A 72089-nucleotide genomic window follows, 5' to 3' on the forward strand; every position below is an offset into this window, starting at 1 on the left:
CGCAGCAGGTCAGGCAGCATCCAAGGAACAGGAAATTCGACGTTTCTGGCATAAGCCCTTCATCAGGATGAAGCTTATGCCCGAAATGTCGAATTTCCTGTTCCTTGGATGCTGCCTGACCTGCTGCGCTTTTCCAGCAACATATTTTCAGCTCTGATACTCCAGCATCTGCAGACCTCACTTTCTCCTCGAAGGGTGGCATCATGCCAAGCACATAGGGGATGTTGGGGTATCAGGTGAGTTGGGTGTCAGGTGGTATTGGGTTCCAGGACACAGGGTTCCAGGGATTGGCCTGTCTCCAATCTCTTTATGAGGCTTTTTTTGGAGGGTTCGTGATGCAGGGGAAATTCCCCATTTGAGTCTTCAATTTCTGGGGTAATTCACATGGAGTCTGCGATGTCTGGAACTCCACATGGTCCCAACACCTGCTTTATGCTGCTCCAATGCTTATTGAGCCATCAGAACATCTGAGCTGTTGTGCTATGAAGATTGCAGCACTCTACACCTCACCAGTTAGAGAACGAACAAAGAGAAGACCCAAAATAAACTTGTCTTTCACTGCTGAAATACTTCATCTAATTGCAGAAACGTTCATTTGTATAGCATCTTTCATGACCTCAGGACTCCACAAAATGCTTTAAAGCCAAGGTATGAATCAGAACATCCGAATTTCCAAAACAAAACAGCAATTGTAGACTCCTTACCTATGGGAGCAGGCCATTTGGCCCATCAACCCTCCGAAGAACATCCTATTTCTACCCCAACTCCCACAACTCTGCCATGGCCGTTCCATGTAACGTGCACATCCCTAGACACTTTAGCATGGCCAATACACCTAACTTGCACATCCCTGAACAATTTAGCAAGACCAATACCCCTAACTTGCACATCCCTGAACACTTTAGCATGGCCAATACACACAACTTGCACATCCCTGAACAAATTAGCATGACCAATATACCTAACTTGCACATCCCTGAACAATTTAGCTTGACCAATACACATAACTTGCATATCCCTGAACAAATTAGCATGACCAATATACCTAACTTGCATATCCCTGAACAATTTATCATGACCAATACACATAACTTGCATATCCCTGAACAAATTAGCATGACCAATATACCTAACTTGCATATCCCTGAACAATTTATCATGACCAATCCACCTAACTTGCACATCCCTGAACAATTTAGATTAGACTTACAGTGTGGAAACAGGCCCTTCGGCCCAACAAGTCCACACCGACCCGCCGAAGCGCAACCCACCCATACCCCTACATTTACCCCTTACCTAACACTACGGGCAATTTAGCATGGCCAATTCACCTGACCCGCACATCTTTGTGACTGTGGGAGGAAACCGGAGCACCCGGAGGAAACCCACGCTTGACCAATACACATAACTTGCGCATTCTGTCAACTTAGCCTGACGAATACACTAACTTGCATATCCCTGTACAAGTTAGCATGACCAGACACCTAACTGACACATCCCTGAACAATTTAGCATGATCAATACAACTAACTTGCACATCTTTGGACTGTGGGAAGAAACTGGAGCCCACTCAGAGGAAACCCACGCAGACACAGGGAGAAAGTGCAAACTCCACACAGACAATCGCTTGAGAGTGGAATTGAACCTGGGTCTCTGTTGCTGTGAGGGAGCAGTGCTAAGTACTGAGCTATCGTGCATGGTAAATTGCCAAATTTTGATTAGTTATTGTTTGAAGGATGATGATTGGTCAGGGCATTAGAAGAAAACATTTTCTTCAAATACCATAATGTAGTTTAAGATCATGCAACTTCACGGGGTGGCACAGTGGCTCAGTGGTTAGCACTGCTGCCTCACAGAACCAGGAGCCTGGGTTTGATTCCAACCTCAGCCAACTGCCTGTGTGGAGTTTGCATGTTGTCCCCATGTCTGCATGGGTTTCCTCCCACAACCCAAAGATGTGCAGGTTAGGTGGATTGACCATCATAGTGTTAGGTGCATTCGTCAGAGAAAGAGTAGAGCGATAAGGGAATGGGTCTGGGTGGGTTACTCTTCAGAGGCTTGGTGTAGACTTGTTGGGCTGAAGGGCCTGTTTCCACAATGTAAGGATTCTGAGTTTGGTTTATTGTTTCTTCCTAAAGGCAGTATCTGTGTTGATGCATTAGCGAGTGGGATTTGACCCACAATTTTCTCATTCAAAAGGACCGAATGTTACCCGTTGAGCCACAGATGATGTCGAACAGCGTGATTTCTGATAGGTGGTGCCTAATCAGTGGAATGCATAATTTTCAAAACCCAGCAACTGGATGCTAAATCTTGTGCTTGTTAAACGGGTTTCTCAGGGCCATCCACAGGACATTTCGACCGCTTGCTGCAGAATTAAGCACAAGTAAATATTTCGAATTTTGACCCTGCATGTTCTTTTCTACAAATTAAAATAAATGTTCACGTGTTCCTGTGTTTAAACTGGCTTTTCAATGAAGCAGAAACAAGTTTAAAAATTAAATACATAACGAGAGCAGGTTTTAGACCTCTGAATGACCTCTGCTTTTGAAAAGTCAGAGATAACGCTGCCTTTGATAACTGCTGAACGTATGGTTCCGTTCTTGGGATTTACCCTGGCTCTGTGTCACGCTTGTAATGGAGTTTGCTTGATCCCCGAGACAAATTTTGAAACATTAAAAAAAAAGCCAACGGTGTGAATTGGCTGTGTTTTCATTTGCAGAACCTGGATCATTAGCAATGAATAGAGTCAACTACGTGCCAAGACAAATCCTCAGTGCATACGCCCGCTCTGCCCCTTTCGTTATCGTTTCTTCGTGCCCGTGCGTAACTATGGCACAATCCCAGTATTGAGCCCACAGTTCCCGACTAATTGTTAATTGGCATGGTTTTACTGCATGGAAGGCAGTGGTGAGAGGTTGCCCTCTTAATGAACAGTGTGCTTTTGTCAATTATTTATGGATTACCTCACTTCTACCCCTCTTGGCATCGCCTTAAAAGTAGAAAGTGAGAGCACGTCTGCCAAGGTAGTTGTTTGATATCCCATCACTTTTCTTTGTTGATATAGAAACATGAAAGAAGACTTGGGCTAATCTTTATAGGCAATGGATTCTTTGTCAATAAACTGAGAATACAGCCACTTCAAAAAAAAAGAGAAATCTTTTAACGCAGCTGCATAATAAATTTAATGAAGCAATCCTCCCGCAGAAACATTTGCAGCAAGAAACACACAGTTCCTAATCCTTGCCCAACGTTTTCTTGAAGAGAATCTCGGCGACAGTCTTAACAAACAAGGTCAATCAGGTCAAACTGGGACCAGTGCAGAAACCGTATACTTTTGGGACTTCTTTCTCCCTTGAGACTGGAACATTTGGTTCTGTTCACTTTGGGGAGTATGCAGCACTCAGTTGAAGAATTCTATCTCAGGTATAAATAATAGGGACAATGTTCCGACTGCAACGTTTCCCTTTAAAGGATTAGCTGTTTGATGTGGGTACTTTGATGTGTTTTTGGTACTACGTTTTTCATGCCACTGACTCAGAGGTAGGTTGGTTCAGCTTTATTTTAATCAGATTTTGGGGGGTGTGGGAGGGGGTGTTATTGCTTCAATGATATGATGGCTTACATAATCACTGCAGCTCCTGGCTTGGAAATTAGGAAATGAAAATAAAAGATCAAAGCTACCGCATTAAAGGACTCAGCGTTTGACTTTTGGATGATCCATTCACCTTACTGTGCCATTTACTGTTCATGCAATGGCATCAGATTTTTCTTTTTCCAGCTCAGCCACTTGCTTTTAATGGGCCATCTGTGTCACCGACAACCCACCTTGCTGCCTGACCCTAATTTCCTTTGAACTCAGTAGCTTGCTGGGTCGTTTCGGTGTGGGTCTGGAGTCACATATAGACCAGGTCAGGTAAGTGTGACGATACTACGATTTTCAGAGGCTTATTTGGTCCTGGATTTTTTTTATGATGAAATGTTGTGACAGAGGTGTCAAGCAGTCTGCTCCAAAGCTAGGAATGTAAACAGCTTGCGAGGCCTTGGGTTTTCTTTTTAAGTTGGAACAATAGAAGCAGCCTGAATGGGTGGGGTCAAGCTCCCACAGAACTAGGACTCTTTTCTTAGTTTTGGCTTTCTGCAGTTATTGGGATCTTGAAAGATGGTTGTCGAAGCTTTTATTCCTCTCTCTACTATGGCTAAAAGCTGGGCTTCTCTCCCTGCTGCATCAGAATTCTGGAAGTCCCTCCTGAAGGGCATTGTCGGTCAAACCCACAGCATATGGACTGCAGTAGTCCAAGAAGGCAGCTCACCCACCTTCTCAAGGGCAACTAAGGATGGGCAATAAATGCTGGCAAGCCAGTGATGCCCAAATCCCATAAATGAATAAATCAATTTTTTTTTCTGAACCCTCTCCAGTTTAATAATATCCTTCCTGTAATAGGGCAACCAGAACTGCACACAGTACTCCTGAAGTGGCCCCACCAATGTTTTGTACAACCTCAACATGACATCCCAACTCCTATAGTCGAAACATGTGTTGCTGGAAAAACACAGCAGGCCAGGCAGCATCCGAGGAACAGGAGAATCGACGTTTCAGGCATAAGCCCTTCTTCAGGAATGAGGCTGGTGTGCCAAGCAGGCTGAGATAAAAGGTAGGGGGGAGGGAATTTGGGGGAGGGGGCGCTGGGAATACGATAGGTGGAAGGAGGTGAGGGTGAGGGTGATAGGCCGGAGAGGGGGTGGGGGGGGGGAGAGGTCGGGAAGAAGATTGCAGGTCAAGAGGCCGGTGCTGAATCCAGGGGTTGGGACTGAGATAAGGTGGGGGGAGGGGAAATGAGGAAGTTGGAGAAATCTACATTCATTCCGTGTGGTTGGAGGGTTCCTAGGCGGAAGGTGAGGCGCTCTTCTTCCAGGCATCGTGGGCCAGGGTCTGGCGATGGAGGAGGCCAAGGACCTGCATGTCATTGGTGGAGTGGGAGGGGGAGTTAAAGTGTTCAGCCAGGGGTTGGGTTGGTTGGTGCGGGTGTCCCAGATGTGTTCCCTGAAACGTTTCGCAAGTAGGCGGCCTGTCTCTCCAATGTAGAGGAGACCACATCGGATGCAGCGGATACAGTAAATGATGTGTGTGGAGGTGCAGGTGAATTTGCCCCCCCTCCCCCCACCTTATCTCAGTCCCAAACCCTCGGATTCAGCACCGCCTTCTTGACCTGCAATCTTCTTCCATGATAGTTGGTCATGTGGTTTCACCCAGTCCTTGGCTCATTAGCGTATCTGGCTCTTAAATCGATAATACTATCTCATCTCTGGGTTGGCCTTGCCCCCTTTTTTCCCTTACCAGTTACAGACAGGGGTTGCTGTGTGCGTTTATGGCTGATTGATCCAATCCGAGGTGTCATGTGCAAGGTTAAATATTGGCAACAAAAACAGAAGTTGCTGGAAAATCTCAACAGGTCTGGCAGCAGCTGTGAAGAGGAATCAGAGCTAACGTTTTGGGTCTAGTGACCCTTCCTCAGATCCGAAATAATAACTCTGATTTCTATTCCCAGATGCTGCCAGACCTACTGAGCTTCTCCAGCAACTTCTGTTTTTGTTTCTGATTTACAGCATATGCAGTTCCTTCAGTTTTTATTTAATATTGGCAAGTTGTTTCTTGGGGAATCATGGTTAGCTGTATGATCGGACTGCTATAAGACTTATCTGATATCTCTGTGGGATTATTAAGCAGGACAGTCTAAACCCTGGGGATGAAAGTACTGGCTGAGGACAGGAAACAACAGATGTTCAGTTACAGCAGTTGTGTCAGGAATGGAAACAAGCATTAAGTCAGATTTATAGGCTTCAGAATGATGTTAACTACTGTTTCAAATCGATAATGCAATAGATTCCAAAGTGGCCAACATTTGCTGATAGTTGCGACTTGAACAGAGCATCAACATTGGAAAAGATAGCTCGGAAATTACTTTGGACTTGGGACAATAGCAGAAAACAGCAAAGCTGCGTCAGATGAAGTTTGATGCAGAAGAGTGTGGCATGTAGGAAGTGAAGACAGCTGACAGACAATGCATTAAAATAGATGTCAAGAAGTGGCCAGTCCTGGCAGGTTCATATTAAACATAAGTTAAAGGCATTCAAGGGTTTACAGGGTGAAGGACGAAACATAAGGGTGTAGGTCCAAGCAGAATGGCTCTTACAAATTGCCAGCACATGCAAAATGGAACGAATGGCCTCTCCAATTCAATAATTTTAAAGCATTCAACCAATGCAGAGCAGCGGTCTACAAAGCCAATGAAATTTTGAACTATACAACTAAGAGCAGAATATAAGGGAGGCAATGACAAAGCTTTATAACATAGTGAGTGTAATGAGGTCAGTCAAGTGGACCTCATAGGAGCTAACTGATTGGGGCTGTTAACCTGGTCCAATCAGGGAGCCCTCGCTGACAGATATAAACAGGACTATTCACACCTGCACACACACACACACACACACACACACAAACAACATGGATGCTGGGGAAAAAAATAAGCACTACTGCAGTTAGGCGGTAGTGTGGGGGTAATAAAGAAAAAAAAAGAAAAAACAGAAAAAATAAACAGGAGTGTCAGACATCTTGTTCACTCTGAGAGCTGGCTCTGAGGGAGCTGGGCCAGTGTTCAAGGATTAAAAAAAATAAACAGGACTGTCTCTCTGGCTACTTGGGTGTTTCCTTTTTTCCTGGTGGTGGAAACTGAATAAAGATTTGTGCACCTTGTGTCTTTCACTGTGTCTCACACCTGCACACACACACACACACCATGGGAACAAAAAAGAGAACAAAAATAATCAGGGGATGCTGCTGGTCACTGGCCACTTTGGAGAAAAAAGAAAAAAAATTTTAAAAATTAAAAAAAACAGGACTGTCAGAAGTTCTGTTCGCTCTGAGGGAGCTGAATCAGGGTCAAGTTCTATGTGTGTGTAAATACAGGATGAGTTAGTGATGGGATACTAGCCTCTGTGCAGTTATTTCATGTAGTGCTCTGTATCAGACCACAACTTGAATAATGTGTTTAATCTAGTCAGCAGTGCAGAGGAAGAAAGAAGAATAAAATTGACCTTCAGTGTTAGACATTTGACTCTGTGCAAAGTCTGGAAGACTCTTTAATCTGGTAAGGAGATGTCTGAGAGATGCTCATGATGTGGAGTATATGAAAATTTCAAAGGTGTCAAAAATTAATACGTAATAATTACTTAAACTTAAATGGTGGATATCCAACTAGGTGACAAAACTCCAACTCGTAAAAGATAACCATGAATTGGTATCAGGAAATTGTTCCTCAAACAAAAGTGTGAAAACTGAGTGATAGTGAATTGAAAACCCTAAGTAACACCTTGATGTTCCATTTCATTAAAATCAGTAGAAGAAAAATGATGGGCAAAGTGTATAGCCAATTCACGACAATATATTTTTCACCTTCCAAGACAGTAACCCCCATAGAGCAGTCAACAGGTGAAATGAAGAACTGTCCACGTAAGGGGAAGTTAAGTATCTAGAGGTAGTTCAGAAACAATTGGAATCCATACTGGAGAGCACGGTGGCTCAGTAGTTGGCACTCCTGTCTCACAGCACCAGCACAACAGGTTTGGTTCTACCCTTGAGTGACTGTCTGTATGGAGTTTGCACATTCTTCCCGTGGAGTTTCCTCCCACAGTCCAAGGATATGTGGGTTTGATGGATTGACCATGCTGAATTACCCATAATTCCCAGGGTCATACTGGTGAGGTGGAATAGCCATGGGAAATGCAGGGTTACGGGATAGGGTAGGGGTGTGGGTCTGGGTGGGATGCTCTTTGGTGAGTTGATGTGGATTCAACGAGCTGAATGGGCTGCTTCCACACTGTAGGGATTCTACAATTTCTTTTGGACAGATGATCTGAGATAGACCAAATGCTGTTGGCTATCACAGTGATCAAGTCTCTTGAAATAACTCTTCATTGCTCTAATGGTGTCCCTATGCATCACCTTACGCCGCCAAGAGATTAACCCCAAAATCTGCTAAACCTATCACATTCCCAGGCAGTAGCTGGTGTGTCAGAGAAAGCTGGGGTTCTTCGGGCTCTGAGTTTCTCTCTGGCATTGCAGCCTCCCTCCATGCAGGAGTTGCACCCCTTCTTACCCCATGCTGTTTGTAACCAACACTGAAGAGGTGACGGCTTACCCTGGAGAGTTTGCAGCACGCGTAGGCAGGAAAATGCGAAAAGGCAAGCGCATTTTAAAAAGTGCATTTATGGCTATGGGCGTTGCTGGCCAGGGTGGTTCTCATAGTTGCCCTGACAGCTGCTCTTCAGAAGTTGGGTACTGAGCCTGTGTCTTGCACCCACTACAGTCCATTTGGTAACATGGTGAAAATTCCAGATTTGTGCCCAGCAGTGATGAAGGAATGGTGATGTATATCCAAGTCAGGTTGGTCTCTGACTAGGAGCATACTTAGAAGTGACAGTTGTTGTACAATCCCATTTTTCATTTTCTTCAGAGCAATACAACATTGCCTCTAGCTTCTATGTGTGCAGTGCGCTTTACCCACAGTGTTTTAACTCACTTCTGTGGCTGCAAACTATCTGTGCTCACGCTTACAGTCCAGCTTCTAATAGTTTCTCCAGTGTCTGTTTAATTTTTGCCAACTCTGAATCTTAACCAGTCAAGCACAGTGAGCAAGATCAGTGACCATGCTCACCCATGCAGGAGAAATGAGCTCTGTCACCTGCCACCTCTGTACTTCTAAGCAGTGGACCTTGCAGGTTCATAAATGTCGAAGGAGTTCTGTTGAATTTCTGCAGTATATCCTGAAGATTCATGCACATTGCAGACAGTGTGCGAATATTGGAGTGAGTGGAGGCTTAAGGAACTGATTTTGCTACTAATGAAGTAGTCCCAAAGGCAACTGGAATATTGTCATCATTGCCTGTATCCAACCACATCGTGTGTATTCTGGAGTTGAGCCTCTTCCAGTTCAGAACACCTGACCTGCCTCCACTCAGTTCTTGTAGCCATGGCCAGGTACTAAACTTCCCTGATGTGAAGAAACAGAATATATTGAGTTGACATCTGCATGAATGTTTAAATACTTACCTTGGCCAGTCAGGTTTTGTTACAAAAAGAGACTGTCTTAGTTTCAGTCTCCCTTTTCTCTCTTATCATCAGTTGCTCCATCTGCAGCTGAAATTCCTGGTTTTACTCACCGGTTTTTAGAAAATAATAAATAATTGTGAGCATTAAGTGGTGTTGCCTGCAACAGAGAATGCAAACTTTACCTTCCCTTGCATAGGAGAAAGTGAGGACTGCAGATGCTGGAGATTAGGGTCAGGAGTGTAGTGCTGGAAAAGCACAGCAGGTCAGGCAGCATCTGAGGAGCAGGAGAATCGACGTTTCAGGCATAAGCCCTTCATCCGGAATGAGGCTTGTGGGTCGGGGCTGAGACATAACTGGGAGGGGACTGGGATTAGGACGAGGAACCTGGGAAAGTGATAGGTGAATGAAGGCGAGGGAGAAGGTGATGGGTCAGAGGGGAGCATATGATGGATGGGTCCATGCCCGAAATGTCAATTCTCCTGCTCCTCGGATGCTGCCTGACCTGCTGTGCTTTTCCAGCACCACGCTCCTTCTCTTCTATGCCTTGGAACCTTTCTCTATTTCAGTCTTTCTCTCCTTTGTGATCTTATTCCTATGTTGCATAGGAAGGGGAGTAGACCGATAAGGCCCTCAAGGTAAAAAGAAGGACTGCAGATGCTGGAAACCAGAGTCTAGATTAGAATGTTGCTGGAAAAGCGCAGGCAAAAGCCCTTCATCAGGATAAGGCTCTCAAGCCTTTTCCACCATTCACTGAGACCATTGGCCTCATTCCATCAACCTGCCTTTGGCCCATTTCCTTTAATACCTTTGTTTGACAAACATTTATCTTTCTCGGACTGAAAATTAACAACTGACCCAGCATCCTCTGCCAGTTATGGAAAGAGAATTCCAAAACCTCGCCCACCCTTTGATTTTTAGAAGTGCTTCCTAACATCGCTCCTGAATGGTCTGGCCCTCATTTTCAGACTGCTCCCACCTCCTCACTTCCAGAATCCCAAATCAGTGGAAATTGTTACTTTCTCTGCCTCTTTCTATTGTATCTTGAAGATATTTTGAAGATGTTGCTATTACTCTTTCTCTGGTTTCATTTTTTATTACACTTCCCCATATCTCTTCATTCTGGTGTTCCTTTTTCTTGTCAATCTCTCCTTATGCCTCATCTTTTTCCCTCTTTATTCACTCCCTACATCTCTGTTACTCTTTCCCCGTATTGTAGTTCGGTCCAAATCTACATTTCTTTCTTGCTTGCTGTCCCTCGTGACCAGTGAATCACATGTTTGGTTACTTTCAAATTTGGAACAAAAATAAATCTGGATTGGATGAGAGATGTGTAACTTGTAAGGAGAATCGCCTCAAATAGAGGATCACAGAACCTGTCCTTCCCATTAGTGTGCAGATGAGATCAGGGACTGATCAGTTATGGGCGTTAATTCAAGGTTACAACTGAATGATATGTCACATATAATACTGAATTTGATTAGATTAGATTAAATTAGATTAGATTAGATTAGATTACTTACAGATTAGATTAGATTAGGTTAGATAGATTAGATTAGATTAGATTAGGGTCAGGTGAGTTGGCCATGCTAAATTGCCCGTAGTGTTAGGTAAGGGGTAAATGTAGGGGTATGGGAGGGTTGCGGTTCGGCGGGTCGGTGTGGACTTGTTGGGCCGAAGGGCCTGTATCCACACTGTAAGTAATCTAAGTGGGCGGCACAGTGGCACAGTGGTTAGCACTGCTGCCTCACAGCGCCTGAGACCCAGCTTCAATTCCCGACTCAGGCGACTGACTGTGTGGAGTCTGCACGTTCTCCCTGTGTCTGTGTGGGTTTCCTCCGGGAGCTCCGGTTTCCAAAGATGTGCGGGTCAGGTGAATCGGCGATGCTAAATTGCCCGTAGTGTTAGGTAAGGGGCAAATGTAGGGGTATGGGTGGGTTGCGCTTCGGCGGGTCGGTGTGGACTTGTTGGGCCAAAGGGCCTGTTTCCACACTGTAAGTAATCTAATCTAATCAAAGTTACAACTGAATGATATGTCACATATAATGCTGAATTTGTCTCATTAAGACTCCACATAACCAGTTTTAATGTATTAAAAATGATGGTGTAGTGTAATGATGACTCGTGGAAGCCAAACTTAACCTTGACTGATGGAAAAATATTATCCTCTAGACAAGAACAACTTCCAGTCGCTGCAAATCTGAATGTAAAAGGAAATACTCAAAAGGTCAGGCAGCGTCTGTGGAGAGAGAAAAGTAACATTTCAGAAAGTCATTGGAAAAGCAATCAACCTGAAATGGTGCTTGTCTCTCCAAAGATCTTGTCTGGCCTCCTCTTGAGTGTTCATAGAATTTCTGAAGAACATAATCCCTTTCAGATGGCCTTAATGAATGTGGGTCAACTCATTTTAGTTATTTTAGAATGAGACTCAGCTCAAAGTGTATTATTGGGGTCAAATGAAAGAGCTTAAAAATGTGTTGCTGGAAAAGCGCAGCAGGTCAGGCAGCATTAAAGGAACAGGAGAATCTATGTTTTGGGCATAAGTCCTTCATCAGGAATTCCTGAAGAAGGGCTTATGCCTGAAACGTCGATTCTCCTGTTCCTTTGATGCTGCCTGACCTGCTGCGCTTTTCCAGCAACACATTTTTAAGGTTTGATCTCCAGCATCTGCAGTCCTCACTTTCTCCTCGTCAAATGAAAAAGGTTTAGTTTTCCATCTGTTTCACAGTGTAAATATACTGATGCTTAATTTGATTTATTTTCATTTATTATTGACATGTACCTCAGTACAGTGAAAAGTTTTGTTTTGCATGCAGTACAGGCAATACAAAGTGCATTGGGGTAGTAGAACAGAACCCGAGGAATACAATGTTAATACTACAGAGAAGGTGCACCAAGAGCAAGGTCAATATGCTGACAATGGGTGTCAAAATTGATACCTATCTAATTGTCCAACATGACCATGTACTATCACTTGTGGTTCCTTTATAGTACTCTTGGTTCTGAGGTGTACAATTGTGGATTTAACCCCGACTCTGGCGCATTGAGCAGAAAATCCAAGCTGATGCACCAGTTCTGCCCTGTACTTTTTGCTGAAACCTTGAAACAAGGCTTTGTATGTTTGTGAAGGTGGATAACGAGGGATTCCAATATTTCAAATTAAACATTGGGTCCTATCCAATGTTTATCCCTCAATCCATTTCCCAAATATAGATTATCTGGTCATTGACAAATTGCTGTTCCTGGAAGCTTACTGCATGCAAATTAGCTGCTGTGTTTCGTACAATAGCAAAGTAACAATAGTCTACTTTAAGAGTGTTTCATTTAGTGTAGTGTAAATTAGGAGGTCTTCAGTGGATTGTAATTTACGTCATTTTACACACACACACACACACACACACACACACACACACAGAGACACAAACACACATACAGACGCACAGACACAAACACATGTACACACAGACACACACAAACACACATATACACATACACACATAGACTTGCACACAGACACACACACATGCACATACATAAGCACACACACATTACAAAATAAAGCAACTACATCTGTGAACATGTTACAATGATTACAAAAATGTATCAACACTGTATTAACAAAAAAATCTAATCAAGACAAGTCTGTTTTCTTTGGAAAAATAAAGATTGCTGAGAGATGGTCATTCTTTAAGGCATTTGATTCAGGATAGGTGGAAGGAAAATATTTCCACTCTTTAAGGGAGTTCAAAACTAGAAGCCATAATGATTTTTCTTTACCTAAAGTGTGGCAAGAATGTGGAACTCATTAACAGAAGGAGGAATTGAGGTTAATAGCATAGATGTGTTTTAGATAACGCTGGAGAGTGAAAGAAGTGGAAGGATGTACTGATAAGATCAGATAAAGAGGAGTGAATGGAGACTTGTGTAGAGTATAAACATTGGAATGGAATGGCCCAGTTTTGTATAAACACTGAACATCAATACAAGGGAAAGGACAGAATTCAGTCCAAATGATCAGCTTACTAAAGGCAACAAAGAAAGCTTATTGTGGAAGTCTAGGCACCAGTTCAATCCAAGGACGAGGCTCTGATCATCGTCCAAACGTGTTTTTGGATCATGCACAGACATAGGCCATGTTTCAGGGACTGTGCACCTCCACAGGAAATTGGGGCAACAGGAGGGTTCCACTTCCACTGTTGGGTCTGTCTTTCCAATCCGGAGCTTGACCATACCAAGTGAATGATTTTCACCCAGTAGTTCTGGGCCGAACTGGGTTAAAAGCCACCCCCAGGAATATGAGAGTAACAATTCTATATATCTTTTGCTCAGATGCCTCATGTTAAGTAGATTGACACTATCTTTGCTTTTAGCAGTCAGGCAATGTGGCATTGGGACAACTTGAATGTGAAACTTGGCACCAGTGAGATGAACTGTAAGGCCTTGAATACGCCAACTTGTTGTGTTTCCTCATTAACTGCATGTTCTGTGGAAGAATGGAGAGCGAGAGAGGAAAGGCAACCCCCCTCTGTTGCAATGTAATTGTGTTTAAGACAAATGGGTCAGCTAATGGAAGTCAAGTTGCTGAATACAATTATTCCTTTGCACCATCCACTCTTGTGCTGGGGGTTAACTTTACTTCTGTGTGTCTTATATATACATACACCATTAACCTCTGTTCTTTATCCTTGAGACCTCACTCTGCAGTAGCAGGATATCAGGGATGAAAGTGCATGTCAGTAATATGAATGCCTTTCCTTAATTGCTTTCTGCTGCAACTTTGGTTTGCTTCATGGCATATTGTGTTTACTTTTCAGCCTGTTTTACACTTGCAAATTTATGCATTACCTACCCGTTGGACAATGAGTGCTGAAGATGGACGACAGGCTTGGCTCAGTAGGTGGGGTGGCGGAGGGGTGCTCTAGCTTCTGATTCAGAGGCTCAGGATAGCTGAAATGTGTGTTATACTCTAGCAACACACTGAAGATGTGCTGAACTGACCTTCAGATGATAGGTTAGGATCCTCAAAGGTAGCTGCAAAAGATACCTGGCTTTATTCAGCCTTGCAGCACAGAAAGAGGCCATTCATCCCATTGAGTCCATGCCAATTTTGCTCAGATGTAGGACCTGTTGAAATATTGAAACATTTGCCTCAGGAAGTCAACGTGGTGAAGAGTAGAGGAATTCTCCCAATGTCCTGACCAATGTTCGCCCCTCTAGCAACTACAACCGATTATTTGGTCAACTATCACATGTTGTTTGTGGGATCGCACTTTGAGCAGTTGGCCCACATGTTTCCCACATTGCCACGTTGACTATACTTTCCTTCTTTCTTTCATGAGCTGCCTCCTTGCACCTTTGCAGTCCACGTGGTGCAGACACCTGCACAGAGCTGTTAGGCAGGGTGACTTTTCAACAGTCATTATTAGTTGCAAAAGTCTTTGCGCCTTCCTGAGGACAGTGGAAGTGTTATAAAGGTGACAGTCTGCCATTCTTTACACATCAAAGACCACCCTCTCTTGATAGACAAGGTTTTGCATAGTTTTTGCTTTGATTTTCGAGTGTTGCAGGCAGAAATCTCTTTGGCGGTTGAGGGAAGGGGGTTCTCTCATGGATCAGCCATGATCCTTTTGAATGATGGATCAGGTCTGAGGGGCTGAATGGCTTACTCCTGTTCCTAATTCTTATGGTCTTATGGGCAATGGACCAATGCATCTTTTTACATTTGCTTTGCTTGTTAAGTGTCACACCAAGCATTCATGCACCGACGGGCGCATTTTAATGAACTGATATGATGGGCTTTTATCATTTGTCCCCATTTCTGATGTTATACCTTTTGACATTACTTTGCTTGTGTGCAATCAACTTTGCTCAATGCCGAATCAATAGCAAAAATCTTTACTTACTCCCCTTTTTGGCTATAAACTCTCCCCCACCTGCCGCAATGCTTTTCTCTCTGGCCTTTTCTAATACTCCTTTATCATATGCACCCATTGCTGAAAATAACACGCTGTTTGGAGAAAGGGTCTCTCGACCCGAGACGTTAACTCTGATTTCTCTCCACAGATGCTGCCAGACCTGCTGAGCTTTTCTAGCTATTTCTGCTTTCGTTTCTGATTTACAGTTCTATCGAGTTTTATGGCTTACCATAAGTTCATCTCCAGCACTTGACAACAGGTGAGTGATTTGGGACATTAATGCTCTTTCGCCCTCCACAGATTCAACCTGACCTGCAGTATATGATGTTAGAGAGATCTACAGCATATAAAAAGACCCTTCTGCCCATCGGATCCATGTCAATCCATAACAACCACCGATCTATTCTAACCCCATTCTTCTCCTCTTTTTAATTTATGAGCCTTTGGTTCTGTCTCCCGTCACCTCGAGTGAAGAGACAATTCAATTCCCCATTACTTTGACATGCACTGACGCTGCCCTGTCTTAGTGCAGCTTTATTCTGCAGGTTTGGTAGCTCTCTGTGTTTTCTTTTCGTCTGATGGAGTTAGCAGAAATCACTGCCCGAAAGAGATGAGAAAAGAATGACAATTAGCTTACTGAAGGGATTAAAATAAAAGACGGATGTTATGCCTTTGATTTGAAATCACAGCTCATTTTGATTAAACTTGGAAACTTGCAACCCAGAGAAAGGGCTATTGACCTGCAAGTTGTTGGTCAAAGCTTGAGCACAATGTCCTCTTGGCCCGGCTGCTGGGTGAAAGGGCATTGAGAGGTTATTGTACACATCATGCATCATATCCAGTATTATGCTGTGTGTGGTCTTCGGAAACCTAAAAAGTAACTTCTATTCAGTAACATCTTGGCCGGGACTATTTGCTAAAACGTGCTCCATGCCAGAGGGTGGAAAGAGGCAACATTCATGTACCGTATTCAAGACCTTACAGTTCATCTCACTGCTGCCAAGTTTCACATCCAAGTTGTCCCAATCCCACGTTACCTGACTGCTAAAAGCAAAGACAATGTCAATCTACTTAACATGAGGCATCTGAGCAAAAGATATATAGAATTGTTATGCATCAAAGCAGGCTGCTGAGGCCATTGTGTCTTTACAAGTTCTATTACTAACTGCCTTTTCCACATATACAATATAACACATTTGTTAACTAAGTATTAAAGCTCACCCAGATTGATTAGATTAGATTACTTACAGTGTGGAAACAGGCCCTTCGGCCCAACAAGTCCACACCGACCCGCCGAAGCGCAACCCACCCATACCCCTACATTTACCCCTTACTTAACACTACGGGCAATTTAACATGGCCAATTCACCTGACCTGCACATCTTTGGACTGTGGGAGGAAACCGGAGCACCCGAAGCAGACACGGGGAGAACGTGCAAACTCCACACAGTCAGTCGCCTGAGGCAGGAACTGAACCTGGGTCTAGGGATAACATCCACATATATTTTTTGTAGAATAGAATCCCTACAGTGTGGGGGCAGACCATTCAGCTCATCGAGTCTACACTGATCCTCAGAAGATCAGCCCTCCCAGACTCACCCCATCCTTGTAACCCTTCATTTCCCATGGCTCATCCACCTAGACTGCGCACTATTGGTAATTTACCATGGCCAATTCACCTAATATGCACATCTTTGAACTGTGGGGGGAAACCACAGCACCCGAAGGAAACACACACAGACACGGAGAGAATGTGCAAAATCCACGCAGACAGTCGCCCAAGGGTGAGATTGAAGCAAGAACCTTTGTGCTGTGAGGCAGCTGTGCTGAGCACTGAGCCATCACGCCACCCAGATAGCATTTTCAATTTGTCTACTTTAAACACACAGTGTTGACTCTATTCTTAATTTAATATCTCACACTGAATCTCTGTGAGAAGATCCTGGTGACAGTCCCTTTCAGCGTATGACCAGTAATAATACACAGATCAGTATAATCATTACTGAGGTGAATTGCAATTCCATTGCGGGGATAGATAGCTGATTGCATCACCGTATGACATGAGATGTGACTCAGTTGTTAGAAAACTGATCAGGTTCCCAAGTGATTTCGTGGGTGTGGTACCCAGGCAACTGGAACAGAAATTTATCCTGAGATCATGTGACTGCTGAGAACTAATTCCCACTTCACTACTCTCAGAATTAAGGAAATGAAGGATTTCTGGATCCAATTGCCTTTCAATAATTACTGTTGAAGTTGCTATTTGGGTGGCACGGTGGCTCAGCGGTTAGCACTGCTGCCTCACAGCACAAGGGCCCTGGGTTCAATCCCACCCTCGGGCAACTGTCTGTGTGGAGTTTGCATATTCTCTCTGTGTCTGCGTGGGTTTCCTGCGGATGCTCTGGTTTCCTCCCACAGTCCAAAGATGTGCAGGTCAGGGTGGGTTGGCCATGCTAAGTTGCCAATAGTGTGCTGTCTAGGTGGGGGATCCATGGGAAATGAAGGGTTACAGGGATGGGGTGAGTCTGAGAGGGATGATCTTCTGAGGGTCAGTGTAGACTCGATGAGCTGAATGCCCTGCCCGCACACTGTATGGATTCTATTCTATGAAAACTGGGTATTATCCCTGGACTGATTTGGGTGAGCTTGTCATATCCAAAATGCTATCAACAACAGTCAAAGTACAAACATGACCAAAGGTCATTTTTAGGAGGTGCACTGTTGGTGCCTGTAGAACCTAAAAAGTATGTTTCAGTGATAAGAATAGTTTGTTTTTTAGAAGCCCAATAAAAGTATCCATTATTGACAACAAATTCCAACCCGTGTGTAGGTGGATATTGAGACTCTGACTATTGTAGTGGGGTTTGACTTCTGAGAGATTCAGTTCAGATTAATAAAAATATCCCTCTTTGAGGTTTGCGAATAAATTTTGGTATCATCAGCCCAAAAGACAGGAATGCCTAATGATGTGGGCAGTGTCCCTGGCCTAGGCCAGCATATAGTACTGACTGCCAAATGTCCTTGAGGAAATGGATAGCTGTCTCATCAATCCTGCTACACTTCTCTGATGGTGGAAGCACAAAGACTGAACCTTTCCTTATTCTGCTCCCTTTTTCATCTCTTCATGTGCGTCTCCCCACCCCCACCGGCCCCTAAAATCTCCTTATCTACTCTGTTCAGGCCTGTCATGGTTTTGAAACTCCTGTCAAATTTCCTCCTAGCCCTTCTCCTCCCCAAAGAAGAGTCCCAACTTCTCCAAATTATCCTCACAACTGAGACTTGTCAGCTATGGAACCATCCTCATAAACTCTCTTCAACGCATTGACAATCTATCTATAGTGTATCTGTCAGAACTGTACGCAATGGTATTACTGGTGTCCAATATAAGTTCAGAATAGTCTTTCTGCTCTTGTACCTGGAATATTGAATCCTTTTATTAAAAGCTTGCTCTGCCTGTCCTGTCACCCTAAAAGCCTTAATCACAAATACACTCACATCTCTCTGCTCTAACACACACTTTAGAATAGTATCTTTTATTTTATATTGACTCTCCACATTCTTTGAACTAAAGTGCATCAACTCATACTTCAACACATTGAACATCATTTGCCATTTATGTGCCTACTCCACCACCCTGTCAATATCCTTTGCATAAGCTGTATTAACCTCCCCACAGTTTTGAATTCACACATGTTGCTGCCATCCCCAAACTTTCAAGTTGTCTCCTACAGACCAATGTCTAGATCGTTTAATTGCCCATCAACCATTGGTCTCTATTTCCTATCCCTCAAACAATTTGTGTTCACATTATTCCTGTCCCATTTCTCACAAGCCTGATTTGAAAGTCTATGAATATCTTTTATAACTTAAAAAAACTCCAGCAAATTGTTTAGATGTGGTCTTCCTTGAACAAATAGGATAAATAGACAAAGTCTTTTCCCTGGGGTCAAGGAATCCAGAACTAGAGGGCATAGGTTTAGGGTGAGAGTGGAAAGATATAAAAGAGACCTAAGGGGCAACATTTTTGCACAGAGGGTGGTACGTGTGTGGAATGAGCTGCCAGAGGAAGTGGTGGAGGCTGGTACATTTACAGCATTTAAAAGGCATTTGGATGGGTATATGAATAGGAAGGGATATGGGCCAGGTGCTGGCAGGTGGGACTAGATTGGGTTGGGATATCTGGTCAGCATGGACAGGTTGGCCAAAGGGTCAGTTTCCGTGTTGTATATCTCTATGACTCTATAAATGCATGGTGACTCTTCCGAATCAGCCCACATTTTTCCCACACTACTATTGATTTTATCCTGAATGATTGTTTCTAGATGTTTCTTGATCAACCTCCACGCTATAAGTTCTTCAATACAAAATAAGCTAGACAGTATATCTGGAATATGGCCACAACTGACTGAGATGCACTTTAATGACAGTGATTATAGAGATCATTTTGGCATTGTGTGATACTATAAAATAGGAACTATCAAAACAGTTGCATCTTATTCTGAAGTTTAGTTTCCAATGAAGCCAATGAGAAACATATAATAAGCAGTGGATCCAATATCTTTGGGGCAGATAGTGGCATTTTTAAAAATTCATTCACAGGATGTGGGTGTTGCTAACTGAGTCAGCGTTTATGCTCATTGTTAACTGCTGTTGAGAAGGCAATGATGCAATGTCTTCTTGAAGCACAACAGCTACTGATGAGTGGATAGGCCCAGAATGTTGGTTGGAAGGAAGTTCAGACATATGACCTAGTGACAATAAAGGAACAATAGTTCCAAGGCAGGTTGGTGAGTGGCTTAGAGGGGAAATTGCTGGCGGTGGTTATCTCATGAAGCTGCTGCCATTGTCCTTGTAGGTGGGAGAGACCAGAGGTTTAGATGATGCTGTTGAAGGACTCCTGCTGCATTGATGCAGTGCATCTTGTTGATGGCACATATTGCTGCCACTGGGTATTGATGGCAAAACGGGTGAATGTGGAAGATGGGGTTGAGTGCCAAGTGAGCAGGCTGATTTGTCTCTAATGGTGTTGAGCTTCCTGAGTGTTGTTAGAGCTGCATTCAGTGAAGCAAATGAAGGGTATTCCATTTCACTCCTGACCTGTACCTTGTAGGTGCTAGACTCAGGATGTGAGTTACTTAGCACAGAATTCCTAGCCTTTGTGATTCAGTTCAGTTTCCTGTCAATGGTAACCTCCAGGATGTTGAAAACAAAAGTCTCACATCTTTGTCTTAAATTGGTGACCCATTGTTTTTAAATTATGAACCCTAGTTCTAGATTCTCCCAGAAGAGGAAACATTCTTTCGACATCCACCTGGTCAAGACCTCTCAGGATCTCGGGATGAAGCAGCTGAAGATGGTTGGGTCTTGGGCGACCCCAAAGAACTCATGAAGATATATCTTGTAGCTGAGCTGATTGATTTCCAATAACCATGGCGATATTCATTCATGGTAGGTGTGACTCCAATCAGCAAAGAGTTTCCTCATTGAATCCAATTTTAATGCCTCATGAATCTAATGTTGCCTTAATATCAAGGATAGCCATCCTATCTTCTCATCTTGTATTAAGCTCTTTTATCCTTGTTTGAAGTAAATAATGAGGTGCCTAGACCTGGGAGGACCTAAATGGAACATCAGTAGGAAGGTTTGTGTTATACAAGTACTCATGAAGCTGTTGCCATTGTCCTTGTAGGTGGTAGAGACCAGAGGTTTAGATGATGCTGTTGAAGGACTCCTGCTGACAACATCTTCTGTCAAATTGCTGATAATTGAGAATAGACTTCCTGGGTAGTAATTGGTTGGATTGAATTAGTCCTGTTCTTCTTCGACATACTCATTGCCTGGCTCTTGTTTGATGTGATAGTTATTTGCCACTTGTCAGCTCAAGCTTGTACATTGTTCAGCTCTTGCTGCTTTTGGATACAGACTGCTTCAGTATCGGAGGAGTCATGAATGGTGCATTGTGCAGTCATTGGCAAATATCCCCATGTTTGACCTTGTGACAGAAAGAAAGTCATTGCTGAAACAACTGAAGATGATTAGGCCATCTCTTGCAGTGATGGCATGGAGTTAAGATGATTGAGCACCAACAATTACAACCATCTTTCTTTGTGCGAGGCATAATGCCAGCCAATGGAGACTTTTTCCCTGATTCCCATTGACTTCTGTCCTGCTCAAGCTCCTGGATGCCGCACCCAGGAAAATGCTGTGTTGAGATAATGGGCATAACTTCTCACCCTGCCTCTGGAATTCAGCACTTCTGACCATATTGGCTATAATGAAGCCAAATGTTGATTGGCCCAAGTGGAATCCAAACTGGATATCAGTGAGCAGGCTATTAGGCACAGTAGTCATGTCCTCAGATGCTGCCTGACCTGCTGTGCTTTTCCAGCACCACACTCTCAACTCTAATCTCCAGCATCTGCAGTCCTCACTTTCACATCGTGGTCATGTGACTGAATTAATAATCCAGAGGCCTAAGCTGATGATCTGGGGTCATGGTTGAAATCTCGCCTTGACACTTGATGGGATTTAAATTCAATGCATGAATATTTGGAATTAAAAGTTAATCTTTGGCATAGTAACGATCATCTTTTATAAAATCCTTTGGGGAAGGAAATCTGACATTTTTACCTTGTCTTGCCCACAAGCAATGTGGTTGACTCCTAACTGCCCCCGAAATGGCCAAGCAGCCATGCAATTCAAGAGCAATAAAGATGGGCACCAAATTTTCACCTTTCCAGTAGTGACCATGTCCGACAGATGAAGAAATAATGTACAACCACTCATTGTATGCAGTTGTGAAAATGTGTTTTCTAAAATATTAACTAATGTCAACTGTGTATGGAAATATATGGGACTTTTGCATTGAAAAGAGTTCATCTATGGGAGGAAGAGCCCAGGAATCCCTTAGAGGCTAGCTACAGGATTTTGAATGAATAATCAGTGAGAAAGACTGTCCCAGCATAGAACAGAAACAGACTTATTCCTCTCTCTCTCTTTCTCTGAAATTAACCTGGAGTACTGTGTCTGATTTTCACACCTGGGAGCATTGTGTCCAGTTTTGGTCCCCTTACTGGAGGAAGGATGTGGTGGCACTGGAGACAGTCTAGGGGAGGTTCACCAGGTTGATTCAGGGATGTGAAAGGGCTGTTGTACAAGGAGTAGTTGAATAGCTTGGGCTTATATTCGTTGGAGTTCACAATTACATTGAATTGATTGGAATTTATTGTCACGTGTACCGAGCCACAGCTTTGTCTTGCGTGCAATACAGGCAGATCAGAGTTAAGTAGCATAGATAAGTAAATAATAGGTAAACTGAGGCAAAAACAAAAAAAAAACAGGTACAGGCGAATGTTAGTTTGTGAGTCCATTCAGTATTCGAACAATAGTAAGGTAGAAACTGTTTCGAAAGCGGCGTATGTTTAGACTTCTGTACCTTCTCCCTGATGTTAGAGATCATAGTGAAACATTGCCAGGGTGGGATGGATCTTTGAGAATGCTGGCGGCCTTTCCTTGACAGTGGGCCTGGAGAGGGATTCTATAGATGGGAGGTTAGTCTGTGTGATTGTCTGGGTCAAGTTCACCACTCTCTGTAACCGTCTTCACAAGAGCCAAGGGGGCTCTGATCGAGGTATATAAAATGCTAAAGGGAATTGATGAGGTGGACATTGAATATGTGTTCTCCCTTGTGGGACAGTTTTGGATGAGAGGTATAGCTAGGATGGCATGGTGGCTCAGTGGTTTGCACTGTTGCCTCACAGCACCAGGGTCCCAGGTTCAATTCCTGCCTCGGGTGACTATCTGTATGGAATTTGCACATTCTCTGTGTGGGTAAGGTGGTTTGGCCATGCTAAATTGCCCATAGTGTTAGCTGCATCAGAGGGAAATGGGTTTGGGTAAGTTACTTTTCAGAGGGTCGGTGTGGACTAGTTGGGCCAAAGAGCCTGTTCCCACATTATAGGAAATCTAATATAGAGTGAAAGGAGGTAGAGGAGAAAGTGAGGTCTGCAGATGCTGGAGATCAGAGCTGAAAATGTGTTGCTGGAAAAGCACAGCAGGTCAGGCAAGTTCGCGTTTCGTGATGAAGGGCTTATGCCCGAAACGTTGAATTTCCTGTTCCTTGGATGCTGCCTGACCTGCTGCGCTTTTCCAGCAACACATTTTCAGCTGAGAGGAGGTAGATTCAAACCTGAGATGAGAAATCACTCCTTCTCTCGGAGAATTGTGAATCTGTGGCACCCACTCTGCCAGAATGCAGTGGAGGCAGAATTAAATTTTAGACTCAAGAAAGAAATAGATATGTTTCTGATGAAAAGCAGGATAAAGGGAAATAGCATATGACAATAGAACAGCTTTACTAGAGTTGTATGGGGCATTGATGAGAACACATAGAGTCATAGAATCAGGCAGGAGAGTGGAGTTGAGACCAGGGTAAGATCAGTCGTGATCATGTAAAATGGTGGAGCAGGCTGAATTGCCTACTCCCACTCAAATGCCTATGTTCCTAAATCTCTCCCACTCAAAGCTGAGCTGTTGGTTTGAAGATCCAGCAGAAATCTTCACTGCTGCAACCTTGGGGTTCTTCGGGGAGAATTCCAAATCGATTTTATTGCCTCCAGAGAATCATCACAGTTGCAAAGGCACCAGTAAGAAGCTCCAATACCAGCGGCTACCTTGGGGAAAGTGACCCCTCATCTGGAGGAAATCCCTTGAACAATCAAAGAATGATTTTCCTCCCTGACCTGACTTGATACTTGGTCAGATTTTAAGATCTGATACTCACTGAAGTTTTACACAGTTTGTCTCAGAGACGAACATACCATCACTGTTTAAGAGTATGGGATTTTTCCTTTCACAATTTTCTGATTTTTTTTTCTCTCTCTGTTTGCTGATCACCCAAATTAAGGCAGGAAAATAAGTTGTGAAAAGGACACAATGAGTCTGCAAGGGATTGAGGTAAGTTTAGCGATTGGGCAGACATTTAGCAGCTGGGATTTGTCCAGTTTGGCAGAAAGAATTGAAAAGCAACATATTATTGAAATGGAAAGAGATTGCAGAATCCTGGGGTGAAGAGGGATCTGGGTGTTCTGGGTATATGAAACACCAAAGTAAGAATGCAGGTACAGCAGTTAGTTTAGAAGGCAAATGGAATGTTATTATTGCAAGGGAAATGGCATATGAAAATAGAACTGCTTTACTACAGTTGTATTGGGCATGGATGAGAACACATAGAGTCATGGAATTATGCAGCATGGAAACAGACTCTTTGGTCCAACTCATCCATGCCGACCCAAGTTTCCCAAACTTAACTGGAACCATTTTCCTGCATTTGGCCCATATCACTCTAAACATTTCTTATTCATATACCTGTCCAAATGTCTTTTAAATAATGTAGTGGCTCCTACATCCACCACTTCCTCTGGCAACTTTGGTTTCTTTCTTTAAGAAAGGATGCGATTGCATTAGAAGCAGTTCCGAGAGGATTCACTGATTGTGAGACAACATTGGACAGGCCGGGTCTGAATTCATCAAAGACTGGGACGTGATTTTATTCATAAGGAAGGAAATTGACAGTGTGGTTGCTGGAAGGATGACCCCCCTTGCGGGAGAGACAGTATCTAGGAGACAGTTAGGAAATAAACGGTCTCCCATTGAGGACAAGGCTGAGGAAAATTTATCTTCTCTTAGAGAACTGTCAGTCTGTAAAATTCTTCCTGAGGGAATGGTGCAGGCAGAAACATTGGATACTTTTAAAGACAGAGATAAATGGTTTATTGATTAACAAGGGAGTCAAAGCAACGAGGGGTTGAGGCCATAATCCTTCCACTCTTTCACCCATCCTTCCCTCTCTTCCTTCCTCCCATCCCCTTCCCTGCCTTGACTCCTTCCTCCATTCTTCCTTTCCCTCCTGTGCCTTCTTTTCTTCTATCCTGCGTTTGTCCTGCCCAAGACAAAATTATGCAGCAAAACCTCAACTCCAGATCATGCTGTTATTGTCTTATTCAGTTCATATTGCAGTGAAGACACTGACAAGTTACACTTCACTTATGCCAGTCATTCATCCAGACATGGGCAGAGTACACATCTCAAAATATCAAGGCCTAACAGCATTTCTGAGAAGCTTTTTTAAGCTAACAAGCATTCTTTTCAGAACAAATTCTATATGGTGCAGCTATAGAATCATCTTATTCAATATTACCACTCCCATAGTTTGGAAATCTTTATGGCTACATTCACTATTCAACACTGGCTCTAGTGAAAAGGTGATATGTTAAAAGAATTTAGTGTGTGATATCAAGAAGCCTGAGCAAAACTGGAATCAATGGGTATTAGGTGGTAAACTCTTTGCTGGTTGGAGTCATAGCTGGCACAGCGGAAGATGGATGTGCTTGTTGGAGGTCAGTCGTCTCAGGTCCAGTACTTCTCAACACGGTAGTGGCCTAGGCCCAACCACCTTCAGCTCCTTTATCAATGACCTTCCCTCCAAGATAAGGTCCGAAGTTGGGATATTCGCCAATGATTGCACAATGTCCAGCACTATTTTCAACTCCTCAGCTACTGAATCAGTCCATGTCCATATGCATCAAGATCTGGACAATATCCAGCATTAGACTGACAAGTGGCAAGTAATATTTGCACCACATAAATGCCAGCTCATGACCATCTTCAATTAGAGACAATCTGGACAACATCTCTTGACATTCAATGGTGTTATCATTACTGAATCCCTCAATATCAATATCTTTGGGTTACTATTGACCTGAAACTCAACTGGACTACATAGAGTCTATGGAAGCAGGTCAGAGGTTAGGATTACTGCAGCAAGTAATTCACTTCTTGACTCCCTGAAACCTACTCATGATCTACAAAGCACATACGTTGAAATACTCCCCACTTGCCTGGATGTGTGCAGATTGAACAACACTCAAGGAGCTTGACACCATCCAGGCCAAAGCAGTGCACTTGATTGACACCACATCCACACGCATACAGTCTCTCCACAACCGACGCTCAGCAGCTGCTGTGTGTACTATCTACAAGATCCACTGCAAAAGTTCACCAAAGATCCATTGACATCTTCCAAACCCACGTCTAGAAGGACAAGGGCAGCAGATACATGGGAACCTGCTAGTTCCCCTCCAAGCCACTCACCATTCTGACTTGGAAATATATCACTGTCACTGCGTCAAAATCCTGGAATTCCCTCCCTAATGGCATTGTGGGTTTACCCTCAGCACATGAGCTGCGGCGGTTCAAGAAGGCAGCTCACCACCACCTTCTCAAAGGACGGGCATTAAATTAGTGAAATGCCCCACTAATTTTAAAACAAGGTACAGCAGAGGTATTGCACTCACATGTTGGAAAAATTATTTGGAGCCAGATGATGGCTAATGCAGTTCTTGGAGCTAAGAAGGGGGACCTGGGACTTAAAGTTGAATCAGCTTAATATTGGTTGTATGGAAAACAGTTAAATCCTTACTAAAACAAGAGAGTCAGGAACATCCCAAGGTAAAAAATGAACAGCCAGTATTGGTTTCAAATGGAGAAATCTATCTTGAGTGGTCTTTTGATTTACCTGAAAGCCAATTCATTTCAACTCACGTGATAGCAAGAAATGGCGGTGGGTAGAGAGTTTTATCCTGATTTCCATTGACTCCAATTTTACATGAGCTGCTTGTTACCACATTCACTCACTTGATAACAAAGGCAAACTCTACTTTATCTCTTTATATTCATTATAAATTCAGAGGATATGAAGGCAGGGAATGAATCCCAAATGGACTACCAGTTGGCTTCAAGAAAGAGAGAAGAGAGTTGAAGCAAAGAGTAAAGGCAAAATACTGCAGAGGTGGGAAACCTGAAACAAACACAGAATGTTGGAGAAACTCAGCAGGTCTGGCAACACCTGTGGAGAGAGAAATGTTTCAAGTCTACTGTTCTTCAGAAATTAATAAAGGGTAGTTCTTCAGAGTTGCAGGAGGAGGATTGGGGGGATAGTGGGAGGCAAGTAGAGGGTGTTGGGCTACAAGGCGCTGGCTTTGTTCCACCATTTACACTCTTGAGAAGAACTTTGCAATCAAAAAAATACAATTCCTAAATTTGTTGTTGATGCAAAATTCACACAAATAGTCAATACTGAGGGGCACAACAGCGAATTACAGGAGGACATTAGTTAATGTGCAGAACGGGCAGATAATTAACAAATTAAGTATAACAGAATGTGAGGTAGTGCATTTTGGTAAGAGGAAGAGGGAGGTCACTTATTACATGGAAGGTGCAAGTCTAGGTGTGCTCTCAGGGATCCTGGAATGCAGATACGTCAAAATTAAAACTGAAAGTGGCACTAACATTGGCAACGCACGTCAATAAAAATAAAACAAACCTTGTAGAAGGCTTTATTGACTGAAGGATTGAATTGAATCATAACAAAGTTATACGAACCCTGTTTCAAAACTTGATTAAAGTAAATTTAAACACTATCTACCATTTTGTTTGCCATATCATAGGATGGACTTGTGGAGAGGGTGCAGAGATTTACATGGATAATACCAGAAATCTGTATATTACATAATAGCCAATAATTGAAGCCTATGTCTTTTCTCTCTTGTAAAAAGAAAATTCAGGAGTGATCTTTAAAATATTTAAAATTCTACAGAGATTGTCATAAGTACATGAGCCTCAGCTTTGTGTCCTATCAGCTCCTTTTCTCTGACCACATTTGCTTGATGTCATCACAGTGGTGGTGTTTATTGCATCCAATCAAATATCAAATCTTTCAGAACCATATACAACGTCTGCCACAAAGTATTTTCCCCTTACAATTATTATCTAGATAAACATTTATTTATATTTACCATTACCCCATCTTCCCCTTTGTTTTTGACTTTCCAAATCAAACCATCTATATGTTTCACTATTCCCCCTAAATGTATTCTCTTTAGAGAATGGTAAATTTGTGGGTAGAAGATCGTTTAGATGGACTTTCTTCCTGATAATTTGAGGCCTATCATTCTTTGTTGAACTGGAAGGCATTTAACATCTTGCATTTTTTGTTGCGGAAGACTCTGGTGGTACATTCCTGGTGGTTTATTCCTGATGAAGGGCTTTTGCCCGAAACATCGATTTCGTTGCACTTTGGATGCTGCCTGAACTGCTGTGCTCTTCCAGCGCCACTAATCCAGAATCTGGTGGTACATGTCAATTCTTTATTCCAGCTGGGAGGTCTCCTCCAAGGCACTTTTCTTTGCCGTATATTGCACCTTTGCACATTGTTTGTCTTTTCTCAAAAGCATTTTCTATAGAATTGTCTGCAACAATCTTCAAATGTTTTCCATTGATATCAAACTGAAGAGAGTTCAGATTCCTTGTTGTGACAAAATTTGAGTAGATGTACCAATGAAGAGATAGCAACTGAACTGTTGCCTGCTCTATTCAAGAGGATGTCTTCAAACCTTCATATCACTCAAATCTTCGATGTGTATCAATGGAATCAGGTTCTCATTCCATCTGTCAGTCCATGGTGAATTGGACATGATTTCAATTTCTTAAATATTTTGGACTTTCTCCTTCCTACTCAGTGACTGAATTATTGATAAAACCAACTTCCTCAGTTGTGTTATCTAGAAATTCATCCTTGCTTAATACTATATCCTTTAGCTTTTTTATGAATGGTCCTTTAGAAAGTGGGGAATTTGAACATTTTTCTTGAACTTGTGACTTCCTAATCACCTGCACAAATTATATGAACCTCATCTGAAAAGCTTAACATATGAAGACTGTTTGAGGACTCTGGGTTTATAATTGATGGAGTTTAGAAAGATGAGGGGGATCTAAATGAAACTTACAGTATATTGAATGGCCTGGACAGAGTAGATGTTAGGAAGATGTTTCCATTGGTAGGAGAGATCAGGACCCAAGGGCACAGCCTTCGAGTAAAGGGAAGACCTTTAAGAATGGAGATAAGGAGAAACTTCTTCAGCAGAGAGTGATGTATCTATGCAATTCATTGTCACAGAAGGCTGTGGAGGCCAGGTCATTGAGTATATTTAAGACTGAGATAGATAGGCTCTTGAATATCAAGGGGATCAAGGGTTACAGGGAGAAATTGGGAGAATGAGGTTGAGAAACTTACCTGCCATGATTGAATGGCGGAGCAGGCTCGATGGGCTGAATGGCCTAATTCCTGCTCCGATGTCTTATGGGCTTATGCGCTTATGGCAGATTTAAATTTGGAGTAGATAGTTTTTCATGGTGGTGAAAATTGGAGATTGCTAACCTAATTCAGTTGCAGATGTTTCCACTGATGTCTATCATTATGCATCCACTATGCAATTCAGTTTTTGTCTCTTTGTTGTACCTCATGAATTTTTGTGCCACTCGGAGTCTGAACTCCCTTTAGTTTTAATATCAATGGAAAACGAGAGTCATGGCTTCCCATCTCATTTATGGTATGAACCACATTTTCTATGTCAACATAATTAGCCTTAAAAGATTCTGTTTTTTGGTTTGAATCCATTATGATCTGCTGGAGCCCAGCAAAATATCACACCTTTTCATGATCTCTGCTATGCTTTCCATTGTGTACTGGACCTGATTACTTGTTCAGCTTCTGTTTTACTGTCCAGTTTAGAATCAATTCTCGACCTCAAGAATTGTCACCTCCAGCATTCCAATTTTGTATTCAGTTCTCTGAAATGAAATCTTTCAGGCAACATTTTTTACCAATGTGATTAGATATTTTTCTTGTTTAAAGTTGTTTTAGAAAGCAATCTGCAGTGATGGTGGTTGCCGTGTCTTTCCTTACTATTTTGGAACATTTTTCTGAGCTTTCCAACTGCGATGGAGATTTTTTTTCATATTTTGTTGCTCTAATTGAGGTTTTATCATGCTTTGTAGCTATTTTGGAAGTTTTTCAGTATAATTTAGATTTTCCTTTTGCTTTAGTGTCTTTCTAAGATTCCTGCTGCCTTCTCCTTATCCCTGAAAGGATTTCTGTGTTATATCGAATTATATACTTGTTGAACATGCCCAATATATATCTGCTGTACATGGCTTGGTTAGTACTTTCTCTGGGTTTCCACTGCTGGAATATATGAGTTTACGCTGATGGTACTCTTAATTTAATTTTATCAGTCCTACCTCATGGTGTCTATGCACTTTGGTGACAATTCCCCATTGGAGCTGTTACTTTCTATAAATTACTCCTGATGAAGGGCTTTTGCCCGAAATGTTGATTTCGCTGCTCGTTGGATGCTGCCTGAACTGCTGTGCTCTTCCAGCACCACTGATCCAGAATAAATTACTGTCCTGTCAGCCTGAATTGTTGCATCATTTAGGATTTCCCTTTCATGCAAGGATTTTGGGTTTTGACTCAAGTAATACTCAACTTTCAATCACTGGCTCAACAGAAACTCAGACACACTTTCGCATACTACCACATCATAACAGCCTGCACCTAGGTTTGGGAGCTGGAGATTTCTTCTGTTCCAGTCCATTCCCTGTCAGGTCTGAAATGTTTTGCGTTCTTTTATCTGAAGCGCTCTCCTGTGTTGAGTATAGCCATGAGATTTGTGACATGCACTGTCATCAGCAAGCAACAGTATCGGTTTCTCTTGAAGTCCTCTCTTCATCCTCAGCAAGAATTTTCTGTGTGTTTTTTCCATGAAGCCCTAATTTTCAATTCCTTTTAGTTGGCATCATTTAGAAATAGTGCTGGTCACCACAATCCATACACTTCACAAGGGCTCACTATTGCCACCATGTTGTGTTGGCTTCCTTCAATCCCAAAGTGGTCCAGTACAGAATAAGAAATACACCTTTTTGGTCTAAGAAGAAAAATCTTGTTGAATAAACAATAAGAAGTTTATTGCATTGCTGCAATTATTTACAGATTATATAGACATGACCTTAATTGCTACAGAGACTGTAGCAATAAAGTTATCTGTCTCCTATAAACTCCTTTATCTGTGACCATATTGCCATAGCATCACCACGTTAATTGCACTTAATCAAGTATTAACGTTGTCTGATCCTTCCAGAGCTGTGTGTAACAAGTTACTTCTAGGCTGAAGTTTTTCAAAGTGTCTCCACTCTTGGCTTGCTAGGTGGGAGGAACTGACAAGGCTGGAGCATGCCAACTTAAAAAGAATGGACACCTGGAGAAATTTCTGGGGGCCACTGGCAGTCATGGAGTCACATCCAGCATTGAGTCAATAGCTTCGAGGAAGCAGAAAATGGAACAACGTCGTCAGAGGAAAAGGATGAAGGGAAATAGAGAGTAATTATAAACGGCAAAACAGCTGACATTTCTGAATTTTCCACCTGTGGAGAGTTGTCGACAGCTTCACAGCTGGGAGTTAAAATTCCTCTCATGGAGTAAAGCACTCTTTACCCTGCTTCAATAATGTGCCTCAGCCCAACCTCAGAAGAGCTCCCTCTACTGCCCCAGACATTTAGGGCTCTTCCAATGTCTTAAGTATGATATCTTATGGTGAGCATTCACAGGACAGAAACTGGCCAATCAGTCCATTAGATCTACGCCAGAGTTTAAACTCCATATTGGCCTCCTCCTACCTTACTTCATCTCACCTTATCAATGCAGCCATATGGTCCTTTCTTACTTTGGAAAATGCAAGATGACATTATCCTACGAGCAACCCTACCACTTGAAGACTCTCTGACCATCTGGTACTGTGGCTGTGGAATGAAACACTATATTAAATGTGATTACATGAAGCTGTAAGTGCAGATCAACTTAAATTATTGACTCTGATGCCAGAATAAAAAGTGCTTAAAAGATCATTCATTTCAATAATATCATATTGGTCCTTACTGTGAAAACAAATCTAGACAATTGATTGACAAAAAATATCTGCAAATGAACTCTGACACTTCAAGGTAAAATGGAAGCATGGACTTTCACACTCTCAGTGGCGTACTGCCCACAGAACATCATTAGTTCTGAGGAATCTCTCAAGTGATTTTTTTTTTACGTAGTTCAGCACTCCAAAATGGAGCTTACAAACATCACCCTTTCAGAAGCTCCAATTTTACTCCACATAAGAATTGTTAATATGCTAATGTAAAGCTCCGTCTATATTTTTTAAGATGAGTAAGCTACAGAATTTATTCCAGTTAGGCTGACTATTGAATACACAGCCTCTGTGACTTAAATGCTCAAGACTAAGACAGTTTTGCGCATACTTGCTCACGTACACACACTTAATTCCACTCTAAAGCGGTAACCTCATGTTTGAGGATGTGGATACGACTATTCACATTCAAAGCATTTAGAACAACACTTATTTTAAGGACTAACAGCAACTCTCTCAAATGAACATTGTATAAACAGTGCAAGAGCTTGAAGGACTCACTGAGCATTTGGTGAACTTCATTTTCTGGTAAACTAACTTGGAATCTACAAACTTCCCCGTGACATGTGACAGCCTCCCTACATTCCTCCCCACCACAATCAGAGTTTAGGTTTATTTCAAACTTTCAAAACTGAGATTAATAGATTCTTGCTAGGGCAAAGATGCTAACAGACATGGAACCAAGGCAGACAATTAATGTTAAGAGTCAAAAAGTGTGCAAAAGCACAGCAGGTCAAACAGCATCCGAGGAGCAGGAGAATCAATGCTTTGGGCATAAGCCCTTTATCAGGAATGTGGTTGAAGAGGTTAAGGGCAGAGGAGATAATGTTAAGACACAGATTAACCGTCATCCAATTAAATGGCAAAATATGCTCCAAGTTTCTAACAGTACACGACCATTCCAATGCTCTGACAGGATGTGAGAAACAGTGACATGGCCAGCATTTCAAGCATATTTGTAATTGTTCATGAGACGGGCAACCTTGGACCATTGCAGTCTATTTGATGTAGATACACCCACAGTGCCATTACAATTGCAGCTCCAGGATTTCAATCCAGCAGATAACTTCAAGTCAGGATGGTGTACAGTTGGGAGGGGAACTTGCAGGTGAGGGTGCTTCTGTGTATCTACTGCTCCTGTCCTAGTAAATGGTAGAGGTCGCAGGCTTGGCAGGTGCTACGAAGAGATGCTGGGTGAGTTGCTGTTTGCATATGGGACACACCGCTGCTGTTGTGAGTCAGTGATGAAAGGAATGAATGTTTAATGTGGTGGATGATCTGCTGATGATGTGGGCTGCTTTGTCTTGGATGGTGTCAAGCCTCTTGTTGTTGTTGGAGCTGAATCCGTCAAAACAGGTGAGGAGTATACAACTGCAGTCCTGACTTGTGCCCTGTAGATGGTGGACAGGCTCTGGGGAGTCACTATCTACAGTGTAATTTCCAGGCTCTGAGCTGTACTTGTAACCACAGTATGTATAAAGCTGAAAAGTCCAGTTCAACTTCTAGTCAATGGTAATCCCCAAGCAGGGTCATTCAAAGTCAAGTGGTAATGAAACATTCTCTCTTGTTGGAGATGGTCTTTGCCGACACATAAGTATTATTTGCCACTTTTGATCCCAAGCCTGAATGTTGTCTAGGTTTTGCTGCACACAGACATAAGCTCGAGCTAAGCTATCATTTTTGTGTCACTGTTATACTAACAGGATAATTGTATCTCTAAAGTCTAGCATCTGAAATTTCACACCCACCCTGAGAAATACATGAAGATTTCTCTGTACCAACATTCAATGGAACTAACTCATGAGAACTCTCAAAAACAGCTGCTTTTCATAACACTGGGTAGGGTGCAAGTCTCTCTGGCAATAGGAGAGATACACTCAGGTGGACAGAAGCTGACTAGCTCAAGAGGAGGAGTGGAGCAATGTTTCAATGGTGAAATGTGAAAACCTTATTTGATTTAAGGGACTGAGAAAAAAGATAAGTGCAACAAGGGAAAAGTGGAGAATAATATTTTGTCAGACAGCGGGGCTGAGGTTTTTTGATCAGAAACAGAGAATCAAAGAATTATACAGTACTGTACAGAACAGAGTAAGCCCTTCAGCCAATTCAGTTTGCACCAACAGAAAGTGATTCTAAATGTACGCAAGGTCACTTTCTGGCATCTGACCTTTAGCCTTGAATGTTATGGAAGTTCAAGTTCTCACCATAAGATGGCCATTCAAGGTCAGCTGGGAGGAAGTTATTAAAGGTGCTCAAATGGAAAAGTGGAAGAGACAGCGACAGTAAATGGGACCCAATGAATTTCGACACCACACTGACAATGTCTGAACAAGTTAAACAATCTTACAAGGTTATCAAAAGTAAGTGAATTGTCAACTAAATGTCAGGACAACTGTCGGGCAAGTGGTCGCGCTCTGTTCTAGTATTCTACAAGGTACCAGGTTGTATATTTTAGTACCCTTTCTAGAAAAGTTCTTACTAGGATCACCTTCCCACACATTCTGCACTTCCTCTGGTCCACTGAAGCTCCATATCCAACACCCTTATTTCCTCCTTGCAGCTATCAATACCATCCACACTTTGGATCCAAAAGTATCCCACAAAAAGTGTCATCATTAGCTCAATGATAATAGTCTTGGGTTCTAGGAGCTCTACACCACTTCAGTGTGTGTTCTTGAGTGACACTCCAGTGCAGCATTAATGTAACGCTACATTGTGGGAGGTGCCTTGTTTCAGGTGAACAGTCAATTGAGAGGCATTTTGACCTTTTGGCTTGACGTTAAACAGTCTGTGCCACAAAGAGCAGGCCCATTCCCCTGATATTTGCACAAACGCTAAAACAATTTTAAATACTCTCATACGAGAAATGTAGAAATGTTCCTAATTAGTCTTCACCCCTGTCTTTTGGGTGACACTAACTTTGCTATGATGGCATGCAGCAACACACTGTTGATTTCTCACTGTTCCATTCCATCGTTTGATAAGAATGTCAACTGCTTAACTATAAAATAACCTGTTGATCCTGTACTGCTTCCTCCCCTTCCAATAAAACTGAACGAAGACTGCATATATGCACAATTTAGGGACTGGGAGTTGAAAATTCATGTTTTAACAATGTTAATATTTCTCTTAAAACTTAAGTGTATGGTAATAGTAGATGGTAGTGCAATAATTATTTGAATTGACAAAGGCTTGCATTAATGATGAGTAGAGAATTATCCAAACTCTTTGAAGTGTTATTAAACTGTATCAGTATATGATAACTGGTATGTGCTGGGAGTTGATATCAGGTATCTCAAATTGCCCTTTGTTTAATAGCAGAAGACACTTCTAACCATGTTTCTATACACCCTGCGCTCAAAGCTAAACTCTCTCTCCTCAAATCTTTCAATACTATAAAAATTCCTTTCCAAGCTCCCTAAATTAAAATTTTAGAAAGACTTTTCAAGTTCAGCTCTAGAGACTTGAGCCCATGATTTGGGCTGACAGTATAGCACTGAGGGAGTGTGACATTGTTGAACAAGTCAACTTTAGGGTGAGATGTCACATCAAGGCCCATTTGCATTCTTTGGTGGATATAAAACATGCTATGGCACTTTCTGACAAAGAACAGGGGAGTTCTTCCAGTGTTGTGGCTCACATCTAGTCCTCAATACAAACAGTAGAATGGCCTAATTAGTTATTTATCTCATTCCTGTGAGCAGGACCAGTTGTGTCGCAAGTTATCTGACACAAATTTCCATGGCAACAGTGACAGCATTTCAAAAGCTCATTGGCTGCGAAGCACTTTGGGACATCTTAAAATCATACGAGACACTATATAGATGTAGGTTATTTCTTTGCATGAATTCAACACTCATGACTTTTTCTAAGTGTTCCAGTCATTAAAAGACTAAAAAAAAGGTGATATCCCTGGTTGTAAGAATAGAATAATTTAAAGAATTAATTTTGTCCATTGCATATTGAAGAGACATAATTTGATCTTTTGCACAAATTGACGGACTTGCAAAATGCACATAACAACATTTTCCACTGAGTTGAATATTATTAAAACAGCTTATGAGCAGTGTTAATTTTGTTAGCACAATCTGATTCTTAACTCTAACAAATTTTGGTCTTTAAATAAATTATGTGTCTGTTAATTTGTTTGGTTATCAAAATTGGAGTGGAAAATACATCTTGTTTTGGTAGATAGCCACATTACTGGATTTGAATTTCAGGTTATGTTCACAAGCACTAGTACTTCAGTCATTTGATGCTGGGAGAAATGCAAAAGTTGACTCTGGCACAACTAGTGGTGAAAATTTGTCATAATTCCTAGCCACTTCCAAAAGCAGCAGGAATCCCTAACAACACAGTGATTGAACCGACAGCATTTCAAGAATTTGCCTCACCACCATCGTCTCAAGGGTAATTAAGATGGGAAACAAATTATGGTCTTTCCAGTGACAGTCACATCCCATGAAAGAATTTTAAAAATGCATCAAATTCATTTCCATTCTTTAAAACCTTATTTTGTAGGACACAACAGTTCATGCACAAACTGATACAGATAGCTTCTCGTTAGTTTCTCAACATATTCCTTTGTTTTATTCTGATTGAACTTGGAGTCAATGGACTAAATTGTTGAGGGAACTGTTCGAGTGTGATACCAATAGAAGAGAAGATCATCAACAGTGAATACAATTTGAAAATGACACTCTTTAATTTTGGGGTATTAATATGTTTCTCTGTTGGCTGTAATGTTGAACCATAAATATTGCAAAGCATCCAGTTGTATTTCCATATAACTGCAAATGAAGGAGAACTTTTATACAGCTGGAAGATTTGAGCTGGAAAATTGCATTTTGAGAAAGCAAATCTTAGCAGGACTTATACACTTAATGGTAAGGTTCTAGGGAGTGTTGCTGACCAAAGAGACTTTGGAGTGAAGGTTCATAGCTCCTTGAAAGTGGACTCGCAGGTAGATAGGATAGTGAAGAAGGCGTTTGATATGCTTTCCTTTATTGGTCAGAGTATTGAGTACAGGAGTTGGGAGGTCATGTTGCGGCTGTACAGAACATTGGTTAGGCCATTGTTGGAATACTGCATGCAATTCTGGTCTCCTTCCTATCGGAAAGATGTTGTGAAACTTGAAAGGGTTCAGAAAAGATTCACAAGGATGTTGCCAGGGTTGGAGGATTTGACCATAGGGAGAGGCTGAACAGGCTGGGACTGTTTTCGCTGGAGCATCGGAGGTTGAGGAGTGACCTTACAGAGGTTTACAAAATCATGAGGAACATGGATAGGATAAATGGGTAAAGTCTTTTCTCTGGGGTCGGGGAACTAGAGGGAAAAGGTTTAGGGTGAGAGGGGAAAGATATAAAAGAGATGTAAGGGGCAGCTTTTTCACACACCGGGTGGTATGTGTATGGAATAAGCTGCAAGAGGAAGTGGTAGAGGCTGATACAATTGCAACATCTAAAAGGCATTTGGATGAGTATATGAATAGGAAGGGTTTGGAGAGATATGGGCCAGGTGCTGGCAGGTGGGATTGATTGGGTTGGGATATCTGGTCAGCATGGACGGGTTGGACCGAAGGGTCTGTTTCCGTGCTGTACATCTCTGTGACTCTATGACTTGATGACCCCTCACAGCTACTTAGTCAACAATTGTTTTGGCGAATGGCCTTTAATCTTCAATGAGACCCTTAACACTATGAGCTTTTATGCAAAAATTTTATGCATTACAGCTGAGTCCTCCAGGCATGCTGCATCCCTACTAAGCTGCTTAATTTCAATGCTATATATCAATAATAATGACCTCATGCTTTTCAGCCATTATGATGATACAGGAGTGGATGACTAGAGTCAAGAGTGAGGTGTTTTTGTATTAAAGTGGCTTTAATTTGATCACATATCCCTTTAGCACAGTAAACCCAACAGATTTTTTTTTCAATAAATAACTGCTGTTGAACTTTCTTTCAAGTTTCTTATGGTTTTACTTCATACTATAAATACAATATTAGGCTGCATATTTTCATTGTAAACTTGAATTCTGGATTTAAGTCTGATGTGTAGCAAAAGTGTTGTTGAAACATTTTCAAGCTGAGTGCTACAGTACAGCATTGTTGCCTAATGTGCTTAAATTTTAAAAATCACCTTTCAACCAGATTATGGATACCCTGTATCCTGCATAATCCTTACAAACCTCACATACTGCTAATTGTACTTTACTGAGGCCTGGAAGGGTTGCACACTAAGTAGCTGTATTGCAAATCAAACTTAGTTCTTCATAAGTAATGTAAAATATCATTTGAATTATAGGTTTTCTTTCATTTTTACATGATTACCAGTAAATCTCCAAAAAAGAAATTGCTGTTGTCAAATTTCTCCAAAACAATTGAGTTGAAGCGGCGATCCAAATGGATAATATCAGGAAAATGCAATTTACAAACTAATAAAGCTACTTCTGTGTTCTGGTTGGATTGAATCTCACCTCCTCCAACTTGCATTATCAGCTCGATCTGTGACCGAGATCAGTGGAACAGTTCAAAGCAACAATAAAAGTAATCTGCACCATAATAATTTTGATTAAAATTTACTGTGTTGATCCTAGATAAGCAGCCTCTTAGCTGTCAACATTTAGGGTTGTGATTTGTTGTCAAATTTAAACTCTACCTCTAGCATTTGGCAAAAAAAAACAAACAACAGCAGCTGTTGCAACTTCACAAAATGGAGAGACAAACTCTTGTTCCCAGGCTCCAACCACCACAAAGAGAGTATGATGCTGCAGGTACCCAATGGGCGCATGGGGGCGGGGGAGGGGGGGGAGGGGGTTTTGGGGGGAATGTAGCACCAAATCGAACAGATCTGATAGAGGAAGTTACCTTTCCTGTTTGGAGAGACCAATGTTTGCTGAACTATGATGCCAAGCTATGGCTTGCCCAAGGACCCTTATATCACACACTCACTTAGACAATGACTATAGCGGACTAATGATGATGGAGGGCATTATTACTGAGTCAAGATCAGAGTGGTGCTGGAAAATCACAGCAGGACAGGCAGCATCTGAGGAGCAGGAAAATCGACGTTTCAGGCAAAAGCCCTTCATCAGGAAGGATTTTCCAGCACCACTCTAATCTTGACTCTGATCTCCAGCATCTGCAGCCCTCACTTTCGCCTGGTATTATTACTGAGCCTGTTCATTGCTCAATGTCTCTGTATCTCTGTAGCCTCCTCCAATCTGGCAAATCTCTGAGAAATCTGTCCTCCTGTCAATCTTTTTCCCTCCATTACTCAATGTTGACAAGTCTGACATTCACCTTAAGTTGGAGAATTCGCTCCCTCAACCTCTTCATCTCTTTGTCATCTTTTGTGAAACTTATTCCTTTGATTAATCTGTTGGTCAGTCGTCAGAATGCCCCTTGTGCATGTTGAGCTGACTATGCATTGCAGAAGCAACTTGTGATGTTTTACTATCAGCAAAGTGCTATGTAAATGCACAGTCTTGTTGTTGGATGGTGAAGGACTTCTTGCGGCTGATGGTGTACACACCGCATTATCATAGCCCTGCTCCCCCCCACCATGTGCACTAGATAACAAATCAGGAAGGGGAATATTTCCCATTTCTGGGCGCAGCATCTGGACACACTCTTAAAAGTTGAAAGCTGAACTACCACATAGAAGCTGCTGCTATAGACTAAACGATCATGGAGAGTCTGGGTTGGAAGACTGTAGTAAAAATATATCCTCCTCCAATGACCAAGATCAGTGAAGAGAGTTTCCAGAAGAAGGCTGAGTTTGATTTTCTAACTTGGTCCAATTCTAAAAATCCAATTTGAGACGAAGGATTCCATGTAGATAGTGAAGGGTCTTGTGACCGTGGCTCAGTGGTGAACACTGTTGCCTTGTAGTGTTACAGACCTGGGTTCAATTCCACCTTCGGACGACTGTCTGTGTGAAGTTTGGGCATTCTCCCAGCATTAGCGCGGGTTTCCTCCCACACTCCAAAGATATGCAGCTTAGGTGAATTGTCCATGGGAAATTGCTCACAGTGTTGAGGGGATGTGTCGGCTTTAGTCAGGACTCATATGGGAATGGGTCTGTTTGGGTCCCCCTTTGGAGGGTCGGTGTGAACTTGTTGGGCCCAATGACCTGTCCCCGACACTGTAGGGATTCTCTGAAATAAACTCGTATCCACTCTGGAATTTCTGAAGGTTTGAAGACATCTCGCTCAAACAAGACCACATATAATCTCTTCAGGAATCTGCCCGAAACGTCAATTCTCCTGCCCCTTGGATGCTGCCTGGCCTGCTGCGCTTTTCCAGCAACACAGTTTCAGCTCTGATCTCCAGCATCCGCAGACCTCACTTTCTGCTCCACAGTATAATCTCGCCACACTCAAAACAAGAAATGACAACCCAACCCAGTTCAAACTCTTCCTGAACAACGTTGCCATTCCCTGAGCTGTGTTGAAAATGTGTTGCTGGTTAAAGCACTGCAGGTTAGGCAGCATCCAAGGAACAGGAAATTCGAAGTTTTAAGGCCAGAACCCCTCATCGGAGTCATTCCTGATGAAGGGCTCTGGCCCGAAACGTCGAATTTCCTGTTCCTTGGATGCTGCCTAACCTGCTGTGCTTTAACCAGCAACACATTTTCAGCTCCGATCTCCAGCATCTGCAGACCTCACTTTTTACCCTGAGCTGTGTTGCCTTCACTGAAGGAGGGGATGCACACAGAACACGGCTGCAGTGCCCCGTCCGGCTCGGTGGGACATAGAAGCCACTGTGATCTGCGCCTGGTCTTTTCCCATTAATTTGTTTGAAACTTTGGTCCAACGTTTACTCGTTTGTGATTGCTCGTTACCCCCCGGGATTTGCTTCGGGTCATAGGAGTGACTGATTGGGGAGGGGAGGAGGGGCGGTGGTGGAGGGCGTGTTGGCTCAGTTCAGTCGGCGTTTGCGAAAACAGAGGGGAAAAAAAACGTTGCAAAATTGCAGCGGAGTTTGACGGTAGCAGCGAGCGCTGAGGATCCCTCCTCCTGAGCACTCACAGAGCTGAAATGTGAACGTTTCTCTCTCCGCAGCTCCTGTCTGACCTGCTGAGCAGTTTGTGTTGTATATAACTTAGATTTCCAATTCGGGTTTCAGGCTGCATTTTCTCTCTCTCTCTGTCAGAGGAGATTTCGCTCTCTAACCATTCAAAGAATAAGCACAGGGAAGGCTGATTAATAATTAGGGACAGTTTTTCCAATCATCTTTTGTTTTTAATTTGTGTGTGACAAATAGGAAAGTACGTTAGGAGGATGCAGAGAGTGGGGGATTGAAGGTTAGGGTGAGATTGGGAGCTATTGGGTCTTTCACTCAGAGCACAGAGGTGAGGGTGAGGTATGTGAATAGACAGGACTCTACACAAGGCTAATCAACAGGTCTATTTAATAATCCCGATGCCTGTCCTCCCTGGGTAATCCCGGGCGATGTCTAATATATACCTGTGGGCGGAAATGACAACGAGTGTTATCTGAATTGTAAAGGCGTCTGGATGGGCATGCGATTAGGAAGGGTTTTGAGGGATATGGAACCAAGTGCTGGCAAAAGGGACTCGATCAATTTAGGATATCTGGTCGGCATGGACGAGTTGTGTCGAAGGGTCTGTTTCCATGCTGTACGTCTTTATGACTAGTCATAGCGTCATAGAGATGTACAGCACGGAAACAGACCCTTCGGTCCAACCCGTCCATGCCGACCAGATATCCCAACCCAATCTAGTCCTGCCTGCCAGCACCCGGCCCATATACCTCCAAACCCTTCCTATTCCTATACCCATCCAAATTCCTCTTAAATGGTGCAATTGTACCAGCCTCCACCACTTCCTCTGGCAGTTTATTCCATACACGTACCACCCTCTGCGTGAAAAAGTTGCCCCTTAGGTCTCTTTTATATATGTCCCCTCTCACCCTAAACCTATGCCCTCTAGTTCTGGACTCCCCGGCCCCAGGGAAAAGACTTTGCCTATTTATCCTATCCATGCCCCTCATAATTTTGTTAACCTCTGTAAGGTCACTCCTCAGCCTCCAAGACTCCAGGGAAAACAGCTCCAGCCTGTTCAGCCTCTCCCTGTAGCTCAAATCCTCCAACCCTGGCAACATCCTTGTAAATCTTTTCTGAACCCTTTCAAGTTTCACAACATCTTTCCGATAGGAAGGAGACTAGAATTGCATGCAATATTCCAACAGTGGCCTCACCAATGTTCTGTACAGCTGCAACATGATCTCCCAACTCCTGTACTCAATACTCTGACCAATAAAGGAAAGCATACCAAACACCTTCTTCACTATCCTATCTACCTGCGAGTCCACTTTCAAGGAGCTATGAACCTTCACTCCAAGGTCTCTTTGGTCAGCAACACTCCCTAGAACCTTAACATTAAGTGTACAAGTCCTGCTAAGATTTGCTTTCCCAAAATGCAGCACCTCGCATTTATCTGAATTAAACTCCATCTGCCACTTCTCAGCCCATTAGCCCATCTGGTCAAGGTCCTGTTGTAATCTGAGGTAACCCTCTTTGCTGTCCACTACACCTTTAATTTTGGTGTCATCTGCAAACTTACTAACTGTACCTCTTATGCTCGCATCCAAATCATTTATGTAAATGACAAAAAGTAGAGGACCCAGCACCAATCCTTGTGGCACTCCACTGGTCACAGGCTTCCAGTCTGAAAAACAACGCTCCACCACCACCCTCTGTCTTCTACCTTTGAGCCAGTTCTGTATCTAAATGGCTAGTTCTCCCTGTATTCCATGAGATCTAACCTTGCTAATCAGTCTCCCATGGGGAACCTTGTCGAACACCTTACTGAAGTCCACATAGATCACATCTACTGCTCTGCCCTCATCAATGCTCTTCGTTACTTCATCAAAACCTCAATCCAGTTTGTGAGACATGATTTCCCACATACAAAGCCATGTTGACTATCCCGAATCAGTCCTTGCCTTTCCAAATACATGTACATCCTGACACTCAGGATTCCCTCCAACAACTTGCCCACCACCGGGGTCAGGCTCACTGGTCTATAGTTCCCTGGCTTATCCTTACCACTCTTCTTAAACAGTGGCACCACATTTGCCAACCTCCAGTCTTCCGGCACCCCACCTGTGACTATCGATGATACAAATATCTCAGCAAGAGGCCCAGCAATCACTTCTCTCGCTTCCCACAGAGTTCTCGGGTACACCTGGTCAGGTTCTGGGGATTTATCCACCTTTGGTCAATCACAACATCGGAAATGAAATAAAGATTCGAAACACACACACAGATCATAGCGCACATACACTATCATAGCACACACACAGAGATCATTCATACACACGCTATCATACACACACATACACATACACACACAGAGATCTCATAGTACACACACACTTTCATACACACACACAGATCATACACACATACACATACACACACAGATCATAGCACACACACTATCATAACACAGATCATACACACACACATACATATACACACAGATCATAGCACACACACTATCATAACACACAGATCATACACACAGAAACACACACACACAGATCATAGCACACACACTATCATAACACACAGAGAGATCATACACACACATACATATACACACACACTATATACACAAACACACACAGATCATATACACACGCACACGGAATTTATTGGAGAAATTCAGCAGGTCTGGCAAATCTGAAGAAGGGTCACTGGACTCGAAATATTACCACTTCTTTCTCTCTCCAGAGATGCTGTCAAACCTGCTGAGTTTCTCCAGCAATTTGTTCGTGTGTTGCCCACAGCAGCAGTCCCCTTCCCATTACGGATTGCTGTGTGCATTATGGATTTGATGTGTCAGGTACCCAGTGATTTCAAGCGCCCGATGGTGTCTATGTATGAGTTTCTCTCATCTGTTAAACTGGACCTTTTAGCGGCGAAATGTATCGTCCTTTCCACACTCGGATATCCGAGGAGTGCAGTTTTTTTTTAAAGTAACACTTCTCCACTTCTCTGTCTCTGTCTGATGGGGAAACCTTCTGACAGTGTGTAGGAAATTCTCTGTGTCACAGACACAGCATCAGTCACCCTGTTTACACTCTGAAACAGAACCCTTTTTTTCTTAAAAAAATACAAAAATCCACTGTGATGTAATGACGTTAGATGAAGATCTCAAACGAATGAGTCACATATTGCTGTAAACATGCCCCATGCCAGCCACAATGCAGGAAGACGAAAGGCGAGTGAGTGAGTGAGTGAGAGAGAGAGAGAGAGAGCCGTTGCATGAGCGAGTGTGAAGTCATTCGCTCGGAAGAACTGAGTTGCTGTAAGATGCTTTAAATCAGGCGCACCGAACCTACCCCAGCATGTTGTTCCGCACATGCAAAGATTAACTTCTGGTGTCTCCGAACTTGCTCACCCAGTGAGATGGTTCGTCTTTCCTTCCCGTTCGGCACTTTTTCATCAAATCCCACTGACAGGAGCAGCCGGGTTATAAGGGGCAGCTGCCTGGTCTAATGCAACAGCCTCTTTCAGGTAAGGGGAGTGGGGAGATTTCACTCATTTGATCATTCGCGTTAAGTACAGGGAACCAATTGCTGCTCCTGATTACAGGATGCTCAATTCATTTGACACACTTTCGATTACTTTTAACCTCTATTTCCTTCTCTTTTTTCCCCCTCTTCATTTTCATTCAACATTAGCCTCCAATCGACAGCCATGTCCCAGAATCGTTGCTTTATTTTCTCTTGCCATACACTTGTTCGGCCGCCGGTGTTAAATTTCTTTCCTTCGCTCTTTTACCTTGTACTTCCACTGCCTTTTTTATTCCCACGGCGTCACACACGATTTGTTTTCTTTTTAAGAAAACTGTGTGTTTTGTTTCCGATCGTTTAAAGTTGTAAATTGAAAGCGGTTGTTATGTTGTGTGTGTGTGTGCGTGTGTCTGGGGGGTGTTGGGTTAGTGTTGTTAGCTGAACAAGGCAGACCGACCCGATCTGTGCTGAGCCGAGTCTCGGGACGATTTGATTTCTTTCTCCTCTCTCTCTCTCGCTCCGAAAGAGACGTACAAAGGAGCCGTTGTAAAAGCGATTTGGAAAAATTCAACTCTTTGGTCTTTTGCTGTGTTGACCAGGAGTTGGCGCTCTGCACTCTTTCTTTCTCCCTCTCTCCCTCTCTCTCTCTTGTTTCCCTGTAGAACATATCAGACCCAATCTTGTTCCGTTCAGGGACAAAAGCGGATGACAAGTGCCTGTTCCCATCCCTGACCTACCACTCTCCTCACTGATAGACCAAAACCAGACAAAAAAAAAAGAAAATTACCAGCAAAATGAAAAAAATAAAGTCCGAAAGAAACTGACAGACTTCGGTCCCGGGAGGGGGCAGGACTGCCCCACACTCGGACTCAATTGCCCCCCTCCCCACCCCACCCTGTTCCACCCCTCTCGGGATGAATGAAGCCCCCATTGTGTGAGGGTTTCTGTCACCCCCAGCCGTGCCTCTCGCAGAGAGCGAGTTCCCAACACCTTCGCTCTGATATCGCCACATGAACAAGAGTAAATAAATCTTGCACGTATACTGCAGAGAAGAGATTCCTCATTTCTGGATCGCCTTAAGCAGTGTTTCTAGGATCTTTTTTCCCTATTATTGACGGGGGCGGCGGAAATGAAGGGTGAGAAATTAAAGTTAAGAATTCTCTTTTTTTTTGCAATGGAGCCGGTCTGTTTTGTCAGTGAAAATGACCACCGGTAGATTTAATTTGGATGGGGTGGGGAGGAGAGGGGGTTGTGGAAGGGTATTTTAAAAGGGACGTGTGTTCTCTTGGGCTGAGGGGATGTTTAAAAAGATGGGCTGCGTCTATTTCGCTACAAGGAGTTCCCTTCCCTTCCCCTCCACCCCCAAGAAGAATAAATGAAACATAAAAATCACGCAACTTGTTACCCCAGAGTTGATCCTCCTAGCAGAAAGTGCCTGTGCTGTTCCACCCCCAAACTGTTGCTCTGAGCTCAATGTCGAGTTTGTGACAGGAATCATTATCGCATTTGATTGGCACAACGCCTCATTGACGTGACATCAGCGGGCAAGCGGGACATATATATATATATATATACATACATATAAAGCACCCTTTCAATTATTTTAGTCAACAGGAGCAGGAACCAGCGTTTAAAATAACCCTACTGAATTTATATATAAACCCTGCTTCTTCACTCTGGATTGTCTGTTTGCTGTATGTGTGTCTTTTTTTATATATACATGGGCTTTGAGACATGATGGACTTTGATAAAGCGCTGAATGCCCGAGGCGTTGTGAGTAAACCGGACAACTTGCTTGGAATCTGTCGCCCTTTTGCTGTGCATTCTCAGTTCAGAGATCTGAAAGCAGTGTTTGGCCCCCTCTCCGCCTCCTGTTGATCGGCGAGAACGGGGTGTACTGTCCACTGGAAACCTTCCCAACGCCCGGACAAGAGAGAGAGAGTGGATTAACAGCGAGCGATGCAAAGGACAGGGAAGAACGGAGCGGAGCTGGTTCGGTTGCCGGTCCCAGGAGAGGAATAAATTGACGGACTCCTGCGTTAAACTGCGACGCTGTGAGACTCAAGAGGGATAAAAACTAAGAGCCAGGCACGGAAACGAACTCCCCGCCACCTCCCACCCTCCCTCCACATCAACAACCCTCCCTCCCTCCCTAGATGTTAGAAAACAAGGCAGCCGTGGAGAGGAGGGAAATAATCGCCTGAACTTTATCTCCCCCCTCCCAGAAGCAGATGTTCCGGCGCCTTGATTTGCGGGAGGGGGGGACCAGAACGAGCCGAGGACGGAGTTAGCGGAGCTGCCCGCGTTTCAATGGACCGCTGCTTTCTCTGAGCTGGGCGCCTGTTGTAGGGAAAGGTAACGCGGGCTCAGGAAGGAGACTGTGTGTGAGAGAGAGACAGAGTGGGGTGTGCATTCTGCCGCAGCCGAGTCCAAGGACTGAGGAGAGAGACAGACAGACAGAGCACCTGTACGTCTGCTCTCCATCCATCTCGCCCCCCCCCCCTTCCCCACCTTCCCTCAACTCTCTGATCTGTCCCACTCCAGACAGACACAACAGCTTAGACAAACATAAACAAGGCGGCTGTCTCTGTCTCTCTCTCACACACATACACACACACGTGTGTAGGTGCACTTTTGGTCTTCCTTACTTCAGATAATTCCTTAGCTTTCCTTTCTGTCCTTTCCTCCAAAGAAAATTCTCTCTTTCTAACTCTTGGTTTCTCGAAATTAAAGTGAGATTTCATCCAGTCTGCCTTTGGGTTTCTGCTTCACTCTTTATATATTGGAAGAAGAATCATTTTTTTAAACAATTCTACATCTTTTCCTTATATTGCCTTCGATATCTGTCCCCTGGATTCTCTGATCTGTGAATGTGTGTGTATCTGTGTGTGTGTGTCTGTGTGTGTGTCTGTGTGTGTGAACGTGTCTGTGTGTATCTGTGTGTGTCTGAGCGTGTATCTGTTGTGTTTCTGTGTATGTATGTGTATCTGTGTGTCTGTGTGTGTATGAGTGTCTGTGTCTGTGTGTGTGGGAGTGTCTGTGTGTGTGGGAGTGTCTGTGTGTGTGCGTGTGTGTGTGTTTGTGTCTCTGTGTGTGTCTGTGTGTCTGGGAGTGTCTGTGTGTGTAGGAGTGTGTGTGTGTCTGTGTGTCTGGGAGTGTCTGTGTGTGTGTAGGAGTGTGTGTGTGTGTGGCTGGGAGTGTCTGTGTGTGTGTAGGAGTGTGTGTGTGTCTGTGTGTGTGTGTCTGTGTGTGTAGGGGTGTGTGTGTGTCTGGGAGTGTCTGTGTGTGTGTGTAGGAGTGTGTGTGTGTCTGTGTGTGTGTAGGTGTGTGTGTGTGTCTGTGTGTGTAGGGGTGTGTGTGTGTCTGGGAGTGTCTGTGTGTGTGTGTAGGAGTGTGTGTGTGTCTGTGTGTGTAGGGGTGTGTGTGTGTCTGGGAGTGTCTGTGTGTGTGTGTGTAGGAGTGTGTGTGTGTCTGTGTGTGTGTGTATTACCATTTGTGATGCCGGAATAAACCCCGTTTCTCTCTCCCCTCTCTCTCTCTCAGAGACACGATGACCGCCGGTAGACGATCTCTGATGGCGCTATTGCTCTGTCAGGTTTTATTCGGGGGTTCGGCCGGACTCATCCCCGAGGTGGGCCGCAGGAGATTCGCCGAGCAGTACGCCAATTCCGGCCGGGCACAGCCTCCCCCGCAGACCGAGGAGCTGCTGCAGGAGTTCGAGCTGCGGCTCCTCAACATGTTCGGCCTCCGGCGCCGCCCTCACCCCGCCAGGAACGCGGTCATCCCGCAGTACATGGTGGACCTGTACCGGCTGCACACGGGCGAGGAAGCCGAACGGGGACAAGCGACCGACGCCTGGGCGCTCTCCCAGTTCCCCGAGAGGTCAGCCAGCAACGCCAATACCGTCAGGAGCTTCCACCACGAAGGTAAGGCGAAGCCAGGCAGTTCGCCTCAGTGACCTGTCACACACACACACACTCTGCCCCAAGTCTGGGGGATAAGATCAAAACCCACCATACAACTCATCCCTGGGCAACAATGTGGCCACATATGACACACAGGTAACTCCAATTCCATCGGAGGTAACTCCACGCACGAACATATATATATAGGATCAGGAGCCTTTATCCTTCACTAGTTTATATGTAGGGAGAGTCAGGAGTCCCTTTATCCTTTACTGTTTTACATATAGGGTGAAGAGTCTTGAACCTTCACTATTCTCCTACACCGGGTCAGGTATCTGTTTACCCTTCATTATTATAGGGTCAGGAGTCTTTATCCTTCACTATTATATATAGGGTCAGCTGTTCGTTTACTCTTGACTATTTTACATATGTGTAGGTTCAGAAGCCTTCATCCTTCACAATTTTATATACATAGGATCAAAAGTCTATGTCCTTCACTATCATATATACATAGGGTCAGAAGTCTGTTTTATCCTTCACTATTTTATACATATATGGGATCAGGAGTCTCTACCCTTCTCTACTATATTAGAGGATCAAGAGTCTTTGTCCTTCAATACATATAGGGTCAGGAATCTGTGTATCCTTCACTATTATATATAGGGTCAGCTGTCTGTTTATCCTTTACGACTTTACATATATGTAGGTTCAGAAGCCTTCATCCTTCACTATTATATATATATATATAGCAAAAGTCTATATCCTTCACTATCATATATACATAGGGTCAGAAGTCTGTTTATCCTTCACTATTACATGTCTATAAGCTCAGGAGTCTATTTACCCTTCACTGTCTACACAGCCGGTCTAGTCTAAGATTGGGGGGGGGGGGGGGGGGGCGGCAGGGGGGCTGATTGGAATCCAGATCGCACACATCACGCTCTTTTGAAGACGAAAGTAGGTGTTGGAGTAACTCAGCAGGTCTGTGGAGAGAGAAACCAGAGTTGTCGTTCAGGGTCCAGTCACCCTTCTTGCGTTCCTTGTGACTTTTTGACAGGGTTCTGGCGGCTCAGTGAGCTTCCATAGCGGGCACAACCTCTCATTCTCTCTCTCTCTCTGTCACCCACTGCCAGCCCTGGTAAGATTTTTTTTGAGGGGGTGGGTAAGTGTGGGATATCTCGATTCAAATACATCGCGTGTTACAGCGAGAGGGCCACTTGGTAAATGATTGGCTGAATGTTGTTTTACATTCCAGTTGGTTAACCGTGTAACGAAAACGACCATAAATATTTGTCCCGAGGAGCTCGGAGCCTTATCTTATCTTGTTTGCGGAGAAGCTTTTTCCCTTTATTTTCCCAGAGCCCCTCGTTTCAGGAGGGATGTCACATTTATTTAGAAAAGGTCACACGCCCACAGGTACCGAGGTTTTGATAGTTTAATATTCCGCCCCCCCCCCCCCCCCACACACACACCCATACACACGATGCAGAATTAATCCTTTTTTTTGTCGTTTTACACAGATCTGTGAATTATTGATATTGCAGAGTTTAGCATTGGCTTTAGTGCAAGAGGCTGTGTGTGAGAGTTTATTTGGGGGCTGGTGTTATCTGCAAAAGCTTTCCGCGCAGAGGGAGATGAGATCCCAAACCAAGTGGGTTAACTTGATCCCCAATTGCTTTCATCGGGGTACACTGGGACCCAGAGCTCACGCCTGTTGTGATTGCTAACTTATCATTTCGACGCGAACCTTCCTCAAGTTGGGTTACAGGTGTCTTAAACGTTTGCAGGGCTCTGGTACATACACTAGGATTCACGTGCATGACTTAGTACACAAGGAAATGGATTCCGCATCTCTTCGCTGAACCCCTTCCCTCCTACACCCCGCGGGAAAAGAACGACAGCCAGTCTTAATAAAAGCGTCGTGTTCAGAGAGGGAATTCTACTTCTGCATCTGATGCCAATCTTCTATCAGGCTGCTGAGGTGTCTAGGAGGTCCTAAGGCCCGCAGTGTTCTGTGAACGCACAGGCTGTTTTCCTCCTTGCTGTACCCTGTGCACTGAGTTTATTTAAACTAACATGGTTGAACCCTTGCACTCTCTCAAACACACTCTGCAGACACGCACACACATACAGCACTCACACACTGCAGATACACTGCACACACACACAGACATACATACAGCACTCACTGCAGACACACACTGCAGAGACACATACAGCACACACTATAGATACACACACTGTAGGCACACATAAGCAGAGACACATACAACACGCACATGCACTACAGACACACACACAGACAACACATACAGCACTCTCACACACTGCAGACACACACCTATACACATCCAGCACTCACACACACTGCAGACACACATCTATACACACACAGCACTCTCACACACTGCAGACACACATCTATACACATCCAGCACTCACACACACTGCAGACACACACACAGCAGACACACACATGCAGACACAGATGCACGCGCACACACACACACACACACACAGCAGACCACATGCACATACACACTGCACTCACTGCAGATACACACTGCAGACACACACAAACTGCAGGCATACACTGGCAGTTCAGTTTTATTTCAAAACTATTTAGATTAATTTACAAATGCAGTTCATTTCTCTCTCCAATGCAGCTGAAAATGAATGTGAAAAAGTGACCCCGTAAATTAACCATGGGGTGGATAATCTTCGAACAAGGGCAAGTTCTGAAATAGTTAGATCTGTGTGTTCCTGGCTGTGTTAATACCATGCAGCACACTTGAACAAATGCACAGATGGGCATATTGGCAGTGAATTAAATAATTCAGTGTGTTTAGAATGTGAATGGATCTATTTAAAAAAAACTGCTGCAGGGGCGAAACCATTGAAAAGTAATTGCAGAATATGGTGCAATCTCTTGTATGAGGCAGAGAGTTTAAAAGTGGCACACACGTGGCGATCAAGGGGCACCGTGGTTTGGTCCAGATCAGTATTGCGCTGGCATTAAGGGACACTTCAGTTGCATGTGATTTAATCAGAATGCATTACCCACTCATCCACCTTTACCTCCCTCCGCTTTCCCCTCCTGACCCCTTATATTTCTTCGGACCTTGAGTCTGCATATGGCAAGTCACTAAAATTATCATAGAATCACTATAGTGTGGAAACAGGCTCTTTGGCCCAACAAGTCTGCACTGACCCTCTGAAGGGTAACCCACCCAGACTCATTCTCTGACCCTATTACTCTGCATGGACCCCTGACTACTTGGTTGCAATACACCCTCCATAAATGAATGAGCACTGTTCATTTTTTGCAGTTTTTTTTTAACAATGGAATTCTTGGCTATTCACACATCTCAGTACTGGATTCCCTGCACAGACCAATCTCTTAGAATATGGTCAAGTTCTGTTCACGGCGAATGACCCTAACGCAAAAATAAGAATGCCAGTTGGTTTACCAAACACAAGTCATGTGGGAGCTCACTGGTTATTAACTGCTCTTCCTAACTGCTGAGGGTTAAAAGTAAAAATAAACAGATTATCTTAAATACCTTTTGTCTCCAATACAAGCGTGCTCTCAAACATTGTGATGCAAATAATATTTCAAAGTCTACAGTGCAATGAAGTAAGAAAGTAGTTTGTGTTGAATTTTGAACATAATCAAATTAGGTTATTTACTTATATTTTACAATATTTTCTCATATTTAAGGGTTAAGATATACCAGAGGGTTAAGATATTGTCAGTGACAATAGATTGTTAAGGGGAGAAAATAATCTTATTCAAAGCCTCGAATGATGACATTCATATTTATGATTTATATTGATATTGTAGTTAATACATATTACAATCATTAACTCAAACATTGGGTGGTTGTGATTTATGTGTTTCCATATGGTGTCAGATTAGCCTCACCAGTGGGCCTTGCAGTGTGGCTAATGGTGGTTCTGATCTCTTTCTCATCTTAGAACTAATGGAGGAGTTGCCTGGAGCCAGGGGAGAGGTAGTCCGTCGTTTTTTCTTCAACTTAAACTCTATACCGAGGGAGGAGCTCATCACCTCGGCAGAACTGAGGATCTACCGCCAGCAGGAGCAAAAAGCCTGTGCTAATGCCAGCAGTGGTCATCATCGCATCAATGTGTATGAGATTCTCAAAGCAACGGGTTCCTCGTCCACTGATCCCATTACCCGGTTGCTGGACACAAAGGTCGTGCATCACAATGTGAGCAAATGGGAGAGCTTTGACGTCAGCCCTTCTGTTATGAGGTGGACTGCGCAGGGCCAGCCCAACCATGGGTTTATGGTGGAAGTCGTTAACTTGGACAAGGAGTGCAGACATTCAAAGCGACATGTCAGGATCAGTCGGTCTTTGCATCAAGATGAAGAAAGCTGGCCTCAAATGAGGCCTTTATTGGTGACGTTTAGTCACAATGGCAAAGGGCACACTCTTGAGAAAAGAGTGAGGCGTCAGGTCAAACACAAGCCGAAGAAGAGGTCCAAGTCGAGCTGCAAACGACATCCTTTATATGTGGATTTCAGTGACGTGGGGTGGAATGACTGGATAGTGGCACCTCCGGGATATAATGCCTTTTACTGCCAAGGAGAGTGCCCTTTTCCACTGGCAGATCACTTAAACTCAACAAACCATGCCATTGTGCAGACATTGGTGAACTCAGTCAATGCAAACATTCCCAGGGCATGTTGCGTCCCCACAGACCTCAGTCCCATTTCGATGCTTTATCTTGATGAATACGACAAAGTTGTATTAAAGAACTACCAAGATATGGTTGTGGAGGGTTGTGGATGTCGTTAAAGCAGAAATTTATCAAAAAAAACTTGACACTTTACTATTTCCCAATGAAGACACTATTTATATTAAAAAAAATTAACAAAATAGAAGCATCTATTTTGAAAATATATTTATGGTTACTTAAAAAGAAATTGGGAAAATAAATATTTTAATCAGAGAATTGTTCCTTTTAAATGATGTTTAATTGTATTTCAGATGTACATGTTTATATGGGTTTAACCCCCAACACATGAAGTATAATGGTCGAATTCCTATTTTGTATTTATTGCAATTGTAACCACTTTTTAGAAAATAGCTAATTTGTATTTATATGTAATCAAAGATAAATATAGGGTTTGTACATAAATTGCCAATCCACATCTGTCTGAAGTCTATATGCTTGAAACAAAACTTGCAATCAGACCTTTTTTCTCAGTTGGGGGTAGGCAAACTAAGAACCTAAAATGTTTCAGAACGTGTACCGACGTGAGTCCCACATTTCAAAGCGCTTTCTGACATGTGGCACATTAAAATTTTTGGCATAGCAATCTTGAAAAGCTTACCGATAATAAGATGAAGGGTTTAGGGACTGGAATGCATACAAAAGTAATTGTAGTGAGGTCTAAATAGCAAACAGTGTAAAATAACACTGGGCTGCTCCTTGTAGTTTACAGGTGGTTAAATTAGATCGAGGCCAGAGGCAAAATGGACCCGTTATTCAACTTCTAGTGAGGTGAAGCGTGAATGCTGGGAAAAGTCTTAAATCCCATCTTTTAAAGGAAGAAAGTGTGGCAGCTGGGAGTTTCATAAGGCGCAATGGTTGCTTGGCTTCAGTGAAATTACTCCAGTTTCTTACTCAGTAGGGTGTGATTTCAAGATGGTTCAAGATTTAACCACGTAATCTAGTTTGACCAAACTGACACTGTACTTTTTCAGCTTAAGTCTTAAACTGAGAGTCTCAATTAGTTATTGTTAATGATCCCATTACACTCTTTAAAGCAAACCAAAGAGGATTTCTTCTCGAGTCCTTACCAACATTTCTTCCTCAACACAAACAGACTATCTGGTTGTCTGTCTCATAGCTGTGTGTAAATTGCATTTGCCTACTCAACAATAGTACTTAGGATTCAAATGTGATTAATTGAACAGGAAGCACTTTGAGATGACCTGACTACATATAAAGTGCTATTACACCAGGTCTTTTGTTTCCTTCATGAAGATGCTTTATTTAGCCACTCAAATGAAATTGATTTATATTTACATGCTGATTCGGGTTTATTTACAAATACGCTAAACACAATTAATTATGACACCACAATAATTAAAGGAGGCATCCACTTCAAAAAATGCAAAATTCATTTAGCTTCTCATCTGCATCGAAAATAATGGAAATTGGTCACCTTATCACCAGCATGATACAAAGCATCAATATATAGCTTATTAAAATTTTCCAAACTATTTCATCAGATTTTCACAAGCAGGAGTTGTGACACTATTTAGAACTACAGAAAGTCATCAAAAGCAAATGGAAGTTTTGTAGAGAACTCCTAGTCACAGATACCGAAAGTGCCCTTCCAAAGAATTCATTAATATTTACTAATAAGACAAAAAGCATTGAAAGCGATACAGTGTAAATTCCTATACTTTATTTCCACCTCCCACTCTCCCCTATCAAGTTCCTCAGGGATCCTTTAGGGTAATAATTGCTTACTACTTACAACAGAAATGTCCATTAAATAAAATAGCTGTTTAATGTCACAAGACATTGTGTTTTTCTTAAATTGAGGTTTAGATAGAATCTATGTAAGTCACCAAGAAGGTTAACATCACCTTTTGACCCTGTCACAACAGTGACTGCTTAACCACAGAAAATAGCTGCACTTATCAGTTATCTTGTTTACCATGAACTCTAGTGCTTCCACAATTTACCCTCAGCTCTAAACATCTTTAAACACAGATTAAACAATTAAGAGCAACTCAGTGTCATTTCAGATGCTTCCTCTTTACAAAGATTTACTCAAGAACATGTGTATCTTTTCCCATGCCAGTAATTGACTATTGTGGATTTTACCATTTGAACGTAGACAGGGTTACTCGTTCTTTATTTACCACCTATTGAATTATTTTATCAAATTAGATCCAACAACAGTTTTGAAGAAAGCTCAACAAGTGGCCACTCCCTTAATGTCAACTTCTACCATTACATTAAGCAGCATTTCAATCTGAGTGCTTATTTAGAAGATTGCAATGCCCACTTCCTCCAAAAGTTCAGTCATGACTCAGGCACACATTCCCTTGACTGAGGGAACAAACCTTTCCAGCCTTGCTCCATGGGCTGTGTGGAATTTGCTGATCTCTATTGTGCAGGCAGTATGAGAGCTGCAGTTTGTCATAATATTCCTGGAAAGTAATCTAAGTTCCTACTCCTCCTAATCATTTTTTTTTCGCAGTGGCCTCTGATGGAAAGTATGGAAGCCGGACTTGGAAAACAAGCTCAGGGCACAGTTTCAAAGGTCCCAGATCCTGAATATCCTGAAAACAGTTTCATTTTCAGTTCAGATGTAAAGAATGGACATAAAATCAATGACATTCTGGACTCCGTCAAATTGAACTCCGGGAGCAGCCTGCAGCTGTGTACCAAGGGGAGAAAAAGCTGATCAATTATCAATAACAGTGCGTGTGTATGTGCATGCGCATAGGAGTTAAAAACAAAAATGTATTAATAGTGTGTCAAATAAACCCCCTGACAGGTCAGCAGGTAAATAATTCTTATGGTGATGCACTGATCTGGAAAAACTCTCAAGTCTTACGTCTGGGCTGTTTTTAGTGGTTACATCAATAAATCTGACTGCAGGAACACTGCAACAAATGATCAAAGTTGTTTGATACAGTGAGATACCATTGGTGACACACACAAGTCACAGCTTTCAAAAGAGGGGTGAAGACCATTGGCAACTCTGTTATGTGCAAGACACATATGTATGTATATACAAAAAAAAGGCCATATTTTGCATCATTCTCAAGTTCCTTTTATGCTAACATTTTTCACTTTTTTTTCTTACACTATACTCATAGCCAGAATTAAATTCTAAACTCTCCCTTACTCATAGTTGGGATTATGGTAAGCCCCTCAGTATACAGTAAAACAAAGATCACTGATGAACTGGGGCGCAAGTCTCAGCGATTCTGCGCAGGCTAACTAGCTGATCTTTACCTTTATTTGCAGGTCAGGGAAATGTAATTAGCGAGTTGGTTTCCAGACGTTCCGGACAGTAAAGTGTAGGACTAGATGGTCGCAACTGGGGGAGCAGTGGATGCGGCATTGCAAGTTGTTAACACCACTCTGCGTTCAAAGTTGGATCTTAAAAATATTGTTAGAATTACAATTAAGATGTACGTCTGTCAAGGATTGTCCTATCCCTTAGTTATTTAACAATATATATGACTTACTGTGTCCAGTTACCTATTCTGTTGTAATACGTTGTAAACTGTGTGCTGGATTGTACAGTGACTCAAGAGAAAACAACTTGCACTTTATTTTCTTTCTGTTGTCTGTCGGTGCGGCTTTCCCAATGCAAATAGCTTAATAATTCATTGAACCAGGACTGCACAAATTAGGCACCAAATTTTGTCCTGAAGGCTTTCTGATTTCTTTTTTTAAAAAAAAGTTTCACTCGCTTCTTCTTCCGTCAAATATCATGTTCTTTCAGATTACTGATACTGTTAGCCTGAGGTATTCTTTGGTTAATATTTGCACATTCTTGGGAAAGCAAAGACATTTGCTATTTTGCTGCAATTTTAAGTGAGCAGTTTTTGTGTGTGTGTGTGTTATCCCGTTGCAACACACAAACCAAACAAAAAAAACACACGAGTATGGGGGCTCCAACCAGAAGCGCCGTGTTCACTGCGTTTATTTTTAATTTGCAAACATCAAACTTCTGTGTCAACGCTTCCAGTGCTCGCTGACTCTCCGTTTGACCTATAGATGGCGGCTTTTGTTGTGATGAATTCTCAAATGTGAAAAGACAGATTAGTGCTTAAAGGTTTCGTGTTTGTAGACAGACAGGCAGAGCAGAAAGATTTTATGTTGATTTCCTGTGCCCCGGTGAATTTTCTGATTTCGGCTGATAACTCCAAACGTCTTCAAAGCTCGAGGGCTGCAGCAACATAATATTCTCTTGTGATATTTTTTGATTATATTAGAGGGGCATTGCTCTCGGCTCCAATCCACGGTGAAATAGATTGTCGTTGTTTATGTTTGCAACATAAATAAAGATTTTTCTGAGAGCAGTCAGTCATGATTTGAGGAAGAGGGGAGAACTGCGGGTGCTGTAAATCAGAAACAAAAGCAGAAGTTGCTGGAGAAGCTCAGCAGGTCTGGTAGCATCTGTGCAGTGAAGTCAGAGTTCACATTTCGGGTCTGGTGACGTTTCCTCAGAACTCTGAGGAAGGCCACTTGACCCTTTTTTTGGTGTCAGCAACATGCCAGCAATCTAGTTGTGTCTTAAATGACACTAACTGACGAATTTCCTATTTGGACGTTAGATTAGATTAGATTCCCTACAGTGTGGAAACAGGCCCTTCGGCCCAACAAGTCCACACTGACCCTCCGAAGAGTAACCCGCCCAGACCCATTTCCCTCTGACTAATGCACCTAACACTATGGGTAATAGCCTGGCCAATTCACCTGAAATTAGACTGGACAACCCTTCATGGATTGAATGATGGGAGGAATGGCTTCAGCAGGACTATCACTGTGTTGTACATTTTGTACACAGTCCCAGTCAGAGAGTTGTACAGCACAGAAACAAACCATTTGGTCTGACTTGTCCACGCCTATCAGATATCCTAAATTAATCTAGTCCCATTTGGCCCACATCTCTCTAAACACTTCCCATTCATATACCCATCCAGATGCCTTTTAAATATTGTAATTGTACCAACCTCCACCACTTCCGCTGGCAGCTCATTCCATACACTAACCTGCACCCTCTAGTTCTGGAGTCCCTCAACCCTGGGAATAGACTTTGTCTGTTTATCCTATCCATGCCTGTCATGATTTTAAAAATCTCTATAAAGTTGCCCCTCAGCCTCCAATGCTCCAGGGAAAACAGCCCCAGCCTATTCAGCCTCTCCCTATAGCTCAAACCGTCCAACCCTGCAACATCCTTGTAATCTTTTGTGAACCCTTTCAAGTTTCACAACATTCTTCCTACAGCAGGGAGACCAGAATTGCATACATATTCCAAAAATGGCCTTACCAATGTCCTGTACAGCTGCAACATGACCTCCGACCTCCTATACTCAATGCTCTGACCAATAAAGGAAAGCATACCAAACATCTCCTTCACTATCCTATCAACCCTGGCAACATCCTTGTAAATCTTTTTCAAACCCTTTCAAGTTTATTTGAAATAATAACAGACAGCACGACTGTCTAACAACTGAGCAGTCTTCTATACCTCTGGAGGCTCACCCACCAATTATTTTGTTTCAGAGGTATAAAATTTAATGGTCGCCTGTGTAGTTCTTGAAAGCTAAGACATTTTGCACAGGGGCTGAAATAAATGGCTCTTTGCATTTGAGTGCCTCCTTAATTTCTGGTCACCAGATTTGGATGCAATACTAAAGGTTTGGCTGACATTATAAACTTTGACCATTATACCACAATGACTAATTTTCTACTGGTTTGGCCATATCACCCAACATCCCATTGACTTTGGTGCTGTGCAGTTATTAAACCTCCAAGTGTTGAACCTATTGAGACAACAGGAGGTCAGTTGGCTGGACAGTTGGTTTGCAAAGCCATGTGAAGCCAACAGTGTAGATTCACTTCCTACACCAGCATGTGTTAGCCTGAAGGACTCTCCTTGTCAGTCTCTTCCCTTACTTTAGGCATGGTGACCCTCAGATTAAATTGCAACCAGTCTTAATGAGAGAATAGGATGATGGTGACTGCCTCTTATCTGAGCCAAGTCCATATTAACTTCTCCCAGTGTGTCTGCTGCTATTTAGTTTGTTGCTGTCTCATCTTAAAGTGTATTCTTATGACTTTAGGCCTGAATTCAGATCTTTAGTGCTGAAATGAAGGCTGACAGTCCAAAGCAATACTGAGAAAATAATACAGTGTTTGAGGCACTATCTTTTGGATGAGATGTAAAACCAAGTTTCCATCTGGCCTCTTGGTTGAATGTAAAAAGATTGCCTGGCACTTTTATGAAGTGGAGCAGGGGAATTATTGCTCACGTCCAACAATGTTTATATCTTAGTCTGAGTCACAAAAAAAAAGTGATCTGGTCATTGTTGTACTGCTGCCTGTGGGATCTTGCTGTGCAGAAGGTGACTGTTGTGCATTGCAACTGTAACCACATTTCAGAAGTTCGTCATTATCTGTACATCCCTGTGATCATGAAAGGATCAAATAAGTGCAAGTCTTTCACTTCTTAACAATGTCAACACTGTTCACGGAACTGGTGTGTTATCCTTTGGCCCTCTCTGTACCGCCCTAAAATGAAGCTGCAGGCATTTGTGAAACTCTACCCCACTGGGTTCCACATCTTCAGAAGAGGGAAGAAAATTAAAGGAAATCATGAATTCAAATGGAGCTGTGTTTGTCCAAAAAAAGAGTTCTCAAATAGACACTCAAGTTTATGACGTGATGCTTGAGCTAGAATCCATATCGCTAGATCCTACCCTGTAATGCTGGGCAAAAAAAAAGCACCATTTATGTAGTAATGTATCACAGGGGTTTATTTGAAGCTTTTCATTTTGTTCATTTCTGTGATTTTTAAAAACAAAATGCTCATATGGTCTAAATTTAAACTGAAACAACTTGACCACACTGGCAGAAGTAAATTACTGTGGAATTACCCTCTTGCTGAATCGTTGCCTTCATTCATCTCAGGAGCAGCAAGTCGTTGTGTGCCCCGTCCAATGTAAAGTTCAGTGAAAGTCTGACAAATATTTTAAAGGAAAGCTGACTGCGGAACAAATGCTAAATTTCAAAGGGTAATTTCACTTCCTGATAGAGTGAGGCTGTTGCAGGCATAATGGTTTGTTTTCATTACTAAACTGTAAAAACCTTACACTAATCCCAGTGTGGAAATTATATTCTCATCCATTCCAAAGATCTCCTGCACTAAGCATTACTCACACATAACTTTCCTATCTGCTGAGTATAATCACAGCACTTCTATTCCAACAGTGTGCACTTACAAAATGCACACTGTACTCTCACTGTACTGGAATTTTTTGTTCCACTTGAATGCAGAAGATGGGGCCAGTGCCTGAGCCATTTGGCTTTGTACAGGAAATAAAAGAGCCACCTTTTATCTCAGTTACATTGCAATTTGTAATCACCTTGATACATGGCAAGCACGCCTGCAAAATCAGATCTGCTGGAGTTGTAAAGAATATTCTGGGAAAGAGAAAAACTGAGTCCTCGAAATGTACATTCTCAAAGTACACACACATATCAACACATTCACAGTCCTTTGTAACTTTCTGATCAAAATGCACAAACTGAGAGGAATCACTTGGAATGTAGTATTACTGAAACAACTGCCCCACTTTTGTCTACAAGCTGATTATTACATCGAAACTTGATAAGCGAAGTTCATCCCCGCTGCAACAGAACATAATGCTTTGCAAATAGAATTCAGTTTCATAATTTAGGGCCGAGAAACATTTTGAGTTCCATTGTAGCCAAACATTTTCTTCGCATCTGGCATTCTCAAAACAAAATTGTAACCACTTGTACATTTTTCTGCGGTGTTGGTTTTTTTTTATAAAAACCAAAACATTATTGCATCATATTATTAAAGACATTGCAAACATTTTCCCATATGTTCTGTAATAATTTGGTTTACACTTAGATAAAGCATATCTTTACATTTGATCATTTCAGTTGAATATTGCGCTTGTTTATGGAATTCCAGGAGAATTGACACACTTGGCGAGTAGTCCAGTTGTTTAATAGTGAATTATTAGGAAGGTAAACAAATTCAGGCCATCATGCCTTCCCTGAATTGTGGCATGCTATGCTTTAGATACTCTCAACTATTTTTCTAAAACCACTTGAGCCCCCAATCACCACATATAATATTTGACAATCATTTACATCGACAATCTCTGTCTGGTATTAAAAGCATTTGCTCAAGTGTAGCCACTATGAGTATGAGTAACCTAGATTATCTAAGATTAAAGCATTGTTTATAATTAAACGAGTGCTTGCAAGTTAGAGTATCAACCACTGAGTATTTGCTAAACGTGAATCTGCTCCAGTACTGGACCTGCCACCACACGTGTCTTTATTTATATAACAAGTTAGTGTTGTTCCTTACAAAAGAAGTTAACACTCACTCCCTCATGAGCAGTGTACAATGGCACAGCAGATTAACTACAGGATGCACTGCAGCAACCTACTAAGGCTTCTTCGACAGGACGTATCAAGGCAAGGGCAACTGATGGGCAGGAACATGATCCTAGTTCTCCCCCATTCCCCCCCCCCCCCACCCCCCCCACACACCCCCACCATGCAACTGCACTATTCTTTCACAGACGCTAACCAAAATCCTGAAACCTCTATCTGACTACACCTCATTGCATGAACCGCAAGAGTTCAAGAAGGCTAGTGTTGCAGAACAGAGAGACCTGAGGTTTCAGATACATAAATCTTTAAATTTTGCTTCATAGTTAGAAGGCATCGAGCATGCTTGTCTTCATTGCTTTGAGTAAAGGAATTGGGATGTCATGTTGAGGTTGTACAGGACTTTGGTGAGGCTGCTTCTGGAGTATTGCATGGACTTCTGTTTGCTCTGTTATAGGAAGGATATCATTAAACTGGAGAGTGCTCAGTAATGTTGCCAGGAATGAGGTGGAGGGGGGGGGGGGTGCAGTTTGAGATATAAATATAGACTGGACAGACTGGGACTTTTTTTTCACTGGAACATAGGTTGAGGGGTGACCTTATAGAAGTTTATAAAGTCACGAGGGACATGGATAAGGTGAATGACAAGAGTCTTTTCCCCTAGAGTGGGGAGTTCAAAACCAGGGATGAAAGGAGATTGAGACATTATGAGGGGAGGCTTTTCTGCACAGAGGTGGTCCGTGTGTGGAATGAGCTGCCAGAGGAAGTGGTCGATGCAGGTACAATTACAACATTTAAAAGACATTTGGATAAGTTCAGGAATAGAAAAAGTTTGGAAGGATATGGGCCAGGAGCAGGCAGGTGGGACTAGTTCAGTTTGGGAACATGGTCAGCATGGACTGGTTGGACCGAAGGGTCTGTTTCCTTGCTGTATGACTGTATGACTCAAAGATTACTTGACTGCCACCTTTGGAAGGGCAAACCCCAAGGGTGGGGGGGGGGGGGGGGACAATATATTCACCTGAAGAAAGAATTGAGCATAATTTGAGGCCTTTAGCACAGTGTATGAGAAGCCACAAATACTAACATGTTCACTTCTGAGAACCAAGACACTTTAGAACATCTCAACAGGCCAGGCAGCATCCATGAAGTGAAAAATAGTTAAGATTCCTGGTCTGTAACCTTTTGTCAGACCAGTCCCTAATTGTATCCCCAGATAGGATGCCACACATCACTGCATCAGCTGCCGGCTTTATTTTGTTTGGAATTATTACAGCGAGTAGGACAATGGTATTGTTACATCTTTCACAGCACCTGGGTGCCACTGACTAGGCCATTGGTCCTGCCTGATTAACTTTGAGAAGGTGGTGGTGAGTGATCAAATTTTTAAGCTGGAGGTGGCTAGATTATCATGAAACAATGGAACGGTGTAGGTTGGGATGACAGATTTCAGGCTATAATCAGTTTAGCCATGATCCTATTGAATGGCTGGAGAGTTGGACTGGCCTAATTCTGCTCCTTGATGATATGTTTATGCACCTTCTTGAACCATGGCAGTCCATGGCATGGGTGGGGGTTAGAGGGTACACCCTTAGTGTCGTTGAAAAGGGACTTTCTGGATTTTGACCCAGCAACCAGGAAGGAGTGACAACATAGTTCAACAGTAAGTCAAGACACTGAGGGCTTGGAAGAGAACTTGTAGGTGATGATGCTCCCAAAGCTCTACTTGCTGCTACCGTATTTTTTTACTGTATGCTTTTAAATTCATTCCGAGTACCTCTAATAGCCATGAAATCATGAGTCTTTTAGTTACTGAGTACACATTGGGGAGTTTTTAATGTAGCAATCTGAACCTAGTTTAGCTTCATGTCGTTGCACTATTGGTGTTTGCAACGGACAGGTAGTTTGGAATTCCCTGAATTCGATTGGCCAACAATGATGAGATGAGCAATCGTCATTCCATTTTGCAACCAGAAGATTAGACTCTCAACAACGTCTGAAGTGATTTTTAGTCAACACCTTCCACTTTTGCGAACTAAGTTTCGCTGAGTTGCTAAACCCACATTGTAAGCAATTACCTTAACTCTATTGAAGCGTTAACTGGATTCAGTTTATTTGCTTGATCATTATACTCTATTACCTTACATCCAGCAGACTGCCCTGTGCAATTATTTTTAGTGTAGTTTTAAAATACACTGACTTTTCTCTCCACCCCCCTCCCCGGTATGAGCGCTAGGCTTTGCTGACAGTGTGTAACAATTCAGCTTGCAGATATCTCCAGAGATAACCTCAGTGGTGTTTTCTAGTCAGCCTGCCACAGGCAGGAAAGGACTCCTCTCTGGCTGGTTATCCTACCGTTCTCAAGCGACCCACTTCTTATTGTCCCCCACCCCGTCCTCCGCTCTTCAAATCACACCTCACTTGCACCCCCTCCCACCCCCGCCCCAAAGAGAAAAGCAGATGAGACTGAAATTGAAATTTGAATTTCCCATCTGAAAATGTTAGACCTTTGAACTCGTTCCCCAAGGCTACAAAATTTATGAAGATGAATATTGCAATTAAATGTCCTTTTTTAACATATTATACTCCTAATGTTTCTGGTCTGTTTTCGTGCATGTCAATTTTTTTTTGCAAGGAATTATAGGGCAGAGAATATTTTCACGTTGAGTCTTCTTCCAAGCTTTTCTGGTGTCGCAATTCTGATGCCTCCGGCTATGATTCTAATTTACTGAGCTTGCAAAGAATGTGATGAAGATTAAGGGTATAAATAAATACACAGAAAAAAAGGGAAATATGCATTAAATGGGTAGAGTCGTGCAACATGCTGATTAGGAAAGAGTCTGTAGGCGGTTTATTGCTGATCAATATGAGATTGTCAATTACAGTACTTAGTGAGGAGAGCTCAACCATTAATACTAATATGAGGTGGATAATGTGAGCGGTTGTGCAATGTCAATAGAAAATAGCAATGAGCTATTTGTGGTACCTTGATGATTTAAAAATAGTGGAAACAGGACTGCCCAGAGTTTCGATGGTTAAACCTTCCTGAGCAAAGTCATTAATAAAAAAAAATGCACACACTCAGCGGCACAGTCAAATTATTGCGTGAATATTTTCTTCTAGGTCAGACATGTAGATGGCATTTACAAAGAGAGAGAATTTCAAGTATCAAACACAGCAATGACTGGAGGGAATTAGTCCTGAAGCCTTTCTTGGGGTGGGCTTTTTATTCAGGCGTAAATGATGACTGCAAATCAGAGCCGAGAGTGTGGTGCTGGAAAAGCACAGCAGGTCAGGCAGAATCCGAGCAGCAGGAGAGTGGAAGTTTCGGGCATAAACCCCTTCATCAGGAATGTGGGAAGGACTTTTGCCTGAGACGTCGCCTCTCCTGCTCCTGGGATGCTGTCTGACCTGCTGTGTTTTTCAAGGAAAGACGACAATCGGGTTCTGGATTTAGGCTGATTTGATTTTTTGCAGGTCAAAACGGGGTTGCCTTGACCAGTCGATGTTGGCTGTAAGTTTTGTATTAAGGGATATGAGAGTCTATATGATCTGTGTCCCTCGCCAGTATAGCAAGAGACATTTCTTCCTGGCCTTCTCAGTGAGTACTTTCACCTTGAACGCCACCTCCTGCATATCATCCAATTGTGTTTGCTGAGAGACATCACAATGCAGAGAGGGTAGCCTGGTGGAGCTGGTAAGAGCTTTAGGATTCAAGCCCAGACGCTACTGTCTCCCTGGGATCATCTGTCAATCATCCTAGCTCCTTGTCTTCTCAGTTTACAGACTGGGTGTATCAGTATAATGCAGTCAGTTAGCTCAGTTGGCTGAACAGCCAACAACAGATTCAGTTGCTCCCTCGCTAAGGTTACTGCAAAGGACTCTGTTTCTTAATTGTTCCCGAACCAGAGGACACAGCTTAAAAATACGGGGTAGACCATTTAGGACAGAGATGAGGAGAAACTTCTTCACCCAGAGAGTGGCGGCTGTGTGGAATGCTCTGTCCCAAAGGGCAGTGGAGGCCCAGTCTCTGGATTCATTTAAGAAAGAGTTGGATAGAGCTCTCAAGGATAGTGGAATCAAGGGTTATGGAGATAAGGCAGGAATAGGATACTGATTAGGAATGATCAGCCATGATCATATTGAATGGCGGTGCAGGCTCGAAGGGCAGAATGGCCTACTCCTGCACCTATTGTCTATTGTCTATTGTTCCCCACACCTGAGGCATAGTGACCTTCAGGTTAAACCAGCACCAGTTGGCTGTCTTGAATGAGACAGCAGCACTATGGGCTTGTGAGACTGTGGCAAATTTACGCTTAGTGATGCTGTACCATTTCCTTAATCCCATGGGCATTGTTTAAAGATTGTCCAAAAGGGGAAAAGCTGAAATGGGAACGAATTGAACAAAATGTCAGGTATTTATACCCAAGACTGTCCTAGAACACTAGGACATCTGATCATCCTAAGTTGCATTAATGCATGATAGGAGAATAAATGAAAAAGAGTTGCTTTATAAGATAATCCCCACTGTGATTGCTATGTGCAGTTGGGGCCACTTAAAGACAGGAAGGATATTTTTGCCTTTGTAAGTGACATAGGCAATTAGCCAAGATGGCTCCATAAATCAGGAATTCATGAGTTCATTTGCACACCATGTTATGCTAAAAGTAAATTGATTCTGTTTGGATTTCATTATGGGTCTTTCTAAACTTAACTTTTTTTTCTATTGTTTCATTTCAGTCTGAAGACTAGAGCTCAAAAACAAGGAAGTTATGATAAATCTTTACAGAGCTCTGATTCAGCCTCAGTTGGGGTACTGTGTCCATTTCTGGGCCCCATACTTTAGAAAGGGTATGAAGACATTGGAGAGGATGTACAGAACACTGATGAGAACGATTCCATGCAGTTATTTGGATAGATCCACAAAACTACAGCTGTTTGTCCCAGCAAACAGAAAGTTGAGAATAGATTTGATGATGTTGTCTGGAATTATGATGGGTCAGGGCTGATAGGTGAGCGGAGACTGTTCCGGGTGCTGGAAGGATTAAAAGCCACAGGGCAGATTTATGTAGGAGGCAAAATAATCAGAAACAACAGGAAGAATTTTTTTAATATAGTGATTGCTTAGGACCTGGAATGCACTGACTGACACTGAGGTGGAAGGCGGCGCAGTTGTGATTTTTGAAAGGGAATTGGATAATCACTTTAAGGGTAAAGATTTGCAGGGCTACGGAGGAATAGTGAGGGAGTGGATCTAATTGAGCTGCTTTTTGGAAACTGACAGGGATTCAATGGGCCAAAGGGCCTCCTTTAATCTGTTCCCATTCTGTGGTGGCTTTTGTGCTATTGCATATGTATGATGTCACCAGGTGCAAATTAAAAACAACATAAATATCTGACCATTACTGAATCTCCCTAATTTTCCATTGTGTTGGTAATTGACAGAGAATCCATTCTGCTGGTGTAAAGACAAAAATCTATCTTTCTGACTTTGTATCCAAGCATTTCATGTCTTATCTGAAGATTAGGGAAAGTGAAAGATCACATCTCAGGCTGTTTTAAGAAGTATATCTGTCCTTGTTTATGCACCAGTTTAAGGGTTGAGGACAGTAGAATTTTGTAATAGCAAGGCTAGTGTTTAAGAAAATATTAAGGAAGACTGGCATAGTCTCTTTGAAAAAGATAATGATTTGAAATGATATGGTTGAAATTTTCCCAGTTATTAAAACAGAGTTATATTCCTTTCAAGGTAAACTGTTCACTGTGACGTAAGGTACAAACAGCAAAGAATACAAATGATTGTAAATGTTTGTGTATAAATTGACCACTCAAAAAAATGCCTCCAACTAAAGTGTGTTTAATTACACACAGAAATAGAAAGTTGTACCACCAAATGGGTGGTTGCCATTTTGAAATGTCGTCAGCAATTGATGAAAAGAGTAAACGTGTTCTCACTACCCCTGCGCGTCTTTGCAATACCCACATTGCCTGTTATCTACATTCAGTAACAGGATGCTCGCAAGTTGAACATGCGAGTAGATGCGGGTGGACAATTAAGGCTGACTACCTGTGCAAGCAGAGTGTGCCATGTCTGAAAGAGAGACGTCACCAAGTCACCCTTTATTCATCCTGGAATAGTACATGACACTGACCCAGCCAGCTTACCTAGGTGTGTGGATACCTGGGCGGGGTGGATACCTGGCTCATAGAGTCAACACACTCCTGTTTATATCTGTCAGCCAGGGTTCCCTTTTTGGAACAGGTTAACAGCCCAAATCAAGGAACTTATATTCGATGAGGTCGACTTGGCTGACCTCGATATAATCACGACCCCAAGTATACACACAAACAGGATTGTTGGAGCTAGAAAAGTGGGGTTGTCTTATACACTGGTCCAATTTACGTAGCACACTTTACCATGAACATGTATAAGTTTTAGAAGAATGAAGGACCATTGTTACACTTGAGGTAGTCAGCTTCTGCAGAAGTGACCAGGAAAGCACATTGATGTAGACGATATAAGTGAGTTAAGGAACTGAGTAAATATGATCTTTGGAAAGGATTGTGAAGCATGAAGAGAGGCTGGGATTCAGATGCATGAATGCAAGTAACTGAGTTTTGCCTCATGGCCTTCCGTGTTGTAAAGAGATTTTCTATTAAAGAGAAAATAACTGACTTAGAAATGAGTAAAACAAGTACTGGTAACATCTGGATAGCTGCACTGGAGAGCACTGGTGTACATTGGCTGGTTACACTTGGCAGGTGCAAAGATTAGAACTGCATCATCTTATTCCTGTCCGAAAGTGATCTCAGCCTGGTGTGTAGAAAAATTACGATTTTAACAAGGTGTTAAGTCAACAGTTGCAAGAATTACCACAACAAATTGTAGCTAAGGCATTACAGCATTGACTCTACTCTGTCGCTGTTGCTGGAATTGAATGTACAATAATAGGTGTCTTAGAGTGTTGGCAAGGCATTTGTATACTGTCAAGGAGGTTCAGTGACATCATAAGGCATGACAGCATAACATAAGCAGCTTACAACAGCCTTAGACTTAGGGTTCTGTGTAACAACTCTGAGCTCATTAGTTGCCCATTTTTTTTTGCACAGTGCTGTGATTTTACAAAGAAAGCACATCTGTTAAATCATTATTCATTCACTTGATGAATACATTTCTCCGAGCACTGATTAACACTCACTGTGATGCAAGCAAGTCTCTTACTCATTTGCTGAAGCCCATTGATTTGAGCAATTGTAAAAAAATTACTGATTATGTAAACAATATGAAGGCAGCAAAGTGGGGAAGAGGTGGAGGCGTTGATGGGTGTTTCGTTCTCTGTTCTGGTTCAGTGCTCCTTGTTATAGTCCTCAAAGTGAGCATGAAGTCATTTCTTCATTATGATATTTTGGGGCCGATTACCTCTTTCAGTGGTAAGATATTGAACTTGTATGAAAGAAAACCCCGAAGACTTGACTGTAAGCAACAAAACAAAGTTTTCCATTGTAACAAAAAAAGCTAAGTGGCATGGCTTCAAGTTCAGAGGTCAGAAATAGAATCAGAGAATCCCAGAATGAGTAAATGACAGAAGGCCATTTGGCCCTATTGGTTCTGAAACAACTCCACAGAGGCCAGTATTCCATCACCAAGTCACTCTCCATGTGCCATATGTGCATAGTGGTCTGGCTTCCTCAGAGCCAGCTCTCAGAATGAACAGAACCCCTGGCACTCTTGTTTATATCTGTTAGCCATGGCTCCCTGATTGAACTAAATTGACAGACCCAGTCAGGGAACTCATAGTCTGTAAGGCCTAACTGGCTGACCTCTTTACAGTCATTGTAGCTTCATCTTGGAACTCTGCAAGAGAAACTCAGCAATCCTTAAAATGGTGTCTTTTTATTTTCTCTTTGGTAATTATCCAATACCTTTTTGCAAGCCATGAATGAATCTTTCCTCACCACACCCGGGTAGTGCATTTTCAATTCCAACTCATTGCATCAACTAACTTTTCTTCAAGTTGTCTTTGGCCCTTTTACCATTCAAGACACAATTGATGTACTCTGGTCCTTAAACCAATTTGAAGAGATCCACTCTACCTAGTTTATCTACAGTCCTGTCACACCCATCCTCACCCCCATGATTTTGACGTGCTTTATCAAAGCTCCTGTCAATACTCTTCAGAAGTGGATTCAACACTTTAGTTGACTATGAGCCAGCGTTATGTTGAAGTTTATTGCAAACCCCCTCACTTTTCCACAGAAACTATTGTTTCTCACAATTTCCACAATGACGGATTCCTCACAACCATGGTAAGGTCCTGGGGAATGTTGTCGAACAAAGAGGCTTTGGAGGTGTAGGTTTATAGTTCCTGGAAAATGGAGTCGAAGGTAGACAGGGTCGTGAAGAAGGCATTTGGTACGCTTGCCCTTATTGGTCAGTGTATTGACTGAGTTGGGAGGTCACGTTGCAGCTGTACAGCACATTGGTTAGGCCACTTTTGGAATACTGCATTCAATTCTGGTCTCCTTACTGTAAGGAGGAGGTTGTGAAACTTGAAAGGGTTTAGAAAAGACTTACAAGGATGTTGCCGAGGTTGGAGAGGTTGAGCTATAGGGAGAGGCTGAATAGGCTGTGGCTATTTTCTCTGGAGCATTGGAGGCTGAAGGGTGACCTTAAAGGGGCTTATAGAGTCATGAGGGGCCTGAATAGAGTGAATAGTCAAGGTCTTTTCCCCCTGGGTAGAGGAGTCCAACACTAGAGGGCATAGGTTTAAGGTGAGAGGGAAAGACTTAAAAGGGATCTAAAGTGCAACTTTTTCATGCTGAGGATGGTGCATGTATGGAACGAGCTGCCAGGGATGTGGTGGAGGCTGATATAATTACAATATATAAAAGGCATCTGGATGGTTATATGAATAGGAAGGGTTTAGAGGGTTATGTGCCAAATGGAACAAGATTAATTTAGATTATGTGGTAGGCATGGACGAGTTGGACCACAGAGTCTGCTTCTGTGCTGTACATCTCTATGACTCTATGGTCAGAATGGAGGAGTTGGGCCGAAGGGTCTGTTTCTGTGCTGTACAACTCTATGACTCTATGGTCAGTATGGAGGAGTTGGGCCGAAGGGTCTATTTCCATGCTGTACACCTCTATGACTCTATGGTCAGTATGGAGGGGTTGGACCGAAGGGTCTGTTTCTGTGCTGTACATCTCTATGACTCTATGGTCAGAATGGAGGAGTTGGGCCGAAGGGTCTGTTTCTGTGCTGTACAACTCTATGACTCTATGGTCAGTATGGAGGAGTTGGGCCGAAGGGTCTATTTCCATGCTGTACACCTCTATGACTCTATGGGCAGTATGGAGGGGTTGGACCGAAGGGTCTGTTTCTGTGCTGTACATCTCTATGATTCTATGGTCAGTATGGAGGGGTTTGGCCAAAGGTCTGTTTCCGTGCTGTACATCTCTATGACTCTATGGTCAGTATGGAGGAGTTGGACCGAAGGGTCTGTTTCTGTGCTGTACATCTCTATGACTCTATGGTCAGTATGGAGGAGTTGGACCTAAGGGTCTGTTTCTGTGCTGTACATCTCTATGACTGTATGGTCAGTGTGGAGGAGTTGGACCGAAGGGTCTGTTTCTGTGCTGTACATCTCTATGACTGTATGGTCAGTATGGAGGAGTTGGACCGAAGGGTCTGTTTCTGTGCTGTACATCTCTATGACTCTATGACCAGGCAAGATGCTTTTCAGTCAATACCTTTTTTCATCTCCCATTTGCTGGCAAGATTGTTTGCTAATGATCATCCTAACTGCCCTCAAGAAGCTGGTGCTGAGCTATCTTCTTTGTCTTAACATGTGGATGTATTTTAATTTACACTTTTGAACCTCTGTGGCCTTACAGTGGGCTTGAAATTTAACAGCTTGAACACCTTTTGCATTCTGATGTGTGATATTACCAGTTCTGTAATAAGGTCTCCACTCAGTTAATATTTGTCCAAAATGGAAAGCACATTCTTGTACTCAAATGTTATGTCGCAGCTCGAATTCTTGACCATAAGTGTTAACAGTGTGACTCTTCTCTGCAATGCATCCTACACTTGCATATTGCCTCTGTTTCTCAGTGACCAGAGTTCATCATGCCAGTCCTGACCAAAGCTTGGCCACGAAAAGATGGATAAGTGTGTTTGGATACTTCTCTGAGCAAACATGACCAGTTTCCAAAGTTTTCCGATATCTTAACTGTACCATCAGATCTGTCGTCCTGGTTCCCTGTGGGAATGGAAACTTTTCTGACTGAACTAACTAACCCTCTGCTTATGGTTGCTGTTGTCACTTGAGTACCACACTGCTGTGGGAAAACACAGCAACAGATGTTACTGAACGTAACTATGTCAGGAAGGTGGTAAGAGAAGACACCGTATCTGGAGTCCAGGTCCATGTGATCTCAGATCACTGTGTACCTCCTTACTTTGTACCTCAAGCAAAAGTACTACTCCCTTTAATCTGCAGCATCAGAGGATTGGGAAGGATGCCTGATGGGTGAGGAGTGCATAGCATCCCTGGTATAATCAGTTCTGCTT

General features: G+C 42.7%; 1 protein-coding gene across 2 annotated transcripts; it reads left to right on the forward strand.

Annotated features, from left to right (window-relative positions):
• Positions 1–44140: 44140 nt before the first annotated feature.
• Positions 44141–53523, forward strand: LOC132819883 (bone morphogenetic protein 2-like). Of its 2 annotated transcripts, none has more exons than XM_060831822.1 (3): positions 44141–44442; positions 47985–48367; positions 52325–53523. In XM_060831822.1, exons 2-3 carry the CDS (start codon positions 47992–47994, stop codon positions 53167–53169), a joined length of 1221 nt encoding a protein of 406 aa, XP_060687805.1. In that variant the 5' UTR covers positions 44141–44442; positions 47985–47991; the 3' UTR covers positions 53170–53523. The 2 variants fall into 2 exon arrangements, with proteins under 2 accessions (XP_060687805.1, XP_060687804.1); XM_060831821.1 differs by lacking the exon at positions 44141–44442 and adding an exon at positions 46013–46796.
• Positions 53524–72089: the final 18566 nt, after the last annotated feature.

The sequence above is a fragment of the Hemiscyllium ocellatum genome, chromosome 10 (assembly GCF_020745735.1).
Source record: "Hemiscyllium ocellatum isolate sHemOce1 chromosome 10, sHemOce1.pat.X.cur, whole genome shotgun sequence".
NCBI classification, from domain to species: Eukaryota; Metazoa; Chordata; class Chondrichthyes; order Orectolobiformes; family Hemiscylliidae; genus Hemiscyllium; species Hemiscyllium ocellatum.

What these genes read in the sequence shown, in the direction of transcription:
- LOC132819883 (XM_060831822.1), top strand. Translation starts at nt 47,992, where the DNA reads ATGACCGCCGGTAGACGATCTCTGATGGCGCTATTGCTCTGTCAGGTT. An exon ending in CAGGAGCTTCCACCACGAAG is followed by an intron (nt 48,368 to 52,324) that starts GTAAGGCGAAGC and finishes TTCTCATCTTAG; the next exon opens with AACTAATGGAGGAGTTGCCT.